Here is a 72,089-nt window from a genome sequence, read left to right as displayed (position 1 = left end):
TTTTTCGATCAAGTCTGCCCAAGTCCACTCTGCTGATGGCGACAGAGCATTGTTTTTCTAGTCTTTGGCAGTTTTTGATATCAGGACACCTAAATGAGATGTTTGACCAGTCCAGAAAAGTTCCATTCCGACGAAGCCCTTTTTTTGGGTCAAGCCTTCCCGAGTTTGCCCGCCGTCAGCAACAGAGCTTTATTTTGTTCATCTTTTTTTTTTTGGCAATTTTTAAGAACGTGGCAGTTTTCCCCTCAGGACACATACATGGAATGTTTTACCAGTCCAGAAAAATTCCCGTCTGATTCCCGAATTTAAATGATCCACCTCGTTTATGTTTATCTTGCTCGCCTCGCCATCACATTTACACAGTCTACGCCAAACCACGCCCATGTACACGGCACGTTATCATACGTCCACCCTCATTGGCTGAAGCCTGTGGTCTTGGACTGACCCTGGGCTGAACTAAATGAGCCCAAATAAGCAGCAAACCGAGGGGGGCAGGACAAGACGTCTGTCAATCATTCTGCACCAGGAAAGATATTAAAGGATCAGGGCTGTGAAAAGTTAGCCCTTTGGAAAGACTCTGGGGTTTACTCGAGACTGTTTGGCACCGGTTTTGTTATAAATTTCACAAAATGTGGTAAGATATTTTTAATTTGTGTTTATTAGGTATTTTAACATTTTTATTGTAAACAACAGAGAGGACTGAGCCTGACTAGCCCACTGATACCAGCCGTCCCTGCCTATTCGACAGGACGTCACTTCAAGAATCGCCAAACTACCCCTTTAAAACCACCATTAGGGCTGGCTCTGTACATCTTTGCGTTGTTGCAGCCCCAGCCACACGCAGGCTGCAGGCTGACAAATCATTTTCCCCCAGAGCAGACGGACGCACTGGCACAAGCACTCTCCACATCGAATGACCCCCACCCCCCACCCCCACCACCACTGCCGTCTTTTTTTTTTGACGAAACAACGCCAATCTCGATTGCACGCTCCGGACTGGCATCTGTAAATTAAGTAAATTACAAATGATTGCGTGCTCTTTCCTGGCATCCCACTGTCAAGTGTGCAATCAATTCAACAATTACCCAATCTTGTCTGTACAGCTAAAAATCTGACAGGATCCTCATGGCAACACTCGGGCTTGTTAGCTGTTGTTCGGCTTCACAAAAGTCTGGGGGGGATTATCCTACTTGCCAGGGAGTAATGCACAAAGACAGGAGTTATGGATGCAACGATGAGTCTTTCAGTGTTTATTTACTGCTGTTTACAGTATGTATTCCTCCCTGAGGTTTGGGATTTATGGCTTTAGTAAAGCCAACAGTGTCAATCAAAGTCTAGGCAGTCAGTAGGCATTACTGCTGTAGATGGATGTTACCAAAATATCCCATGAACGACTGGACAATTTTTAACAGAAGATGCAGCAACTAATTATTGACTGTACATCACCAACTGATTAACCTAATCAACTAGATTCAAGTTGGCTGCCACACTCCAACTGACCCTAAAACAAACAAAAAAAATTGTTATAACCCAGTCAGTTTTAAAAATATTCTCCTCAGATTTGATGAGGTAGTAGCTGCCACTGATCCCCAACACATATTCCGAGCACTAAATGGTGGCACAAGAGTTTTGCTTTGAACAAATTTCTCATTAACTCAACAGTCAACTCTTCCAATCTGTTAGCAAAATATTTCTTGAACTGCCAAATTAATTTGAATGAAATGTTAAGGCGTTAATTGTCAGAGGTACATCTAGAACTGATTAACTTTTGGAGCCACCCCAATTCAAGAGGGCCGCCGCAACCAAGCGGCCTTAGAAGACACAAAAATGGCTACAATTCAGTCAGTTTTACAGCTGTTGTCCTAAGAGTTGGTGTACTTGTAGCTGAGAGTGTGTCACAACACATACTCCAAGTGTGACTCATTGAGCAGGACATTTGCTTAAAACTTCAGCAATGTTTGTTTGTGTTGAACCAGTTTGTCTGTTGGCAAAATATCTCATGAACTGCTGGAAGGATTTTAATGAAACTTTCAGAAAGTAATCAATGGATGTACATGTACAACTGATTAACCTTTGGAGTCAATCCAATTTAAGATGGCCACCACAAACAATCAACATTAGCCCCCACATATATGGCAATTGCTCAGTCAGTTTTGTAGATATTGAGCTCAAGTTTGGTGTGGTTGTAACTGAGTGTCATCCACAACTCTGAACGTGACATATCTCAATATTGCATGAGGTAGACAAAAATATTTTCAAGGTTTGACCAAAATGGCTACAACTCCTTCACTGTGCAACATAAAATGAGCTTAGTCTTAGATGCATTTCTTCAAGAAATGTTAGGCCTTTAATTAGCAAATGAGCCGAGTCACAACACAAACAGGATTACCCTTTGTTGTCATTAGCACCATCAATTCCCCGCCATCTCGCCGTGCCACTTCCTTCGCAACAGCGCTTGTGAGGAGGATCCAATATGACCACACATGCCAGAGGAAGAATTAAGGATAAAACCTTTTTACTTCTCCCCCCACCTCATCTTATCACTGCCTGTTTAAGTCATACGCTGTGCTGGTATTTCCAGGCATCCACATTTATCCCCCCGCACAGTGTGACACATTCACGAGTCCCTTTCCTTCCCACCCCCCTGCTGATTTCTGCTCCTGTGCCGTCTTATCTTGGCTCCTATCCAAAGGCATCAGTCGGGGGACGGGATTATATTGAGAGTTGTTATTAACTGCATCTCTTACTTCGTGCTCCTCCACCTCCGCTGCGCCTCTCGCGCTGTCTGCTGGGCGCCTTTCTTGTGAGATCCCGAAAGCTTATAAGAAGCAACAACTAGTGAGGGAGAGAGAGAGAGAGGGAGAGGCAGGAGCTCTAATGATCAGTATCAACACAAGACATCAGAAATCTGTTTGTGCGGAGCCTGTTTACAATGCTGGCATCAAACAGATCCAGCATCACGACTATAAGTCGTTAAAAATAATCTACTGCAGAAGGCATTGCTGCGTTATTGACTTGATATTAACTCGCTGAATGTATTCACTGTATCTCTTGGTTTTATAGTCGTGAAAGGCTTCAAGTGAGTTTAAAGGAAAAAAGTCTCCACTCGGCCCTCGACGTGGGCGGCTCCACTTCACTTCAAGCTCTGGTCCTCAACCACAGGCCTGGGAGCTTCAGGGGTTCTCCTCAGTATCTCAGCTGTTCCTAGGGCTGCGCTCTTCTGGACAGAGATCTCTGAGGTTGTTCCTGGGATCTGTTGGAGCCACTCTTCCAGTTTGGGGGTCACAGAACCGAGTTCTTCCGATGACCACTAGTACCACTGAAGCCTTGACTCTCCACAACTTCTCTATTTCCTCGTTCAGGCTTTCGTATTTCTCCCGCTTCTGTTCTTTCTTCCTAATATTACAGTCACATTGTCACCTACTTCTGTATCTTATTGATCACCACAATGTCCAGTTGGTTAGTCATCACCTGTTTGTCAGTCTGGATCTGGAAGTCCCACAGTATCTTAGCCCTGTCATTCTCCACCACCTTAGGTGGAGTCTCCCACTTTGACTGTGGGACTTCCAGTTCATACTCGGTACAGATGTTCCTGTACCGAGTATGATGTTCCTGATTCCAGCCACTTAATTATGGTGTTCCATGTACGCTTTGCCTGCCTCCATCTTACATCCTGCTGTTATGTGGTGGACTCGAGAGCATCTTTGCACAGCCTCCATCTTGGGTCCTTTCTGGTATGATAGACCCCAGCCTCTACTGCTCTTGTGCTGCCATGATCAGTGCCTCTGTGCTGTCCTTCAGGTCCAGCCCTCTTTAGCCACTGGAAGGATTTCTTGGCATCAGTGACTTCCTCAGTCTGCCTCAAGAGGAGTACCAGGAGGAACCATCTTGGAAAGATGAACCCCTGAACGGCATGAACCACCGGAAAATTGAAGAAGTCACTGATGCCAAGAAATCCTAGTGGCTAGAGAGGACTGAACTGAAGGACAACACAGAGGTACTAATCATGGCAGCACAAGAGCAATAGAGTCCAGGGTCTACCACACCAGACAGAGATAGATAGATAGATAGATAGATAGATAGATAGATAGATAGATAGATAGATAGATAGATAGATAGATAGATAGATAGATAGATAGATAGATAGATAGATAGATAGATAGATAGATAGATAGATAGATAGATAGATAGATAGATAGATAGATAGATAGATAGTAGCTATGGGCATTTTAAGCATAAACTCCTCTAATTTGTTTGCTTATTTAATGTTTTTTGTTAAAACTGATCATTTTCACATGGTTGGAACTTGTAATAAAATAAAGTTTGCTCACCTCAAAGTCCTGCACCTTCGGGTACAGATGCATGTGCTGCTAGTAACTCTGCTAGCCGGGGACCCTTATATTCCTTCATTTTCACCGATCCTATGAATTAAAGTGGAGGTATTCTGTAAAGTTGAGCTCACCCGTGACCGTAGATTCCACTTTATAATCCTTTCAAAATAAACTACAACGGCAGAAAAAGACTCTCAGAGCTTGTTTTTTTTTTCTTTTGGGAGGTGACTACTGTGTCAAAAAAGCTCCCTGACTGGGAAAAGCACTGTTGACAAAAAATTGGCATCCCTAAAAATGACCTTTGCTTAATTAAAAAAAAATTAAACCATCCTTTCGTCATTTCTGGATACTTTTGATTCTTATAATTTATTCCCATTCCTATAGTTTTCAAGATGTTAAAGACCCGTAGCGTCACACAGTTGTTTACAGAAAACTCTATGGGTATTTGCAAGCTCAAACATAATATTTCTGCTCGATTTCACCACATTGTTTAAATTAATAAAAACACTGATGCCTGGAGGGCGGTGTAGAGTTTTATAAAATGGTGTTTACCAGAACTGCGATGAAATGTTGTTTTATGACTCTGTAGATGTGCATCTGATCGAACTTGATCTTTCTCCAAACTGAGATTGTTCAAAGACCTGTCTACAACAGGTAAGATGTTAAATGCTCCTATCCTTTTGACAAAACCCCATTTTGAACAATCAAAACTATCCCTTTAGGTCTCCTCTGCATTGGTTTCACATTTAGCAGTGATGGTCACATCCTTCTTTTCCATATTGTAAGACTAACTGCGCCAAAGTACTGATATGAAGAACTACATAAACCACAGTAATTTCCATACCAGTAAGTAATGTACAGTATGAGGAGAGGAAGGTGATTTTTTTTTTTCCCCACCCCACCCCTCTGTACTGTACAGACATAGCATTTCATCATACCACCTCAATAACCCAACAGTTATATATTTATTTTAAAACTAATCAGTCAAATTTTGACAACAGCAAAAAGGGAAGTGTGTTTCCTGGTAATATTTCTCTGTGAAGATAGCGGAAATGAAAGGCAGAAGGGAATAAATACAATCAAAAAGCAATAACCTGACCCTCTAATGGAGCCTGAGAGGGCACCAAAATAAATACAGACATATGTGTGTTCCCACTGACAGCTTGACAAATTAAAACCACATGATACAGGCACCTGTGGTTAACCCCCTCGCTGCGGTTATAACCGCCTCAGCCGAGCCAAGTTTCGGGGTTTTTATTGTCGCCCCGCAGCCAAAAGGCGAAGGCAAACGGTAATGTTTTTACTGCTGTCTGTGTATGTCTATTAGCAAAATGTCTCTTTAACCACTGGACAGAAGTCAATGAAACTCCTAGAAGGTAATACCTGGATGTACATCTGCAACTGATTAACATTTGGAGTCAGCCCTATTCAAGATGGCTGCCCCAGCTAACTGACCGTAAAAATCATAAAAACGGCTCTAACTCGGTCATTTTTACAGATATTAATCTAAAGTTTTGTGTGGTAGTAGATGAGACCGATTCCAAACACATGGTTTGGGAATATAGAGATCACACTAGATCTTTGGTAAAGACTTTGCCACTAATATCTTAGATTCAACTGTCTGTCTGTTAGCAAAATATCTCATGAAACACTGGATTGATCTTAACGAAACCTTTAGGAAGTAATGATCGGACGTACGTCTACAAGTGATTAACCTATGGAGCCAACCCAATTCAAAAAGGCTACCACAGCCAACTGACATTATAAAAGGAACGAAAAAGAAACTATATTTCCATCAGTTTTACAGATATTGTGCTATGATTTGGTATGGTAGTAACAGAGAGTCATTCACAAAACATACTGCAAGTGCTACTCATTGTGCAAGATCTTTGCCTCAAACTTGAGCATTAGCTGTTGGGAGTCAAGCCTGTTTGTCTATTTCATGAACCACTGGGAGGATTTTATTGAAACCTTCAGAAAGTAATCAGTGGATGGACAATTACAACTGATTAACTTTTTGTGTCAATACAATTCAAGATGGCTGCCATCGCTCATCAAAATTAATCAACAAAAAATGACTAACTCAGTCAGTTTTAAAGCTATTTAGCTCAAATTTGATGTGGTAAGAGCTGAGATTGATTCATTATGCATCAACCAACTGGTAACAGATCATGCTAAATATTGGAGGATTGCAGGACATTGTTCATAATAGTTTTTTTAATGTTTGACCAAAAGGATTTTAGTCTAAAACTCCGGCATAAAAGATGGTAGGACATATGCTTTCCTTCAAGTAATGCAAAGCGTTTAGACATACTCATTGGCTAGATTAAACATCAACATTGTATCCCAATTTAAAGACACGTTTTTCAGTAAACGTTGCAAAGATCTTAGTGGAATTCCGAAAAAAAAAAAAAAAGCAAGAGAAGACGGAACAAAAGTAAGAAAAGAGTTGAAAAACTTTTGCTCTTCTTCTGCACCTGAGCTGGAATACACTGTCAAGCAGAACCACCGTCAAACCCCCACTACCACCACCACCACCTCCTGTGTGTGTGTGTGAGTCACATTCTGGGAACGTCGTCCTAACAGATGGAGAAAGTGAAAAAGAGAGAGACGGACAGGGAAGAAGGGAGGGAATAAAAAGAGGCCTGCTAAGTTAATTCTCCTCAACCGATCCTGTTCCTGTTCTGTCAGGGAGCGCTTCGTCTAGCCAAAGCCCTCTCTCTGGACTTCGCACCTGCTCCGAGGCATGGCAATGAGCCTCCACACACACACACATGGTGGATGACAGTGAAGAGTTTATGAAAGATAGAAGGCGAGAGAGAGAGAGAGAGAGAGAGAGAGAGAGAGAGAGAGAGAGAGAGAGAGAGAGAGGGGTTGGATGTGGAACAAGAAATGAAAGAAGGCAGAGGAGACAGAAATGCAAAGAAGGAACAAGAGGAACGGAACTAAAAGGGGGGGGGGGGTTCAGGGGAGGTGGGAAGAGCTGAGCCAAGTGTCAGAAAGGAGGGAACATGGGAAGCAAGACAGAGGTGAGCCAGGGTGGGAAGAAAAAAAGAAAGGAAAAAAAAAAGAGAGCGATGGCAAGGTGGTAAAAAAAAAATAAGGCAAACAAACTCGAAACAGCAGAAAGGATGAAAAAAGCTCTCAAGCAGTCTGAGAGTGCTCATAGTATGTGCTGGGGATGACTCTCAACTACTGCCACACCAAATCTGAGCTCAGTGTCTGGAGAATTGAGAGAACTGTAGCCATTTTTGTGTTTGGTACGTTTTATGAACCACGGTAGCCATCTTGAATCGGATTCCATATGCGTATAATGTTTCACTCCAGCAAACAATCGCTGACTTCCAGTCAGTTACCGTAGGACATTTTGGAAAAATCCCAGTTTTAAGTTTTATAGTCACTTTGGACTGAGGAAAAAAAAAACACTGAAGTAAACAAACCCAAAGTGTTTTTCATACATTAACACCAGAAAACGGCTTGAGAAATGAGTGTAAAGTAGGTGTGTCCACGTTCTCCCATTTACGAAGGCAGCGGGAGGTACTGCGCATAAGAAGCGTTTTCACGTTTGGAAATAGTCCAAAGTGGTGCCTTGGAACATCACATATGAAGCAAGATATACACACACACGCACACACACATAAAAGTGAAAATGATAGCTGAAGCTTCCTCTTGTAGTTATCGATAAAGTTGATTATTTTTTGTGTTTACTTCAAATGTATGTTTTTTCTGTTCAAAAAAAGACAATGTAACCGTTAAACTGTACACAGCGTCAAAAAGAAGCTAAGCATGCTTGGCCTAGCCGTTAGCTTGTTAATAATCCAGCTTGTCATCCAAAGAGCTATCTACAACAGGTAAGATAATAATCACTCACAACCTTTTCACAGAATCCCACTTCATTAGATCCCAACAATACATTTTAAAGTCCCTAAATTTTATTTGGGTTAAAGCTTAAAAGCAGTCTTCATCGAATTGTTCTTTTCTGTGGCGTATAAAAAAGCCACTGTTCGTGTTTTTCTACAGTACTATGAAAGCCACTTTCACATGTATTATTAATGATTTCAAATCAAATTGAAAGACAAAAATTGTGGGGTTTTTTTGTTTCTTTTTTGAGATCCAGTAACAGCTCCCGTAAGCCTCCTGCGTCTGCAGGTGTGGGACGCTGGGCGCGTTTGACTGACAGGTGAGCCAGCAGGGGGTCAGCGGAAGGCGAGACTCATCCGTGATGATTTTTAACCTGGAGCTGCAGGCTATCCGTTTTAGTGTGAATTTGCAAGTTAAAATAAGGAGCGTTGATTGGCATTTTATCTGTGGTGATTTTGATTTCTGCTCAGAAATCCTTCCAATCCCGAACAGCATGACTGATCAATGCTTACTTGAAGAGAGAGGGAGAGGAAAAAGGCAGCGGTAATTGCTAAACAAATCAAAGTGTTTGCTTTGATTGAGCTTTTGCAAAAAGTATATCAAAGGTTGCTCACTAACAGATACGAAATACAATTTTTTTTTTTTTTATATATAAATGTGAAAGTTTGATAACTGTTTCTGTGCCTGTGTTGAGTTGTCTGCCTATTAACAAAATGTCTCATGAACCACTGGATGTATTTTAATAAAACCTTCAAAAAGTAATCATTAGATGTTTGTCTACAACTAATTAACTTTTGGAGTGAATTCTAATCAATATGTCTGCCACAGCCAACTGAGATTTGAAAACACAAAAATGGCTCTAACTCAACCAACTTTATAAATTTTGAGCTAGAATTTGGTGCCGTAATAGCTGAGAATCATCCCCAACACGAACCTTGAGCACTACAAGATCTTTGCCTAAAACTTTGGCATTGCCGAAATATAATATGGCCCACTAAATGGATTTTAAAGAGACTCTCAGAAAGCAATCATTGGATGAACACCTACAACTCATTAACCTTTAGAATTAACCCAGCCTCCAAAGCGAATTGGCCTTAGCACCACAAAAACGGGTATGGCTCTTACAGATTTTGAGCTGAAGTGAGGCGTGGTAGTAGCTGAGAGTAATCCTCAACACATACTCTGAGTGCTCACACATCTCACAAGAAACTGCAATATTATGTGATGTTGTTGTACAACTACAGATTTTCCAGATTTCCTTTTAAACAAAATTTAGCTTCTTTTCCCTTATTAACCTTGTGTGTACATAAAGACAAAATTTTTTTTTGGGGGGGGGACATCAGCTGGATATTAGTTTGTTAGATGGTGTTCTTGTGTAAAACTGTAAAGTTCTGTACGTCCTGTCCACAATGATCCACCAGAGAGGAAGACTTAAAAGAATCTTCAGTTTGAAATATGTTTTGAACATACGCACCTCTCACCAAAAAGCTCTCGTTTTGTGTGTCGCCGAAAAGCGCAAAAGCGGCAGAAAATCTCACTTTTTAATCAAAAAATCTTCAAAGCAAACTGTGTGGACAGGGTCTGAATCCTGCATGACAATAGGCAAAAACAACTGCTTGTTGTATATTGCCAAAGAACTAAGTTTGACCTTTTTTTTCTGTTTTTCTTTATGTCTCTATGGGATAGCCGTGTGCTAATTATACATCAGCTTTGATACAAAGCTACAGGATTGTGGGCAGCTGGGGATTACCATTTTTTGGTGCGCTTTAAATGTGTGTCTGCTCTCCAGATATTGATCTTTGGGCTGTGAGGTTCTATTCCTGTAGTCTGCTGCCAGAGTTCACGTGTTACCTGCCAACACTACATGTTGCAGGATCTGCTCAGTTGTTCGAACAAACACAACACCTTAACGTGTCTGTGGGGATTCCACTGAGCCCCCAAGGGAACATTTGTAATAAATAAATAAAACAATGTTTTGTGAACATATGAAACTTATGGATTATTTTTTTCTCGAGCACACGAGAAACCCGTTCAGTTTGTTTTTTCCTCCCTAACGCACCCTCAGGGTGTTTCCTGTAGAGTTTAACCTAGCTTTTCCGCTACACTTTGCACCAGTTAGTCCACTGATTTTTATTCTGTTGTATTAGTGGTTTTATTTTAGTAATTTCTCCCTCAATAAATTGCATCGTGCAAACTTCACGACGTGTTGTGCGACTCGTATAAATCTGCGATTACCGCCTTGAGATGTGAGCGAAGGGAGGAGGGCACTGCCAGGAGAAAGGAGATCAGGTAAAATGGACAGTGCCATTACTGTTTTATGAAGCATCATATTAGCGATCAATGAGGGGGATAATAGTCTGACAGGAACTTGTCGTGCCTCAAAACAGTGGTGACTTGTGTCACACAAGGAAAATAAAGCTGGACTGGTATCTTATTTGCTGCATGCTTGCCACTTGTGCTTCGGATTTCTCGTGAATTTGTGCCGTTTCTTTCTTATCTTAGGCTCTTAATTTAATTATTAGGTCTTTGTGCTGGTGTTGGGTTCATTCAGAAAACTTTTTCTTTCTTCTCGCTCATGATGGCAACCATGAACAATTAGGTTTGCTATCGCTACGCTTGCCAGTCACGTAACCGTGGAGGCGTGTATATATGTGCTCTCAGAACTGTGACAGATCAAATATGTGAATACGTTTAGACAGTTGGTGTGTACCGAGGTACGCACATGTGTATATTTGTGTGTGTGTGTGTGTGCATCAGGTGGTGGCGTACAGGAGGAGGGAGGAGGGTGCAGCTACACTGTATGTGACAGACAAAGCTGAAGAGTGGAAAAAGAGGCACATGTTTCCCTGGGGAACTGGTAAAGTTGCTTGGTTGTACGGGGCAAAGAAGAGACTAGTTGGCACTGGTTTTATCACAGAAGCTTTAACTTTTACAGACCAAGTATTGGTCCAAATAATGGTTATGTATTGATATTGTGTTTTGGTATATTTATTATAAGAAATAATTTACTGTGAATGCTTGGTTAGGATGTTATTGGTGTGTTGGAGGAGCAAATGCAGGCATGTCTGATGAGTTTTAATAATTTACCAAAGTAAACAGATATACAACACAGTAGAAGACATAAGCCCTTTGCACAGTGGAGTTCCTTGTGAAACTGTACGGCACAGAAACAAGTCCCTCTTTAGCATGCATGTGTCCATCATAATTCATCAATCAAACCATCCCCATCCCGCAAAGACGTAAGCTTTTGTTAATGAAGTTGGCATTGCAGAACCAACCAAAGAAGAGATGCAGGGTGGCTCAGGAAGAAGTGCTCAGAGTTCTACAAACACCTCTAATTGTAAATGTAAACCCAAATCTGCAAAAACAAGAAGTATACTGTAAATGCTGAGGGGACAGATGGTATAAATCTACTCCTGTGTTGACTACTAACAGAAAGCAGGTGGTCTGTGAGGCGATGGAAACGAGGACTATTGAGGACAACTAATGACAAGAGTGGAGGACAAACACAAACATGATTCAAATACTTAAATACCAGAACCAATAGTAACCCAATACACCAAACTGAGTGTTTTCAAAGTACTGAAGAAAAGTTAAAAAAAAAAACAAATTATGACACAGGACGTTATTACATGCAATTTTAGTGCTCATTTTGCATAATTTTTCAATTTGCATGCTTGTCCTATGGAGGTGTGCAAAATTCAGCTTTTGCCCCACTATGGTAACCATTTAGTGGCATTTTTAGTCAGTCCATCAATACACCCCTCCTTCTATCTAATCTTTCAGGGTCGGGGGGTGGTACCTACATATATTTCCATGAGTCAACAGGTGAAATGTAGGGTATAGCCTAATCAGGTTGCCCCAGTCCAACACAAAACCACAAAGGGTCGTACAGTAAGTGGTCTATTTAAAACCACCAATTGGCCTAACATGTATGTTTTTGGAGTAAATATCAACCATTGATGATACATTAAACAATGTATCAATATAAATCAATGCAACATTTATCTTGTATGTGGGCCTTTTTTACCAACTTTGTAGACCCTATCCCTGGTCAGCTTTTAGAAAAACTTTTATCTCTAAGGCTACCAACACAAAGAAGTACTCATAAACGTTCCACGCATGCATGGGAAGATCATGTTTGTGCTGCCATTATTGACTTGAGGTCTTCTGCTGAGCTAAAGAAAAGCTGCAGATGTAATTCTAGATGTTAAAATCGTATGTAAATCCGATTCAAACACAAATAAACAGCGATGAAAATAAATACCCAAAGCTAAACTTTAGCGTGTACATTCTGTCTTGCCTTTCCAGGTGACAGTTTGAGATGATTTGCACACCTCTACCTCTGAGAGCAGGCAATTTGCATTCAGAAATGACAGCTACAATGTCAACAAGTGCTTATTAGGAATGCGGTGAATATCGGACGATGACATTGCTGAGATCTCGTCGGAGTAATCTGACACCTCACGGATGAGAACAAAGAGGTTTTGCATTTGTTTTACTGAATGCAGAGCTGTCTTTGTAGCACTCCGTAACATCGGCTACACCAAAGGAAGAATAGATCCTCTCCATCATCAGTTTCCTACATTTCTCCAGCATTATTTAGCCCGCAGCCCGTCCACAAGGCTTTGTCTTGGCTGTTGTACGCACAGCAGTGCATCATCTGCCTGGACTCCTGTTTTGGTCGACGCCCACCGCCTCGCCAGCACCTTGTTCTCAATCACTAACAAGAGCCACTTCACCCACAGAGCAACTGCACAACGCTCACTCATCCTAATGAAGCAGGATACAAACTCTCGCTTAAAATGAGTACACAAAGAAAAAAAAGAAATATTGAGTGGTCCATTTTGAATCATACCATTTCAGCCCCCCCCTACTCTGCATTAGCCTTACCCTGGATCCACAAACAATGAAACACCGGGTAAACAGGCCGTTCTCATTATTACGAAACTGTTTTAAGTGTTTTTGTGTCCAGAAAGCTGTTAACCAGGGGCATTTATTAAGGCAAAACAATATTCGCTGTGGAAAAACAGCAGCATCTCATTTATTTAGTGTAATTTTTTTTAAGCTGGATGACTAAAGAAGAGAAAGAAAAGGAAAGGTAAAACCAAAAAAAGAAAGGGAAAGAAAGTGAAGAGGGATAGAAATTAAATAAAACAAGGAAAGTGAAGTGAGAAAAGGACAAAAAATATTAAAAAAGGGAATAACGTGAAATGGAAAGAGGAGAAATAAAAAGAAAAAGAGGGAAAGAAAATAAATTGACATGGGAAATGGGGAAAGGAAAGGAAAAAATGAACATGAAAGGAATGGAAAAAAAGAAGGGAAAAACATTAAAGGAGCGTAAGGGAAAATAGAAAAGACAAAAAGAAAAGGCAGGATTAGAATAAAATGGAGAAGGGAATGAAAAGGAAACAAGAATGGGGGGCAGGGGGAGGAAGTAAACAAACTAGAAAGAGAGAAAATGGAAAGGAAAGGGAAGTAAGGAAAGAATAAAAAAATTAGAAAGAAAGAAAGTAAGTGAAAATGGAAATGGAAAAGAAAAAGAAATGAAAAAAAAGGAAAGTGATTTTTAAGCCACAAAAAATTCTGGCTATGGTTTGGAGCCTCAGCCTTCAATCTTTTAGTCAGCAGGTGAAAGTCCAGAACATTTAAAACAATTTATCCCCTTATAGCAACCAGTGCCTGAGAACTTGCCTAAACTATGATTGCGCTTCGTGCAAACCTTTGTTTTGTGTCTCTAGTTTCCTCTCCAGCAGAACAACCATCACAGCTCCCGATGACACTCGTAGACTCTGATCACCGACCCTGTGTTCAACACGTCTCTTAAAAGCCTCTTCAAGACACCGAAGACCCAATCCAACATGACCCTTGGATTTAAAAAGTGAAACAGCCTTCAGATGAGTTATGCCTTTGTTCATTCCATGTGCTGACCTTGTGATCCTTGCAGACAAGGATCATGCGTGCATTCATCTGCATACGCTCACATTTCCTTCTCATCGCTGTCGGCGACATGTCAGAAGCATTTAGTGAGAGGAATGAGCAGGATGGCACAAACAGATTGACAAAATATGAAAATTGGAGGACAACTAATGGCTAGGTGCACTGAATGATGATTGCGTGCCGCGCGTGTCCAGGCCTCACTCCACCCCACTCCGTCATTAATATTCAGTGTTTGAATAGACACCTGCCACTGAATTCTCATCTGTCTGTAGGCTTTTTATGTCCTTCGTGCACAAAATAGTTAAATAGAGAAGCTGATGAGGTGTAATGTCAAAGCAGATTGCACACGACAGGCCCAGACTGGAGAAGAGAGAATTCATCTTTTTTTTTTTCAGTGCCTTTTTTTTTCACTTATTTCCCTCCTCTGAACGACAGAAACTGATGTGACAATCGGATCTGGAATTGCTGCACATATCTAGGGTAGGAGGAGGGAAGAGGAGGAAGACGAGGCAGAGGGCTGTGCAACAGCAGAAGATGGGCAAAGGAGAATCTATGTTCACGTCGGCGTGTCTGTCAGGTTTGTGTCTCGGTGTCATTTGAGCGCACGTGGGACGACAGTCACTGGGCTTCATCTCCCGCGTGGCACATGAAAAGGAATGAGGAGACACGGCGGCTCGCAGCCGAGCAATGAACAGAAGAGTGATTGGTGCGTGATGGGCCGCGGGAAGCCCAAAAATCAGCCGAAATCATCTTCGAAAAAAAGGTTGAACACGGATTTGTGTGTGTTGTGTCGAGTGAACGCTTCCTGACAAAACTGCTGTGAGTAGTCAACAAGATGTCCCATTTCAGCCACTTATTTCCTTGTGGTGAAGACTAAGAAAGGAGACACTGAGGTCCTCTTGTTTAGTGGGTTTGTTGTGTTACCAATGATTTTCCTCTCTGTTCCTCTGTATGTTATATTTGAGGGTAACAACTGCTTTTTAAACAGATGTTTTCCATCAGCTTTCTTATGTATTAGGCCTCCTTCATACTGGATGATGACCCCACTACAACAGATTGAGGCAGGTTGTTGTAGGGTCTTCAGAACATAGTAGGCTCCACATTAGGCACTGATAGGTTGTGTATGCTTTTGAGCATGCGCAAAGCTTTTGTAGCTTGGTTGTGGCAGTGTATCGACGTCCTGGGTGGGAGCATATGATGTGCACACCAGAGGGCTTGGTTGTTGAGAAGTTGAACTTGGACACAGCCCTGATTGTGACAAAGTCATAGAAACAGCCTAGAACAGACATTATGGCCACAATGGTGGCATTGTTCTAGCATGGCGTGATCTTCTACCTCACAGCTGCATTCTTATGCAGCCCGAGAGAGTTGTGCCAGGGAAGGCATATACAGCATGGCATTTTCAGTTTTCCAAATTTGCCGCAATCCAACCACATTCTAATACGTCACGAAGAGCAGAGTGTGGTCATCCAGTTTGAAGGAGGCCTTGGACAGAAACAGTCATTTCCTGTTTGGCCTTTCAGTTTTGTCTTGTCCCGCCTCCAACGTGTCCTCTGAGAGAGGAAGCAGCATTTTTGCAGTTTCCAAAGTAAAATGTAGCTTTAAATTTTTCAAAAGAAGATATATAATCTGTATGGGGGCAACAATAAAGAGTTCATACCTTATGAACTGCCATACAAGCCTTTGAAGCAAAAGGAGATGTGATAGACTTTCAGGATTTTAGAATTTCACTTGGAAAACCAAAATCTGACTTCAGCGGAAAACTGCTGAGTCCTTTTGAAGTCCTTTGGTAACCCATTGTTTCATGAAAAATGTTGGTTTTGTTTTACTCACTGTTAGATTTTGGTGATAAAAATAGGTTAAAAACTTTACTTTATTTGTCCCCATGGGAAAACTGATTTGTGGTATAAAATTATTACAGGCGTATCTCAGGTCAAGGCATTAAAAAAGTACATGAGGATTAGGAAAACAATCATGGGCTGGTTTAATCTTACGACTTTTTAATTCCTACATGTTTCTTGTAAATTATCCTTATTTCACAAAGCTCTTTACTTGAGAAATGTTGAGAATAGCTGTTCCTGTTTAGAGTGGTGCAAATATTATAAATATATAGCATTTTTGAAAAGAAAAAAAAAACTAATAAAAGCTCACTTTTTAGTGTATTTGTTTGTACTTGACAAACTAAGATTTTGAGGAAATTAAACCGCAGTCAACTTTGTACATGTCCATTTGTTGTGTGTGATGAGAGTTTGCTAAAAACCACAATGATCCTGATGTTTAGATAGATTTTTTTGTTTGTTTGTTTTTCCTAGATTTGGCAAACTTTGTCCTAATTGTGCTGAAATTTAAACTTCAGTCTCTTTTTTTATAAAAAAAAAACCTAAACAGTCTAATAAAAACAAGCTACAACTGTTTCAGAAGAATGTCTAGTCATGTCTTACCTTCTTCCATTTGATTTAAACGTATCAGTAAATGTGAAACTGTCTGATTAAGCGAATTGTAGTGTAGAGTCTCAGTGGCTGGAAAACCTTGTGATTAGTTTCTGTCCTTACTCCAGAAGTTAAAATGTTTTCTCGAGTTGAATCTCAGTGATAGATGACTATTCTCATCGAAAGCTTAGATAATCCCCATCCAATTTGCTCTGATTTCCTTCTCATCTTTCCGTCCTAAATGATTGGGCCCTGGGTCTCTATTGCCGGTCACAGACATAGTGAAGCCATAGCACATGACGGTAACCAAAATTAATGGGAGCCCCGGGCTGGACTTTCTCCTGGCTGACCGCTTAACGGTCTAGGGAGCACGGACACAGAGTAAAAGACTGCTAATGGGAATAAGACAAGGCAAAGCCCACATCCCATCATTTAATTATAAACAGTAAAAGACTGAAAGATAACCGCGGGTAGAAATCAGGAAGATGTTACCTTTTACTGATTTATATATTGCATGCAATGGCTTTAATCATGATAAACACGAGGTAGTGTCAGGTAACTTTCTTCATTGAACCTTCACATTTGCCCGATAGCTATAAACTACAAACCTTGTGCAACATGATTTCATTTCTTCAGCCGGTTTGCGTGCCTTTTTAACTTTCTCAACCTGAGGGGGAAAGAAAAAAAAAGTAGTAAAGTACTTTTCCTTCATCTTATCAGCAGCTGCAAGAAAGCCTTCAAGGGGGCACCCATATCAGATCCCTCACGCTTGTCATCATCAAGCCTCTCATCAAGCCTTGCACTCTAGTCTGCCGCCTTTTCCCGTCCCTCATGACAGCATTTTGTTTGCCTGATGAGAAACACAAAGAGGAACATATTGAAAGGAGGGGAGAGACACATCTCCTGGCGAATAATCCGACAGAGGAGACAATAGTCATTCATCTGTGTACCGGTACCGGCAGGTTGACTTTTCTGACTGAAGGAGGGGAATAATTGCGAGGCTCCCGTAACTGATGAATGCAGCTGAGACTGTACCGCCGAAAGCGTCCCGTCTACCCCCCACCCCCCACCCCACCCCCTTCTCTGAAACGCAGCGGAAGATGAAAGAAGGAAATGCACACAAAGGAGCATTTATGTAACAACACAAGCATGAGTATGTATCAAATAAGCCGTGTTCCACTAAGCGTGGCTCCAAAGCCAAACAGGAGGAGTCAATGGGAACCTGCAATTTTGGCCTCTTGAGAGAAGGGAGGCACGAGCAAACAAACGTGTTTTCAAGCGTCTCTGCAGATTCAGACATCTTTTTTTGTTTTCTGGAAAATACATAGCACTAATTGAAGGCAGTAAAGATGTATTCATTTATTAAGTTCATTATTACATCAAATGTACAAGTGAAGCACAAGGTTTAGTGGAACTAAGCTTGACATCACCATTCGCTATTCTCAAGTTTGATTGTGTCAGAAGTTTTTTCACCCGTCTTTTCTCTGTTTGCTTTTTCCTTTTCCCCCTCCCTGCTCTCACACCCATTTCACCACCATCCCCGCCAAACGTTTGGCGGCACGTCACCGGTTCAGTCTGCGGCACCGGTCCCGCGGTCAGCCGAAGGGGGTGTGGTGCCGAATGCGAAGTAATCTCACTCGCTTGATTTCATCAATCCTTATTTTTCACCCCGGGGTTTTTGAAAACCTCAATCAAACCTCCCCTCAAGGTCGCCTTTGTGGCAGGCTCGGCAGAATGAGTCCACCCCCTCCCCCCACACCACCCCTGTCCGTGTGCGGTGGGCGCTTTGAACTGGAGAGACAGATAAAGAAGCGAGGGAGAGGACAGAAAGGGAAGAGATGTATCCTTTGTGTTTGATATTGAGGTTTTAGTTTCGATGGACACTTTAGCAAGGTCAGTCATATTTTAGATTAAACTGATTTATTTGAATTGTTAAGGCCTCTAAAGCACAGTTTTTAAATCCACGAACCAACCGCAAATGTTCAAAATTACACTTTTATTTGGCTGTACATTCATGTGGACTGCCCATTCAAGCTTGTCATTTCTTTCAGTTCTCCCGCTGCGGTAAACTCCACATTCTGAGCACTATTGTCAACATTTTAAACCACTCAAAGTCAAGGCTGTTGGCGAAGGACGGCACAGTATGATGTTGGTGATAGCGGAAGGGAAGGGGACAGTGGTATGAATGGTTGGCCGGACACTGTGTTCAATTTACAGCAGCTCCAGATTTTCTTCTGTCATTGGCTCCATGGAAGAAAGGAAGGAATAGACAGCAGGAGGAGAGAGGAGTTATTCTGCTTCTCCCGCGCTACCTCATAAACTAATACAGTACAACATGTGGAGATTAAAACTCGTGTGTGGCTTTGCACATCTCTCCTGGTTTTTGTGACTTCTGAATCTTTTTTTTTTTTAATTTGATTTCCTTTTATCACAGTAAAGTGTTTTCTCCCCACTGCCTTTGCTTCTGCTCCTGTTTTTTTATCTCTTGCTTGCTGGCTTCTGCACTACTCAAACCCATCCTTGCAAACATACATCATTGGGCATCACAGTTAAGCTTAAGGTTCAACGGCATTCATCCTAATATATACATGCTCGGAGAAAAATGGAATATTATCACCGAGACAAAATAGCCATTCATCATATTGCTCAATAATGGTGGAATCACTACATGCCCTACTCCCCTTTATTGGGCCTTCTGCAGAAAAAATAAAACCTCCCACCAAAGTGTTACAAAAGTACAAACACGATTTGGTTTGTCTGTGGCCAGCTCACAGCTAGAGTGTCTATTATGATAACGAATGTTCTTTTTCTCATATAAGAAGAAAATATTGTATTTCAACCCCAAAGAACCAACTAATAGTGCATCTTCTTAAGATTTAAAGGAAAGGTTAGGTTTGGGCTGTAATGCTGAATGTATGTTGTTTATTTCGAAAACACAATATCTATAAAATTGCTATCATGACCTAGTGCTAATTTGCATACATTTTGTCGATTTTATCAGTTGTAAGTTTTGCACATAGCTACAGAACAACTGCTGGTTATATGCTAGATTTACAAAAGTCAGTAATATATTAAATAAAATATCATTGGACTTTAAACACATATAGCACTAAACAAATGTGTTTCTATTCATGATTTCATTAATTATGTATTTGGACATGCATGTCCTCAAGCACTTTGAACTGCCTTGTTCCTGAAAAGGGCTGTATAAATAAATTTGTCTTGACTTGACTCCATCAGGGGGTGCTGCAGCACCCTCTGTACCCCTACTTCCTGAGACCTTGACTCCTGCCTTAATATTTTAGATTGATCATGTTCGGACTTCTGTTTTTGTAATGGATGAAATACTGATATTCAATAAGTTCACCTACCCTCACAACATCCAAAGTTTCTCTCTTTAAAATCAATCAGCATTTATCCGACTATCTACACACTCTGAGAAAAACAGAATAATCTGACCAAGACAAAATAGCTATTCGTTATGTTGCTCAACATCAGAATCATACCATGCCTCAACTGGCGTGGCTTTTGTGGAAAAAACCACCGAAGTGTTACAAAAGTACAAACGTGATGTGATTTTCAGCTTGCTCACAGCTAGTGTCTATCATCATAACAGATGTTGTTTTGATCAAACAGGGAGAAATTAATATATTCCACAGTTCGGAGATCCCAAGGTGCCATCTTAGTCCATCTTTTAAGATTTAATGCATCTGCCCGACCAAATGAATCCTAATTTGTTTGGGTCCAGGTTCTGGCTGTTTTGTCAACCTTCCACTTCTCCTACACATACATCATCGACAAAAGGATTTATCAGCAATCCATTAAATGAAAAAGTCCCGCCAAGACCCCCACCTCGCCCTGTCTAATTACATGCACTGAAGATCTGTTGCAAGGAAAAAAAAGAAGGTTGCCTTAAGCCACGATCCCCATGTGGTTGTTGCCCACTTCATCTCCTGCAGAGCTTCATTTTCTGTCTCTCATCTACAAAGCCGACTTCCCTCCGAATGTAGCCTCTGGCTCTTCCCATCTATTGCTATGATTCAATTAATTAGCATGTGGCTCGTCCAGAGGTTTAACGCATAATGATATGTTAGCCCCGTCACTGTGAATGCCTTAAATTGGTCTAATCCCGACGGGCCACGAGGGTAACCTCGCAAAACAAGGGGGAGACGGAGCTTGGATGGGGGGGTCACATTATTAGAGAGCAGTGAGCTGTGTGAAGGGAAAGAAGGTGATGCGCGCTGGACTTGTGGGTACAAGAAGAATGTTTGAATCAATGAAAGCAATTATCTACATTTCAATCTGTTATAAACTGCACAAAGGAGAAAAAAAAGCAGGTGGATTATACTGAGATTCTGTAATCGTGAAGTCTTTTTGAGCGATGAAAAAGAAAGATGTTTCGCATGAAGCTGCATTACAAGCTGGACATGGAGTCAACTGCTGTAGATTTTCGAAAGAGTTACTCTCAAACATGAAAGTTTTAAAGTCTGGACAGGTATCACTGAATAAAAATGCACCTGGTATAACTGCCAGCGCTCTCCTTTTTAAAGGCATTGAGGTGACGGCGGTGGTTTAACATTCATGTAAACTGTGAGTAGTCGCCGGGGAGGTTCAGGGAGAAAAGGAAAGGACATTGACATTGGTATCACAACTCACCTCAGGAGACTCACTGACTTTAAACACTCACTCTTGCTAGCCTAGATGACAACATGTGTGTCTGGCAGACTGAGCTAACACATGACATTTACTCAAAGCTACTGCCGGTAGTCGTTAGCCTATGGAGGATTTGGTCAGTGATGCTCAAAGGTTTGTCAGAAGCAGTGTTTGTTGAGGAAATATGGATATAATAATTTTAAAATTGTGGTTTAATTGTTCACCTAAAGCGATAGTTGAGAATATCTTGAAGTGGGGCTCTGTAGAAAGGTTATGCACGATTAATATTTGTCATAGAAGGCTCTTTAAATGGCCTCAGTTTGAGGAAATACAGTTTATTTCTGACTGGATTGACAAGCTAACAGCTAGACTGAAAGAGGCCACGAAGGAAGTGGATTCCTGCTATATCAAAAGAACTCAAATAATAAAAAATATCATTGTAGTTCAAGGAAACAGAATCACGAACCTTTACATTGCCAACAATTTAATTACACAATCATTTACTTGGAATTCTGTGGTTATTTCAAGTGCAATAAACAACAGCAGCAGCCTTGTGCACTTTGGAGTACTTCTTGCACAAAATATCATAATATTTCTGCTAGAATAACCTAGTATGATGAAACTTATGGCAGTGTAAACATTTAAGAAATAATATTTTGTATATATGTTTTGTCTTTTTCTTTAGATCAGAGTTGGTTCAAGACATCAGCAGTTCACTTTGGTCTTGGCCCCGCTTGGCCTAGCCTGGTCATAAGTAAATTTGATTTCTCCAAAATGATACCATTTAAAGATATATCTATGACAAATAGTGTAAAGTCACAGACAGTTGCCACACTTTTCTCGGAAAGTGTCCTTACACCAACAGGTCAGAAACAACAAAAAAGAAAAGTAAAGAATGGTTTATTGTCATTCGTACAAGTTAAAAGTCAACTAAACACTGATTTTGTGTGTGTGTTTACAGCTTCAGTAATTCTTAAGCACAAATTTTAGCTTATTATTAAGTTCTGGACCCTTGACTCTAACAAATAAAGATGTAAAAAAATTGGAACAACAATACAAATTTGATTAAAAGTCACCTTCACAGTTTAATTTTCACTAAATTGCCAGTTCAACGGTAAATCCATTTAAAAAATAGTTCTGTTCGAATATGATTTTTTTTATTATTCAAACAATTTTGTTCCTTTATATTGACTGACAAACAATTCACTTCACACGGGATCGAGAAAATTTAAGCATACCAAACCTGATTGGTTGCTTGATTTGTGAGGATGTTTAATGCACAATCACAGCTTTGTCACTCATGGAAACAAAATTAATTAATTAATTAAAAAAAGACTATTATTTGTATTAAAATATTAATCTTTCTTTTCATAAAAAATACGTCTCGAGACATACAAGTAATTTGTCAAATTGTAAATCGAGTATGAATACTTAAACAGAGCAGAATGGTCTGAAAACATAGCCCCAGTATGAAAATGTCCAAACGTGCATTATTTCAAAAACAAATTTCTTAGGTGGAACACGAACCAGGGGGAAAGAAAATAAGTGATACATTAATGTAATAAAAAAGAGATCTAAAGCGAAGAACCTTGACTTGACATGGAATGACCCTTGAGTAATTCATCTCATCAGACTGTAGAGGTCATTGATCTGATAGTCCCGTTCCAGAGTCCCTCCATGTCAACACGAGCCTTGGTCTCTTGACATTCAAGTACCAGCTAAGTGCCCGACCTGTCATGTTCTTCTGTCGCACACACCTCTGTCACACCCCTCAAGCCATCCATCATTTTGTGAAACTAAAAATAAAAATAAATAAATACAAAGTTTGTCTAATGAACGTCATGGCTGATAAATTGGTCACTCAGTGGGACTTCGAGAATATTTAGCATGTCTATTAGCAGTCTGAGGAAATGATTGAGCGTATGTATTTAGGTGACCACCAGGACGACATTGAAAGCTGACTAACCTCATGAGAATATTTGAGAAATTGCAAATCTTCTGAATTTTTTTTACAGTCGCAGTTAGTCTGTGTTCAGATATCGCATTTCACATGCTAACTCCGACAGAAGATGGTGCTTCTGAACAACAGCAGATTGTGCAGATAATTATTTGCAGCACCAGCTGCTAAATCCAAGCTTAACAAAAGGCATCCCTGTAATGAATGCCATCATTTGTGCACTCAAATGAACTGGACACAAATACTGGTAAATTGCACCCCAAGCAACAATTTATTGCCTCTCTTCCCCACCTCTCAGGAGCATGCTGTAAGCAGCCCCATCTCTGAGCTGGTTGATTGCTTCTGCCAACAGAAGGTAGGGATTGCTTTTCCTACGATTAGTTTCATTTACGCACTTCTTCTTCTCGTGGTAAATTGTTGCCGGTGAATGGGGGGGGCGTAAAGACGCCCAGTTGGCGGAAGCTAATTTTCCACTTGAGGAAACTGTCGGCAAAATAATAATCTACGGTTTGTTGTGTGGAAATGATGATCTCCCATAGCCCTGCCAGGGAGTCGAGTAATGGCACAGCACTGGGGAGGCCCCCGTGCCACAACTGAGCTGTTCCACAACTGGCTTGTTAGCCAAAGAGTCCGCTCCTGTCACCACTCACGTAGGCAAGCTGAGACTGCAGCAGCTGCCACTTAAAAATATAAATACATTACGCATATGGTGTTATGTGAGGAAATTGTTTTATCACTGGAAAAAAAAAGGCTTCGATGCATCTGTATGGAAAATGATGTTCTGGACCAGCTTATACCAACCATTAGTTGCCTTTGTGTGCTGCAGCTGTTGAATCACTGAAACACTCTAATCAAACTGCAGGCACCTTTGTTGTCCAAGTGTTTTATGTCTTCCTCTTTTATAAGTCTTTGTTTATCGAGATTTTTTGAGTCATCAGGATCTTCAGTAATCAGGATTTTTAAAAATTGTACTGATTGTACTGATACAACACAATACAACTCAACTACATATGATATATGATAAAACACAATGCGATTCAGCTAAATACAATATGATGCAACGTCATTACAAGCCTACACTGATGTTTATTCTGCATGATTATCCCAGCCCTATTTAAGCGTTAAAAGCATGCAACACATAAAGCACAGATTTCAACACCCATATAATATAAAACAAAAAGATTAAAGTTACAAATTCATATTTTTGCTAAAACATTTCCAGCCTGCACCAAAAGTGCTTCAAGTAGCTGTAGCTGCTGCTATTTGTTCTTGCAAACAAACACACACACAAATTGTAATGCAACTGAAAAATTTGAAATGTTTGAGGTAGGATTTTATATTAAAACAGCTGAAATTTGCTTTCAAACTGGCCCAGCTTCGACTACCATTAGGCTCATCAAGCTTTTTAAAATTAAACTCTGTGGCTCCAAACTGTGGTCGGTCAAAGAGTTATCTGCAACAGGTAAGACATAAACTGTTCATAACCTTTCTGAAGAACTCCACTTTTAAAGCATCGAGGTATCTGTGCAGAGGTAAGTACCAGAGCATGAGATTATAAGTTTAGAAAACATGTCTCAGGGTATTGCTCTATTTATATTTGAAATTTATTGAATATTTTAGCTTTTTTTATATACCTTTGTACAAAAAACCCACTAACTATATCTGCTAATTCAGAATAAATTTTCCGTTTTATCAAAGTTAAACCCATAAGACCTTGTAACATCCGGCATTTAATTCTGTCTAATTTGGGAGCGAGTCTTTCAGCATCTCCCTTTTAGCTGAAATGAACCACTTGAGTCGACTTAATGTGGAGCTGTTGAGTAAGACAAAGAGCAGAGGGTTTTTTTTTTCCACTCACTCTGCTTTTGACTTGAGTCTATAAGTGAATTTACAACAAGAAAAGCATGCAACAAAAAAAGCAACCTAATTTACTGTCATTATCCAATTGAGGGTTCTATAATTGCATCATCTCAACCTAATCCTCATTTCTCAGACTATTGTTAACCCAGTAAAAAAAAAAAAAAACAAACTCCCATTGATTTTGCACTGTGTTTGACCTTTACCAGCAGCACTCTTTGCCTGTCTGTTAAGATATTTAAAAGCAGGTTAAGGGGTCATGGCTTTCAAACATCAGGCTGTTAGGTTCTGCCCTTTTAANCACACACACACACACACACACACACATACACACTGTCCTCCACTGATTGACTGAAAGTGCCCAGTATGTTTTTTTATTTTTATTTTTATATGTAGCCAACTTTATCATTTCCACTGTTCAATAATCCATCAACATTTACATTCCATTAATCATCCCCCCCCCCCTGTCTGAGTCGGAGGAAAGCTCCAGGAAAGGGCCCCCTGGGCGGTGCACCGGCCCTCCCTCATTATCCAAAACACACACGTGACTTACAGCGCAGAGGAATATTGATCTCGACAACGCGATCAATGAGCTGAAATGCACCCAATGATGTGCATTCAGTATTCATCAGAAAGTAGGTTATCCAAGGGTGCGCGCGGATGGCGACACGTTCATCATGGAATGTTTTAGCACGAAGCTAAATCTGGAGAAAAGTAGGGCCCGAGCAGCTGGAAGCTGTGAAAAGGAGGGAAAAGCCAAAGAAAAGGGCTTTAACTGAAACCAGTTTACCTGAGACGGTCAGTTCAGTGCCCATGTTTGCACCACCACAGGGTGTCAGGCCCTCTCGCCATCATTCTGCCAGTCTTATGTCCACACACACACAAAGCTGTGAAATCGCCATGTTACTAAGCTGCTGTGGGATTGCAGTAGGGGGTGCTCGTGAGGTTGTGAGGCATAAACACCCCTCTGTGTGAGGCCCCGGGGGGAGGCATGAACCAAACACACTCACACATGAACCTGAAACATTTCAACACCCCCCCCCCATCCCACTCATGCATCAAGTCTGACAAATACACACAACTGACTTGCTTTTTGCTGATCTCCTGCGTGTCGGCGCGTACAATAAGATGTGTAAGAGATTCATTCCCTGCTGTCCAATTCATGGAACATAACTCACAGATATGTGACTGTAATATATGTTCTGTGTAAGACGAATAATAAAAAAAAGGACTGCTGACTCTACAGTGCTGGCTAGTTTAAATTACTGCAAGCAAAATTTCCTGTTGCATAACCCTGTGATGTTCTTCTGGGATCTCCTGCTCTTGAAAAGCCCTCCGACAATAAAGTGCTCCGCTAATTCATACCAGCTGGTAAAAACTGAGAGTTCAAAGTTGAGATCCAGGCCTTGTCTGCGCTATTCCAATTATTCATAGGTTGATTTTTAGGTTGACTGTATTTTTTTCAATTTATATTTTTTCCCCCCCAGCCACATGTTCAAATGAAGACACTGTAATACCGATGCCACACCACTAGGTGTGCGCTACTTTGGAAACATTTTTGAGAGAATTTTAATTTTAGTTGTCACTAAATTCCCACTACCGCTCTGTGTCTAAGAAACCAAAACAACAATGGTGTAGATTTTACCTTTTTTTTCTATCTTGTTTATCTTGCTTTATCCTATTGCCATTAAACTTAAATCATCTGCTGAACTGGTTAATAACAGAGGAAATTGTTAATGCTACCAAAAAAAATAAATAAAAAAATAAAAAAAGGTGGGAAAATTTTTTTCCAAGAATATTCTTCTATGTATTTTAATATGGTGTTAATGCAAACTTTTTAGTGCATTGGCATTTCTATTGACAGATTTTTGTTTTTAAATGGTAAAAATAATATGTAATCAAAAAATTAAGTCTTACTGTGTATAATCTATCTAATTTTTTTCTTACCAATAATCTAATAGTAGTTTTTGTAAAACCCTTTCCCCAAGGGAATTTTTTCTGAGAAAATGACAATAAAGCACACTTACAAAAGGAATACATATGTTTTAAGTATAAAAAGGGCCATAGCATTGAGCTTTTTGCCAGCATTGCTTACATTTTTATTTTTAATTACTTGAGCAATAATTTTATACTATGTTCTTGTAAAAAATAAATGTTTTGTACAATAATTTTTTTGTAATATGGTTCACATCTGAGCGTTATTCATGCACTTTATCATGTGCATAATCCTAAATTACTATCTGTCTGTCTGTCTGTCTATCTGTCCGTCCGTCCGTCCATCCATCCAAAGTGGGGCATGAGCAACAATATTAAAAGTATTTTTTATATCAATCAGAAAAATACCATAATTCACTGTAATGTATTAGGTGGAGAAAATAAAGTCAGAGATAGTAGGTGACAGTAGAGTTTACAGTTAAAAAGGTGCTTTTTTGCTGTTTTCATTAACAGCCCTATAACACTCAAAACACACTATAGCCATAATGAATGCATGACTTGGTGCTATGTAATTCTGAATAGATTTTAGGATCTACATAATTTCGAAAGTGAAAATTACATTATCACTTTCCAGCAAATGCACACATCTGCATACCTCAAATTGGCTGATGACGGCACTGTTGCACAAATGAGCTCTGAGGTTGAACTATAAATTCACTTGTTAAGATAGCTGCCCCTTACTTTTATCACCGACAGTCGCCATTATTTGCCAAGTAAAAATGCAAACACATTTCCTGCCCCCGTGCCCTTATGTATGGTCAGAGCTCTGTTTAAAATAGCTGCTGAAAATGGTCTAGTTGCCTGGTTGAAGACATGAGGACAACAAGTCAAGACGGGACTGGAAAGAGCTAAAATAAGATGTCTAGAGGTAAAGTTACAAGAGCTGAACAGATCTGTGCCCCACAGCTATGAAAATGCTAACAATCTTAAGATAAAAGTGACAATTTAATTTTTTTCTGTAAATGAGTAATTTGACATGCACAATCAATTTAATTTATTGATTAAATACTAAGAGTTTTTAAAAATGTGACTGGACTGATTTTGTTCTTTAAAGATGTTTTGCTTCTCATCCAAGAAGCTTTCTCAATTCCAATTTAAAAGTGCTGAGGTTTCAAGACCCGGTTTACATGAGAACAATCTCCGGAAATGTTAGTGTTTTTTCAATGTTAATTGTGGCAAATCAATAAGAAAAATAAATAAATAACACGTTTACATGTATACGGCTGTGCTCATTGAATCTGTTGTAGTTTCCATGCCATGCAGGGTTGCCAGATGAGAAATGACGAACTATCATCCTGTCGCTTTTAAATTATTGTATTTTGACCCAAGCTGTCATCTGTGCTGAGTGAGATGTGCTTTCTTGGAGGGGGGTTGTAGGATTACTTGTGATTGATGAACATGTGCACAAAAAAGGAGGTGGACTTCACCCTAAAACTATCTTATAAAAACTGTAATTATCGTATATCTGGCAACACTGAAGCTAGGCTTTCAACGAGGCATGCATGCAGTCTGGAGGATGGAAACAGTTCCATCTAGAATGGTTTGTTTTTTACCAACAGTGAGGTTGGGTCGCTGCTACATGTTGAAAAAGTGTGAGCAGCACAAACAGCTCTCTGCTGTCTGCTGTTATTGCTGCTGTTGATCTGCTTGTGCAGAACAGCTACTGACTGCAGCCGTCTTTGTTGGGCATGTGTCATTCCACATCACTGCTAGGAGTCCCCTGAAAATCTCCACTCTGAGACCTGGGTTCAGAAAGCTTCAGTTTCAGAGGAAACGAGCAATGCTGTCGTGTAAACGAACGGCTGAACAGCAGCAGAAAATCTACTACTTCGCTCAAAAACAGCCCCTAAAGTGCACCGAGTCGCTTTGTTTATCCTCGATGGAATCATATACAAATCCCTCCTTCCAGAGGGTCATAAGGGTCCTTTTTGGCCATCTCCAAACTAGAAGTGTTTTGGTTATATTTATTATTGCATGAATTGGTGAGTGGGGTTTAGATTCAATGCCACATTTCATTTAGCAGAAAGTTGTTTGTTCAAAGTTTTCTCCTTTGACGTTTATGGCTTCCTTTACCCTTCTCTCTTTCTCCAAAATATAAACATTTCTGTCCTAAAGAGTGTCCATTATCCTTAAGATGTAGGTAGACAGCTGAGTCTTTGCCTGAAAAGTAGAATCTCCTGTGTTGTGCCAGAGACAACTAAACAACCTCTTTGAGACATGTCATAGTGAAACATCTTTTAAACAAGTAAAGAAAAAGAAAAATCACCTTTTTTTTTTTTTTTTTAGAAACTCTGCTATGCACTTGATGTCTGAGCATCTACACCAACTTATTGGTTACATATTGCATTACACAGAAATCTGAGTTCCGAGACCTAATTAAATTATTTCCGTAAGTTGCACATTACAATACGAAAGAGTAATTAAGTTTTTTTGCTAAAGCGCAATTTATTACCAAAGGCAAGTTCATTAAACGTGACACAAATCAGCTTGATTAATTATATTTGCAGGAAGTTTAGAAATTGAAACTTTAAACGCTTACAATTAACCTGAATTAGGATATGTTTATGTCATAAATAAAGGAGAGGAAGATAAGCATCACCTCTCACAGCCCGTCCTCTGTCACCTTAACCGGGTCATCCCCAAAGCACGAGGCTCTGCCCTGAATGGGCTGGTTGGACTCAAAGACCGAAAAGAGGTTTAGAGAGACTCTCAGAACAGGACTTGCCTGATCCACAGAGTCAGGAAACAGAATTTACATTTGTGAAGAATTAACTTGGCAATTAGCAAGAACCTAAAAAAAAGAGATTCCAATATCCATACCTCGATGTTTATCAAAAAAGGCTTTAATAAAAGCATGTTATTTCATTTAGAAAACTATTACTGCAGTTACCTTTTGATTGTGTTTCTCAAGATTCTCAAAATGATGACTTAAACAACAGTTCATGTGTAACAAAAAGGAAAAAGAAATCCCACAACAATGTGCCAACAACAATTTACGGTTTTACAAAGTCTGATAGGTAGGACACAAATAAGGGTTAAATGGTTTATTGCAGCATAATCAATAGTTATTACAAATAAACAGATGAAAAATCAGCCAATAAATGAATAAAATACAAGAAAAGTACTGAAATAAACAGGACACTTCAGTTAGGTTCTATAAAATTACATGTACATGTCTGTGGAAACCACAATCAATATAAATAGTCATCAATGCAGCTACATCAAATTCTTCTAAAGTTCTCCATTTCATTAGTAAACGCAGAATCAAAGAAGAGAAGATGAAGGGACAAAACAGAGCCATGTATCCATCTTTGCTATCCTCCATCTCTCAGAAGCTTTTTTACTCTCTCCGGTAATCATGCACACCTCTCATTTCAATACAGGGCTGAGTGCACTGAGTGAACACTGCAATCTGGTCCTTGTAATGAAAACGTATATTCCAGCTCCCCTTCCTGAAAGAAGGCCCCATTAGAAGACTCAGTCTTATTGATTGAAATGCTTTTAAAGTTGCGTGCGTGCATTAATGCAGGAGGGGAGGCTTTTGAGAGGCATAAGACAATGGTACCATACATACAGCTTCTGGTTAAAATGTGATTTTATTATTTTTTTTAAACCAGAGCTCCCATGAATATATTCCAATTCAGCTTTAAGCAAATTTATTCCACATTCTGATGCTTAGAGGATGATGATACCGGTCATTAATGCAAACACTTTATTTCATTGCTTGCAGATCTGGAAGCAAACTCCATTTTATAAATATTGGATTACTGTCTGATGCATCATGAATAGGGGAAAAGCGAGGTTAAAAACTGAACTGAACTGGCAAAGGACACTGAATTTAAACCGCTACAACTCGGCTTAATCACTTTATGTGGGTTAGGCCACAGCCTGAGACTAAAATCATCCCAGATAATTTATATCCTGGTGCACTTATGAGCGTGTTCATTCAATAAGTAAACAGTGATATTTTGAGCTGTAAAGGCATTATGTAAGTCAAAGAAAATAATATCGTCTTTGAAGTAGGTTTCTGCAGAAGCTTTATGAAATGTGATGAAGATAAATCTTTGTTCAACTTCAATTTGGAGAAATAGAATTTAATTTTGACTGGAGCTAATAGCTGGTTAGCTCCAAGCAGTTAATTTTGCATTTCACTATTAAGTTGAACTCTATGGGTATCTGTAGCAGCAAATGGCAGCAGCAGCCAGCTGTAGCATTTCCAGTGCACTTTCACCTGAAATATGATATTTCTGCCAGAACAATCATACGATGTGAAACTGATGGCGGTGTAAAGATTAATAAAATAGCTTTTGTGTTAAGACATTTTCAGGTTGGTGTTGTTTTAAGATGGCAGACTAGCCGTTAGCCCGTCAATCCAGTTAGACTTAAACTCTTTTAAATGTCCATTCGTTCACCCATTTTCTCGGTCACTACACTGTGGTCACTATAAAGTAGACTAACAGGGGGATGGGGTGTTTTTGCATTTCGAACACTGCTTGAATGCAACGATACTTACTAAATGTGCAACATGTTGGGGTACATTCCTGAATGTGAGGTGATGAAGAACATAATTTTGGTGATTTTGACCAAGAACATGTAATTAGCATCATCTGTCCCCATAACGCTGACATTTTCACTCATATCTGAGATTACACGTCAGCTTTTTATTGTACTATTGTTGTGTTGTACCTTTTTTTATAAAAGCATGGACTGAACCACATGGTGAGTTCCTAGGACACTATCTAGTGGATAAAGTAAAACATTTGTACGCTATAACAAAATGGCTGACTCACGATACAATAAATGAGTGGACATTTTGATCACAGCCTAATAGTCTTTCAAAGAGCTCTCAACAACAAAGTAGATGATAGTCAAGTCATATCAAATTATAATATTGCCCACTGCCAAAGTGGGCTGTGTGTCCTGTTGTCTGTCTGTTAGCAAAATATGTCATGAACACATGGTATTATATATTCAATTGTTACGCAACTGTACATATCTAAAGTGTTAATATGTATTTTTATTGTTTATAATAGCCAATATCACACATTTTTTCCTCCGGTAAACTTACTATCTGTTGATTTTACTGTAATATTCTGAAGGAGAAAGTACGATTCAAAACACTTACAGTGAATTAACACCACCCCCAACCCCCACCGACACACACACATACACACACCCCAAACCTGATAGATTTAATCTTTCCAGCTCACCTCCTTATTCCTCGCCCCCCTTCCTCCAGAGGTTACCGAAGCTTTCGAGGGGAAGAGCTGCGCGTTTGATCTGACCCCTCAAATTCAATTATGGCCCAATCAGATCCCCCACCCCCCCGAGATTGACCCCTCGAGCCAGCCGAAGTGGTCTCAACTCATTTGGAAAGTCGAGGCACAGATCCACTTCTTGCGTTCGCGTAAGGCAGTCAGGTGGTCTGAAAAAGGGGGCGTTTCTGATGATCATCTAATCTAGGAGACGTTCTAGAGGCAGCGAGACGACAGGGAGAGCAAAAGAATTGCAAATGACAACAATGACAAACCTCTTTATTACTCAAACTAACACACAGTCTCATGTGGTTCTGGCGTTTTCAGTGAGGTCTCAATCCAAATTCACAAGCTGCTCCTGGAGCCAGTAAGTGTCTTCTGATCAGATTTCTTCCTCTTTTTTCTTTTTCTTTTTTTTTTAAAGAGATGCTCTGAGATGTGTGGGAGCACAGCTTTCTTGGCTTAATTTCCCTTAGTGGAAGGAGAATAAAGTGTGCATTTACTTTAGAAGTGCTGCAGGATGCAGACAGATCAATTCTGTTATGGGTGTGCAGAATGCTGTCAGGAAAAAAAAAAAGATAAGAACAAAAAAAAAGAAGGCAGTCCTACCCCTACTGTGTCCTGACATGAAAAGAAAGCAAAACAAAATGTCTTCAAAATGGATTGAAAGTAGTCACATCGCTGCTGAATCTTCAGTTATATTTAACTCAACAGCCCTCTATACGACGCAACTTTAAATTTTTCAGCATCTGCTTGAGGAATGCAACATTTTGACAGTAAGCTGTTGTGCAGACCATCCACTTGACTGGCACCGGTCCTCCATGAATTATTCAAAGCACATTCCAAATACCACATAATATCATTCTAGCAAACAGAGGGGAGAGATAGAGAGAGATTCATATTTTATCATTGACTATTGACCTTTTCCGAGACCTGGTTTCTCATTCATTCCCTTTGCATCAGTATAAACCAATAAAATGTGACGGACAAAGCCTTGATCAAATAGCACAGATGGGGGGGAGGCGTTGGGGGAGAGGGAAGCTGCAGATGAGACTGTGTTACAGTGGCAAGCACTTGGCAAGTAAAAATAGCTGTAATAGCCTCAGGTAAGTTAGCTGCCTGAACGCCCCAAACTGATTTTAGGCACAGCAGCAAGTGTAGGTGTGAAAATGACCCCGAGAGTCGTTAAGACACTTAAAGGGAAGCAAGCGAAAGGATGCAGTGATGAAATAGGAAAAGGCTTTTTACTCTAAACAAATATAGCTGTCTAGACTGTAAAATCTAACAAAATGTTTTAACTTATAAAAATGTGTAAAAAAAAGTAAATTTTAAGATTTTAGGTTAAATGAAAAAAACAATTTGTTCTAATATTACTTCATGTAATTAAAAGTCACTTGTTGTGTAAACCTCTGTGTTTGATTGGCTGGTTTGGGCTTAATCATTGTTTGAACTTGCAAATTTGTTTCGGTTTGATTAAAACGGTAATTTGTGTAAACCTTGCGTTTCAGATAAGTTGATTTGGATTAGTTAATTGGTTAAACTGCTCAACGTGATTGAATCTTCAAATCTGTGTTTGCTTATTAAAAGCAGCTGGTCGTTTGAATGAAACGTGGAAACTGATTGAACTAAAATATTAATTTTGACATAACCAATGTGGTTTGTTGACCGTTCAGTTCAATTTGATTTATTTATATAGAACCAATATACAACAAACGTACTCAGAAACAAAGCATAATCAATTAATTTCTTATTATAATATAATACATTCACATACGGTACAATATAAATGAGTGGCGTATGTTATATGAGTGGCTTAAATTTTGGGGTGAATATTTTAAACTTTATGAAGCTGGTTTTGTCTCAGGAACTTATACTAAATGCGGCTCAAAACGGCAACACAAAATTATTCAGAATTAGGACAAGCCTCATCTTCTTCATGCAGAATTGAGTTACAGTATGTAACTTTTCTTTCACCCATGAATTTGTTCTTTAACAGTACCCAAAGCAACCACACTGACATGTTTAATTTATTGAAGAGAGCTTTTGTCAATTGTACTTTCATGAAATTGGAATTTTATTAAAGTACAGCATTGACCTTGTGGTGCTTTGAAAGTGAATCTGATTAAAAATGTAGTTTTATTGAGCCACAGTTTCATACTTGTTTTGCTTTTTAACAAGAAAAAGAACATCTTCATTGTAAGTTTGGCCGTATTAAAATGCAGCATGAGCGCAGAAAATAGGCGAAAACCAAACAGATGTACATACACTATATTGCCAAAAGTATTCACTCACCAATCCTTCTTCTTCTTGAATTTAAGTGTTCCAGTTGCTTCCGTGGCCACAGGTGTATAAAATCAAACACCAAGGGATGCAGACTGCTTCTACAAACATTTGTGAAAGAATGGGTCGCTCTCAGCTCAGTGAATTCCAGCGTGGTACAGTGATAGGATGCCACCTGAGCCATAAGTCCAGTTCTGAAATTTCCTTGCTACTAAATATTCCACAGCCAACTGTCCGTGGTGTTATAACAAAGTGGAAGTGATTGGGAATGATAGCAACTTACCAGAGGTGGAAGGCCACATAAAATCACAGAGTGGGCTCAGTGGATGCTGAGACATGTAGTGCACAAAGGTCACCAACGTTCTGCAGAATCAACAGTTATAGACCTCCAAACTTCATGTGGCCCTCAGATTAGCTAAAGAACAGTGTGTAGAGAACTTCATGGAATGGGTTTCCATGGCCGAGCAGCTGCATTCAAGCCTTCCATCACCAAGTGCAATGCAAAGCATTGGATGCAGTGACTGGCCTGCACAGTGTCCTGACCTCAACTCGACAGAACATCTTTGGGATGAATTAGAGCATAGACTGAGAGCCAAGACTTCTCGTCAAACATCAGTGTCTGACCTCACAAATGAGCTTCTAGTAGAATGATCAAAAATTCCCATAAACACTCTTAAATCTTGAGGAAAGCCTTCCTTGAAGAATTAAGTCTGGTCTAGCAATTTGAAGTAGCTTATTTTTAGCTGCAGAGGGGGGGGCAACGTCATATTAAACCCTATTGATTAAGAATGGGATGTCACTCAAGTTCATGTGTGTGAAGGGAGACGAGCGAACACTAGCATTGTGTAGATTTCAAATTTTACTTGATGACAAAATTAATATGCTAAATGATGTGTGATGTCATTTATCATCGCATAATAATACTAAAAAAGTATTAAAAAGTAAAAAGTAAAATTTGATTTATGAACATGAAGTGGGGACATGTTAGGAATGTAAATTTAGTTCCAAAATTTTAAGTGGTAAACTGAATTTGAATAATTTCAGTTTAATTTGCACGAGAGGAAGTTTAAACTAGTTCTTTTAAAAGGAAACTCATACAGCACTGTCTGTTGAAGTAGCTTTGACTTTGCACAATGAAAAACGTTGTCATGGCACAGTAAAAAAAAGTTGTAAAATAATTCATTTTTCTTTCAGTTCCTTCTAAAGGCCTAAGTTTGGCTGAAATAAAGGTTTTACTCACAGTAAATAATGTACGTCAGTAACTAATTAACTTTAGAGGTCAACCTGGTCCTTAGAGAATGCAAAAATGGCAACAATTTACTATTTTTTTCAAATATTGAGCTACAATCAAATACCAAAGTAGCTGAGAGTCACCCCCAACACATTCTCTGAGCTCTAACAAGTCTTGCAACATCTTCATTTAAAACTTTGGCATGTGAGCCAGCAGGTATTTCATTAAGAGAATACATTTTAATTTAACATTTCTTTTGCAGTTAGAATGGTATTACTTAATAATTTAATTTGATCAAAACTTCACAAATAGTTTTTCCAAACTGACAGATTCATATGTTGAAATAACAAACAGAAAAAGAAAAACATTTTACAGTGTATTGACACACTTTGCATGGTTTTTAAGCTCACATTGTGACATTAAAGTCGATTATGCACATTTTTGGGGGCCTCCTAAGATGAATATCAAAACAGAGCGTGCTTATTCAATCAACAGTAAATAGTACTTCAAGCAATTACCACTATTAAATGAATTACAGATGCATTTTGTAAACAAGACAAGAGTCTACCCAGTTTAATTTGCTCTTTTTTTACCCACCAAATATTTGCGCCTGGTATACTTTTCCGTTAATAAGCGAATACAGCTCAATAGCCCTTGAGTGCAAAATTTAATAGATACGTTTCCTGCTAATTAATTTGTTCTGGTCCTTGACCCCCCCCAACAGCAGCATTTTTCAAGTATTTGTTTTCCAGACCACTCCATCAGAAATGATATTCAATTACAGAAATGAGCGGGCTGGATGTTGGATTAATGGATTATTCCGATGTCAGAAAACAGAACTTTCAGTGTCCGTCAAAGGCTGTGTGGTTGAGAAACAAACACCGCACACTGCGCTGAACACAAGTTTTTATCTCCCCCATACATATAATTTAGTATTTTTCATTTTTCTTTTTTCGCTTTCCTGTTCGAGCTGTCACCCAGTTGCGTGTGTTTACCAGCGTGTGAGAACCCGCGGCGCCTCTGCCTCAGACAGTGATGGTCAGCCTCGCTCGCTATTGTCTGATAGGAGTGCGGGGAAACTGCCGGGCCTGAGCTCTTCACGGGAGGTCAAGATGTGCGAGGGCTCGCATGATGGGAGCAGCGGGAACCCACAATTTTCCTCAGCCCTCCATAATCTGTTTGCACTGTGCAGCCGCATGTACAGTGTTTGTGTGCGTGGGTGGGAGTCGGTGACTAACTTAACGGTGGGAGTGAATGAATGAGTGTGATCGAGTGAAAGAGAAAATCAACTGTGTTGGGTGTCGATTGTGAACCAGATTTGTCTTTAATCCCATATGCGATTTTTTGGGGGGTGGGGGGTGGGGGGGGAGAGTTGAAAATGTAAATTTCTATTAAGCGACAGCATTTAAGGTCTATCTCAGTTCCCTTGAGCAGGAACAAAATTAGCAGAATAACCAAAACAATGATTAAATAGTCCTTACAAAAATATACAAAGATAAAATCCACAGAAGGAAATGTGAAATGAACAAAGAGCAATTCTGAAAGCAATTTCTTTTTTTTTTTGTTTGTTTCAATCCCAGGTGTTTTTTTTTCTTATCTTGTGTTAAAAAAAAAAAAAATAGTTACATTTTTAAGGTTTTGTGGTGTTGTTATCAGCAATCAATGTCCTACCTGCACCAGACACTGATTGATGACCAAGGTTTCTACATGAAACACATGCTGGAAAACATATCACCATAAGCAGACAGAAAAACGGTTTGATCCAGACAAAATGCAGTGTGAATATAAAGCAAATGCTATTTTGACATTTTTTTATAGCGCAATAATTTTGCATCACATAGTTTCTCTGGCCAGGTAAGCTTAACATGTTTCATTTTGCAACTCATGTTTCACATAAAGCATGACTGTAATGGACCAGAGAAAAATATGGCCTTTTATGGAAGTAATCACAGATTAATATGTAAATGATGGTCTAATGCTTGACCAATAGGGGTGTAATGGTTCATGTGATTCAAGGTCTAGTACATATATCAGTTTTAGTCATGGTTCATTTCTGTACAGCAGGAAAAACAAAAATACAGGAAACTGTTTTGTCTCTTTTAAACAGACAGTAATCCCCCCACCCCAAGCAAAGACTGTAAAACAAATTAACCCTTGCTAATAGTGAGACTCTAAGCTAGGAGGTCATGTAAAGTAATATTTATTAACTGGTAATTTTACTATAATAAATTAGTAGAAAAAAATAAGGTGCGTTTGCTTCCAGTTGAAAATCTTGCAGGTGTCTGTTATGTGTTTCCATAGACTGTTCTACAATTCTGAAGTCCACCTTTTGTGTTCCTTAACAACACCATTAACAAAATCGTTTTTTGACATTTGGCAGTCAATTCGGAATCTTCCATGTCCATGATGTGATACATCTACAAATAGATAGATTTAAAGCCTGCAATTTATGACCCATTGGGTTTTCCATGCATCCACTTATTTGTCACCACTTATGTGTTCATCAGTAGGAGCACAGCTTTTCCACAAAGCTGATTTGAAACAAACTGTCAGGATAACTTGACAAAAAGCTCCTTTTGTCATTTGATTTTGCCACTATTGCTTTGCTTTGACATAGAACGCTTGAGATGGTATCTTTGATGTTTATCTGTCATAGCATTGAGCAAAAACTGACTCAAAAGTTTTTTTAAAAACATGCGCCCTTCTCAGGATAAGAGCAGGGATCACCTATGACTAATGTATTCTTCATCTGGTGTTTGTATCGTGATGATTTGGTAAAAAATGTAAGTTTACATCACCACTGACTAATGTTGGCTTGATTTTTCCATGAGAACGTCTTCGTCAGAGATTGTTTTGTTGTTTAAAAAAGATAAGATAGTAACCGCTGAACGGGGTTGCCAGATAGGAAATGATGAAAAATCGTTCTGTTGCTTTAAAATGATCGTAATTTGACCCAAACAACTGAAAGTGAGAGTGCACTCAGGGGTGGGGTGTGGGGCTGGCTGGTCGGATGAAACTTTCTCGTGATATGTGGTTGTTCCTGCGAATGAAAACAAGTTTTTTTTCTGATGCACAGAAATACAAAACTATCATATTTTTAGTTTTAAAAAAATATATTCATTGCATATTGTATCAACCCTAAAACAACCGTAGAAATATGACAACTCTCGTACATCTGGCAACACTGCTGCTGATAATTTCACTAAGCTACATTTCAAAAAGTTCTGAGCTAAACATTTAATGGCAGGTGTGGTAAATGGAAACTCTAACCCTGTCTTTGTCGCAGGCACATTATTTTAGCTGTGATAAACATTAGACTTCCAGATCAGACGCAGTCTTGTGGGAGGAACACACAAAAACATCATTTTCAGCTTTAGGATAGGATATTCTTCCGGTGGATACACCCAGTGTCTTGCTTTTAGGGAACCTAACTAATTTGCCACAGTTTTGGGGGACATTGCAGCCATGGTCGACAATTATTTCCATCGACATGAAAAGTTACACTAATGATTTTTAGAGCAAACTCAACAAGAGTTATGGGACAGATTTCACATTTTTAAGACCTAATGATGTTGTTTGCATACTTACAAACAGAAAAGTTGACTATTGCTCTTAGCAGAGGTCTGTACTCTCCACATGCCCCTCTAGTTTTCCTTAAATTCACACATTTAATGAGGCTACATAACACTGACCAGCGTCTAATAACTATCATCGCAATTTTGTTTTCTTCACAATTGGGAAGGCATAGTAATGCTGGCAGCATTTAGGCACACTGATAGAACTGAGCTATAATTATTGCCAGTTTTTTCTTCTGCCATTCAAATGTCTGCTAAGAGCCTTCTGCTCTTTTTTTTTGTCTATTTAGACATCAAAGTGAATACTAAAGCAAATCTAATAAGCTTCAACAGCTGACAAACTCTGTCACCTCAAATATTAGCTCTTTTGAAAAAGCCTATTATTGGTGGGCACTATGTTTTTTTAGTGTTAAACTCAGTGTTGATTATATTTGAAAATTAATTTCACCTGTTGCTTGTGCCGCCGAGCCTCATTAGAACTGCATAACAAGATCTGTTATGACTCATATTACTCTTATGTAAAATTCCAGCTGCTTTCCATGTCTCGTAACAGTGTTATAACCCGACTTGGGTCAGTCTAGAGTTAACGGGTCGGCAAGGAGCTGTTTCATACCCCCTCGGAGACGGGGGCTCTACCTCGTAAAAGCTTATTGCTGTAGCACCGCCAGACATTTGGCATTTCCATTTATTGCCAACTTGGGTTAATTAAACTCGACCTGTCCACGATCTTGATTAGACAATAGTAAATAAAGACAAAATATTTGTCCGCAGAAGTGAATAGGGTCAGAGTGAAGAGCACTGGTGGAAAACGCTAAGTTTGTGACACATACACAGAACGTGTATATTCTTACAACATGCATAAAAACAGATAACCTCCTGTTGGAGGTGTTAAGTCTGTAGCAGAAAAACTATGAGAAAACCCTTTTTTAAATTGTTTTTTTGTGTGTGTGTTTTTGGTGCACCTTTTTTAAAATGAAGATACAAGCACAGTCCCACAAAAAATTGGGCTTTTTCCAGCTCCTTACGTACCACCTGTACTTTGTTAGTAATCAGCACACCTGTCAGATCCACCTGTTTGTTCTTGTGCCTCATGTTTCAGTCTTGTTCCACTGATTTTAGTTGCTTTCTGGCTTATTAGAAATCAGAGTTGAGTTCCTCATCCACCTTCCCCTTACTGACCTGTGTTTGTGTCCTACTTCAACTCAAAGTTACCAAACGTAACATAAATCTTATTGTAGTCACATTTACGGTTGAACTGGTTTATGTTTTTATTTCCTAGCTTTTTATTTTTTTATATTTTCACTTTGTCATTGGCATGATGATAATTCTTTGTGAGTTGGCCTCTCAAATTAAAGTATATTGAAAATCTGATTGACGTGTACCTACAGGTGGCACAAATAAAAGCCTTTATGGTGGGCCTTGCTTTACAGAATCTAAAATTAAATATTTTAAGCCATAAAAGTATTTTTGTCTTAAGTTATCCAGAATTTGCAAGTGTTATTGAAATTTTCTAAATGCAAAAGAACTGAAACACAGCAAGTCCGACCACTATGTCACAATGTAGGAAACAACAGCATGCCAAGTTTTTGTTTACCAAAGCAGGAAATTCTATTCACTCTCGTTTGTGTTGCCCTACTACTTGTCGTTCTTTTATTCTCATTTACTCATGTCACTGTTTTTCCCCTGACGACAAGCAAGAAACAGTGTCGGTGGACCGTCACTGACTCGACTCAAATGACTTCTGAAATAGCCTTGTTCCCCTACCCGCCCCANCGTACACGTGTCACAGATGTTGTTTGGCTGAGTGTGGCAGCATGCCAGGATCGAATTTGACGTGCTATTAGTAATCGGGCTGACGGTGCATGGTTTAGCTTTTCTTCCATCATTCATTTCAGCTGGCGGGTGCAAAGTAATGCAGACTCGGGGAGAGGTGTTCTGTTGCAGCTGGCTGCGTCTGTCCGAGTCTGACCATTTAGGCGTTTAAAAATAAGTGGGAGGTGAGAGAATTTAATAAAATTTTTCAAAGTTCATCATTTTCAATTTCTGTGGAGGATGACAGTGATGTGATCTAAGGGGGTTTCTGTCCAAACTCTTAATTGCTTGGTTAAATATAATCCTTAGAGGCTTGATGGTTGTCGATGGTGCCCGAGACCAAGAGGTTACACAGTAAATTAAATGAGAGAAAACGATGGAGTCCAACAAACTATTTGCAGCATGAAATGGTAAGTGGTCTGTAATAAATCTGAATGCATGCAAGTTTGTGTCAGGATTGTGGATGACGGAGACGAACCCAAATTGCAGACTTTAAAGAAAAACTAATTTATTAAACAAAGAAACAAACGAAAACAAAAGCTGACGAGGCAGCAAACAAACAAAAACCAAATCCAAAAGCACAACCGGAACAGGAACTCAGAAAACAGGAAACCTGGAGCGAGGCAGCAACAAACAAACATCAAACAATAGACAAACCTTAGACAATGGACCAGCGGAGTGTGGAAGGCAATGACCGGGTTTTAAAGACTGAGGATAATTAGGTAAATGGAGACAGGTGACGTGATTACAAAGTGGGGACAGGTGTAGGTGTGGCCGGGAGATAAAGAGAGACTGAGGAGGAGCAAATGAAACATGAAACAAGAGACAAGACAGAAACCAAGCAAACCAACAAACTAAATATAAACAAAAACCATAACACAGAAAAAACCCAAATCACCACAGTTTGCCTTTGCGATTCTGCTTAGCATCTCACCATCCAATCATCCATTCATCTTCTGTCGCTGAGCTGTGGTCAGGTGGCAGTGGCAAAAAGTCCAGGAGGGAAACTCAGACATCCCTCTCCTCATAGATACTCACCTGCTTCTCTAGGGGGATCTAAAGTATTCCCAGGCCAGAGAAGATATGCAATTCCTCTAGCACGCCCTAGATCTGCCTCAGGATCTCCTCCTCGTGAGTCATGCTTGGAAAACCTCTGGAAGGAGTTGTCAACAGACCTTATCAGATAACCAAACCACCCGAGTCGACTCCTTTTGGCACAGAAGAGCAGCGGCTCTGCTCATTCTTTCAATAGATGGTGCTTTTTAAACAATGCCCCAACCTGTTGGTCCATCTCCCACTCCATCCTGCCATTGCTCATGAACAAGACTTCCCATATACATGAACTAAAATTTTACCCCCACAAAAACCCCTGCCTTTCATTATTTATGTGTATATGAGTGAATTAACAGGCTAATTTCTGGAAATTAAAAAAAAAAAGTTTGTAAATACGGCTTGGAAGAGAGGTTCTGGATTATGCTGCCTCCTTTTTTTCCAAGTTGCTCTGAGGTCGACCTCGGATTAACCAACGTGATGCATCCCTGCTGCCTCAATACATTACCTTTCCCATTGCTCTCCTGGCCGACACACAAGGCGGGCATTTCTTTCAATTAAACCCTTAACTTTTCTTTTTAATTAAATGTACAGACAGATTAATTACGGGACAGCTTTAAATGATGAAAAAATTAAAGGTGTCCTGAAACATTGTGCTTGGCGGGAATCCGCCCGCCTCCTCTCTGGCCTCTCGCAGCTCCTTAAGCTGTCACGCCTGCTGTTCAATAAGCAATCTGGTGGGAAGGAGGGTGGGGTGGGAGGGTAGAAGCGCACAAACGAGTGGAGTCGTGCGGGGCAGTTTGTTTCTGTTTGCCAGACAGGTTCGATTCTTTCAGAGACACAGCCCACAAAACCAGACACCCAGGGCTGCAGGCTGGGTAAAAACTAATTATGGTGGTGTTAAAAGGCAAGCTCAATGAGGCACGGAAAAGACAGCCAGATTCTCAGCACCTCTTGACACAGTCTCTGCAGGCCGACTAAGGGAGACGGTGGGAGCAAACAATGCTGTTTTGCTTTTGGATCTGGAAGATCCTCGCCCTCTAATGAACTGTATGTCATCCTGTCTCTGGAAGACAGACGTTTTAATTTCAGAAGCACGTCAGACAGGCGTTTCACCTCACAATGGAAACGGGTAGGGGTTTGGAATGAGAAGCGTCCGAGTGGGGAAACGATCACGCATGTACTTTCTAATCAATGCCGATTGATTTTCATTTGGCGAGGAAGAGAAATGACAAGCTCAGAAGCATCCTGCTTCATTCCATTCCAGCCTCTCAGATCTCCGTGTGAGACCCGAGAAGACAAATATCCATCACTCCGTCGGAATGATTGCTGCGATAGAGCCGGTCTATATCTGGAAGACACCGGAGGGGCTTGGAAAAGGCAGAACAACGGATACATGGGTATCAGATGAAGGCATTAGGGAGACAGTCAGAGTGACACAAACATGTTATGAAAGATGAGCAACATCTGGTGCAATGTATCTTATCCTCTGATCTTTTAGTTCACCATACAGACGCACTATTTGCTCTATAATCTTGGCCTTAATTCCCATGTATCCCCTGGCTTAATGGCCTCTTTAGAGTATTAACATTTTTACTTTTTCCAACTTGCTACAAATATACTTTAATGGCTCTCTTATACACAGTGGAAGAGCCTGCACCGTTTGTTAGTGCCATGTGGTTCAGATTTAACAGTGTCCAATAGTTTACCTCATAGAAACAGCATCACAAGAGATATTTAGGAGCACCTTAGTAGAATTTAGGTATTGGGTTTAAGTTGTTATTCAAAGAAATCAACGTATTTATCCCCTGGCACCATGAAAGATGGGCTATCGTGTAGCCTAACTGTGTGAGACTGTGAGTGTGCATGTTTTGGTTTGTCTGTTTGTTAGCAAGATATGTCATAAACCAGTGGACGGATTTTATTGAAATTCTTAAAAATGTATCACTAGATGTGCATCTACGTCCGAATACCTTTTGATGCCAACTTAATTCAAGATGGCTGCTACAGATGGCTGGTTTGCTATGGTCAACTGACCTTAGCAAACACAAAAATGGCAATACTTTAGCCACTTTTACTGATCTTGATTGAAAATTTGATGTGGTAGTAGCTGAGAGTCATCCCTACCACATACTCTGAGTGCTACACATTGCATGATATTTTTCCCTAAAACTTTGGCAATAACTGTCTGTTAGCAAATTATCTCCTGAGCCACTAGGTGGATATAGATAGATTATTAATGAAACTTGTAGAAGTACATCTTTGGATCTTTGGATGTAATTCTACAACCCATTAACTTTTGGAGTCACCTTGATTTAAGATGGCTGCCGCAGCTCAGTGTTCTTAGCAAACAGGAAAATGGCTATATAAGCTAAAAATGTTTGTGTTAGTTGCTGAGAGTCATTCCCAACACATACTTTGAGCACTAACAGATCATGCAAGAGCTTTATTTCAGATTTTGACATGCGAGGCTACAAGTGAAATCCATCCCTTCACACAATGCCAGGTTTGCGTTTTAAAGGAATTAGACGAGATACCAACAGTCGTCCTTTTTATGCATTGTTTGGTAGTTTCCACAGGTTTATAAAGTACATTATATTGCACCCTTTCAAAACTGGTGAAAAGTGAGGCGAGAAGGCAGAGAGCAATCCACGGGGTTAGAGAGGTGGTCGAAACTGCCTCCAACAAAATGAGCGCAGCCCCTGAACTAAACCCAGGGGATTGAAAGTGGATTGAATTCATCTCACCATATATAGACGGCTGCAGGCACAGCAGGGACAATGATAGGGGGACGGTGGGGGGTGTGGGGTGGGGGCTATGAGGGGACTCGGAATCAGTCAACGAGTGCAACGAGAATGAAGAAAAGGAGCACCAGGAAGAGAGAAAAAGGTGCAGTGGTGTGTTACCAGCTGACACCCCCTCCTCCCATTGTACCATTACGGAGACCGAGGGTCCTTTTCCCAGCCAGCCATGACGCCTTCTGGCACAGTGCCAAGCCTCTGCTGGGCATCCGACCAAGTCGCCGGGCTGTCACCACCTCGAAATGGACACAATTGGATGAGTCGGACTAATTCCTGGCTGACGGGAGTCAAAGGGCAGCGGGTTCCCAGGGGTTAAAATGCCTTAATCTTTTTATCCTCTGCTAGAGAGGGACTATTCACGGGTTTGATACACTCACCCTAAATCCTTAAGTGGCATGGGAGGGCAAAGCTGAGGGAAAGTCCCACCAAACACATGAATCCTGTCGACCGACCAACTTAGGATGGTACAAAATATTCAATATATAGTGTTAAGACAAAAGCGAGGATCGCAGCGTTTCTCTACCACGAAGCTGTTATTGCCACATTTCAGCAGCTGGTTTTTGCAAGTGTCTCTGGCTGATGATGGCTATAATCCGGCAGTTCTACTGATATTGAGCTAAGATTTGGTGTGGTAGTTGCTGAGAATCATCCCCAACACATATACTGAGCCTGAACTGATTGTGCAAGATCTTTGTTTAAAATTGTGCCATTAGCAATCTGAAGTCAACTCTGGCTGTCTGTTAGTAAAATTTTGCACGCACCACTGGATGGATGTTAATGAAATGCTCACAAATAAGTCACTGAGTGTACAGCCAACTGATTACCTTTACGAGCAGACCAGATTCAAAATGGCTGCCACAGCCAACTGACTTTAGAAAACGCACAAATAGGTATAACTTATTTAATTTTATACGGACTGTGCTGAGATTTGGTGTGGTTGTACCTGAGAGCCATTGGCAACACTCTAAGTGCTACTCATTGTGCAAGATCTTTTTTTAAAATTTTACTACGAACTGTTTGGGTCAACGGAGATTGACTGTTAGCAAATTATCTCATGAACCACTGGACAGAGTTTAATGATTTTTTTTCAATTTAAATCATTGGATATAAGTCAATCCAATATAAGATGGGCACCTCAACTAATCAACATTATCCAACATAAAAATGGCTGTAACTCAATTTAATTCATATTACGTTAAAATATGTGGCAGTGGCTGAGAGTCATCCCAAACAAAGGTGGTGGGCTGCGCGAGGAGCGTGGAGAAAATCCAGGTGAGCTCTGGGGAGAAACCTGAGCATGACATCTTGCGATATCATGTAAGCAAACCGTTCTTTTAAAGGTGAGAGCACAATCGTCGCACCTCTTTCACTTCTCATCATATAACAGACTCTCAGCTTGAGTCTGTTATATAAGGAAAGTATGTTTTTAATTATGTTTTGTTTTAAATGTTTAAGGGGCAGCATCGAGATTAAAATCTCTATCAGTGAAAGCAAACACTCTGACATAATTCACACAGACCCCCATCACTATAATGGTCTTGGAATTTCTTCTCCACAAGTCCCTTTCTTGGTTTTCCAGCTTACTCACGCACATTCTCAGCATCCCCAGTTCCCTAATGAGGCGTGATCACTGTGTTAAACTGCTAATTAAAATCAGATATTAAAGCCTACTACCCATAATCCCTCTTGGCCTGCGCTACAAACCCCAGGCTGGCTGGAGCCCGGCGTTGCTCTCCGACAGTTCCGAGGCTGAGGAGCTCCTCCCACCTTCACGGAGCAGCCGGTGCATCAATCAGGAGCTAATCTTTAAACTCTTAATATGAGGCCGGCGCATGGCCCCGTGACCCATGATATTTCCGCCTCTGTTTGGTGTTGCAAGTTGTGAAGACGAATGAGATTCCGTCTCAGTAAACAAGTGACAGAAAGCATGCTCTAATGAAGGCGCTTGCACTCCTAAAAAGAATGATGCCAGAGTTTCAAATTATTATAATCCGATGTTGCGAAATGATGCAGTTGTAGTCGTACCTTGAAAACAACGTTATGGTCGATCTCACGAGGCAGTTTGTTAGCGCTCAGAGTATGTGTTGTGGATGACTCTCAGCTACTACCAAAGCACGTTTTAGCTCCATATCTGTAAAGTTGGCTAATTAAAAGACAGTCTTGTGTTTGCTACGTTTGATTAGCTGTGGTGGCCATTTTGAATTGGAATGAGTCCATTGACTAATCAGGTGTAGAGGTGCATCCAATAACTGTTTTCTCAGAGTTTCATTAAGATCCATCCAGTGTTTCATGAGATATTTTGCTAACAGACAAACAGGGTCAATGCAACAGTAATTGCCAATAATTTATCAAATGTCTTGTACAGTGTCTTGTGCTCAGAGTATGCATTGGGGATGACTCTAAACTACTACCACAACAAATTTTTTAGCTCAACATCTGTAAAATTGCCAAACTTATATTAAACTTGTGTTTTCTAATATATGTTGGCTGTGGTGGCCATTTTGAATTGGGTTGACTTCAGAAGTTGATTGGATGTAGTTGTACATGCAGCAATTTCTTACTAGGAATTTCAATGAAATCTGTCCAGTGGTTCAGAGGAAATTTTGCGAACACACACGAACACACACACAGAGACGAAAACATTGTCAAGTACTTGGAAAGCGGCGAGGCCATAAGGTCATTAAAACACAATCCGATACGGATCGTGATCCAGATCACCACCAAAATTGAACTGTTTCTTGTGATGTCCCCAACATTTCTAACAAAATCTGCTCATTAGTTTTTAGGTAATTTCGTGAACAGACAAACAAACGAACAAACATGCAAACCTATCAAAAACATAACTCCATAGGCGGAGGTTATAAGCATGTGTCAGGACGCGAGACGTTTAAACAAAGAGACGTTTATTTGGACAAACTAAGCGTGGAGTGTCAGCAGATACCAAGTCTCCACCCGCCAGGAAGGAGCTGCCTTTCACAGAAAGCTGCTGGGTTATTCCAGAACCCACACTAATGATCGGCCGTGCAAAACCGACGACTCATCGGGCTTTGATCTTCGTTGCGTTTTAGGGTCTGAAATTTGGTTTCTATTCACAGTCCGCCGCAGAAGGGCTGATGAAATGATTCCCTGCTTTTTCTTTTGCCAGAAAAGCAAAAAAAAAAAAAAAAAAGTTGGCGTGGGGCGTTTGGCTGAATCTGCTGAACAATTTTTTTTTTTTTCGTACGAAATCCTCCCAATGTAACTTTTAAATAAGGTTTTTTTTTATGTGAGGCAACACGCAACCCATTTTACCTCTTTTTTTTAATTAGAAAGAAATATTTATTATAAAAAAAAAAAATGTTTCTCAGCCAATCTTCCACTGAAATTCCCTGCTGCAGAATGGTTGGGACCTGTAGTGGCCCTCCGCCTCTCTCGCTCGGGGCGAAGCAGCCCTGATGGCCGGGCTCCAAACAAACTCGGGTCTCCACGGCGGAGAGGAGGGGAGAAGTCGCAGCCTTACTCTGCCACCTCATTAGCCCGCGCACACGCAGGCATCTGTTCTATCATGAAAGTCGAAAAAAAAAATACCCGCTCCCGTTGGCCCTCGAGGGATCCGACCGTTGACGGCCAAAGATCTCCGACCGCATGGCACCTTGTGGTTTTCACTTGTTAGGAGACATCTTTCCATCTAACTACAGAACAACAGGCACATGAATCAGGACCTTTTAACCGCCTCACCGCATGTGCGTGTTGGTATGTCTGCTGCTGTTAGCAAAATATCACATGAACTGCAGAACAGATTTGAAAAGAAAGATCTTTCAGGAAATAATTAAAGATGATAGCCACAGGAAACCATGGAAAACACTCACACAAAAAATGGCTATGATTCATTCAATTTTACAGATGTTTGAGCTAAAATGTTACAGTAGCTGCAAGCGGTGCAAGACGCTGCAAACACATGAATGATGCAAACTACAAACAAAACAAACACACACAAAAGAAAAAAAAAACGCTGCAAAATAAAAATGCTGCAGTCACAGAAGATAGAAGATAACACAGTGAAACTCGCGGATAGTAATCACTGAATGTGCATGTGTAGCTGATTACCTTTTGGAGTCGTTTCCAATTCAAGACGGCCACCGCAGCTATCGGACATTAGCCAATACAAGAAAGAAGGCTGTAACTCAATGAAGTTTAGAGATATTGAGCTGAAATTTTCTGTGGTAGGAGCTGAAAGGCATTCCCAACACATAATTTGAGCATCAACAAATTGCAAAAGATGCAACACAAACTGTCATTTCTCAACATGAGATGATCTTAGTCCAAGTCTCTGGCATAAAAGGAGGTGGGCGACATGCATTCCCATAACGAGGGCCTTTTTCGCTCTGTATTTTTTCGAACGCTCTTCAGTTTGAAGAAGGAGCTAATAAAATCAGGCTTTGAGGAGAGCGCTCTGCCAGGAAGGAGGCGGCGGAAATCGACAGACAGAATGAGTGGGGTCACTGAGCACAGCGGGAACACGAGGCCCCGCTCAGCTGGAGGGGCTCTGGCGAGGACGCAGCCACCTATCTTATGGTGACAAGCAGCAAATGGGGGCCTGTTACGGACCGGAATGCTAATGCCAAACCTCGGGCCCCCGGAGACCGGACCTGCTCAGCAAACACAAGGAGAGGGAAAAAAACCTGCCAGGAGCGCCCACGTGACAGTCCCTGTTCACACCCATGAGCGCAAGAGATAATAATCGTATAAATCACAAGACGCTCTGTCTTTCCCACTCCTTCACCGCTCCCGATCTGTGTCTTGACCGCCTCGCTGTTCCTAATTGTCCCCCCTCATCAGCTTGTCCTCCTCGTTCCCGCTCCCGCTCTTTTTTTTTACCGCCTCCTAACAAACCCTTCCGCTGGCACGCTCCGGGTTCCCTTCAGCGCTCCGCCGTTCTTTCTTAGATGCCCTGAAAATAAACGGTGTTACTGATTGAAAGCGCTTCCCTGTCAAAGCCAAAAGAAACGCTGCCAACGATACGTTCATTGCCGTATGAACACCAACAGATGGCTGTAATAATTAAACAAGCAAACAAGTGCTAACAATAGTTGAACGTGCACCATTGGCTGTGAGTCCCTTAGAAAATCAAAGCACACTATGAAACATTGTAAATGTCCATCATGTTCAGTATCGCCTGTTGACCAAGGTTTTGCCCAGATCTGTATATGTGTGCATGTGGTTGTTGGTCTGTTAGCAAAATATCTCGTGAACCACTGGATGGATTTTTATGAAACGTTCAGAAAGCAATTATTGGACACAAAAATGGCTATAACTCAACAAGTTAGACAGGTATTGAGCTCACATTTGGTGTGGTAGTAGCTGAACATAATCCTCAACACATACTCTGAGCATCACAGAGTCTTTCCTTAAAACCTTGGCATAAACTGTTGGTGTCAGCCCTGTTTACCTGTTAGCAAATTATCTCATGAACCACTGGACGAATTATAATGAAACTCTTAGAAAGTCATCATTGGGCAGATATATCTTATACTCGTTAACTTCTGGAGACAGCTGATCGATATTAGGAAACACAAACATGGCTCTAACTCAGTCCGTTTTAAAGATATTGAGCTAAAATTTGTGGTGGTAGAAGCTGACAGTGATACACATTACACACTTGGAGCATTCACACCAGATCTTGCAATGACCCGTGGGATCACACATAGCGTCATTTACAAGGTTTGCCCTGCATTTTTGAACCGTTTCGAGATATCCATTCTTATGTCAGTTTCTCAAGAAATTAAATTTTAAAAAATAACTATCTAAAACTGGGACTCCTTTTATATTTTTTCTCTCCCCTACCCTTATCATTCGGAAAAAAAAGGCAAGGGAAAAGATGAAGAGAGGAGTCTCACGCTGGAAAGGCAGACTTGTCTCTGTGTTCCCTCAGGCCCGTGGTGTGGGCACTGACTCTATTTGACATCAAGATTCAGCGCTGAGAGAGACAGAGTGAGGCAGAGACAGAAACACAGGGAAGGAGACATCACAGCTCTCATGCCTGCAGGGGTTGTGTAAATGTGAGTCATGCCATGATGGGGCGACTTGTTCAGGGTAGCATCACCCTTATAACTTTCATTTCGTTTAGGGAGTTCACACAGCTTCCTCGCTCCTACTCTTCTCTGAGTGGCAAAAAAAAAAAAAAAAAAAGAAAAAAGAAAGAAAAGAAAAAATAAAAGAACTGAGATAAAAATACAGAATTGGCAAACTGAGATTAGATGTTAGGGGGAACAAGGTGATGTCTAGCTGTTTCTGGCTGTAAATTGCATCTGCCTCAGAAAAGCTGAACTTATATAAGGAAAAAGAGTTCAACTCAGTCTATTGTCAAAACGTGTTATTGCTTTGTTGGTCTACAGTGCAGAATGTGCTGTTTTTTACAATCACAAGGTTGTAAAATGTCCGTTTAGCAGTTTTTATTTTGTTTGCTTACAAGAAAAGCCCAAAAGTCACCCAGGAGAAGGGTTTAATTCCCTCCGTTGGCCTAATCTTATTTCCTGGATTGTTGATGGCTAAAGCAGAAAGCTATTTAAATTCAAAAGGCTTGCATTTGTTGAAGGAATGCATATTACCTGCCACCTTTCATGCCAGACTGTTAAACTAAGATATCTTTAAAATTGTGAAATTAATATGTGTAGTTGCACGCATTAGCACAAGCTGTTACGAGATTTGTTAGCATTTAAAGTCTGTTTGTGATCGAGCCTCAGCTACTACCACAACAAATTTTAGTCAAACTGACCAAGTTAAAGACATTTTTTTGTGATTTGCTAAGGTTATTTAGCTGTGGCCACCATTGTTAACCAATGTTATTCAGTTTAGATGTAATCCGATGATTACTTTCTGAGAGTTTCAATAGAATCCATCCATTGGTTCATAGGAGATTGTGAACACAAATACTCACGCCTTTGGCGACTGGCAACAATTAAAGTGTCTTAACATTCATAATAGGCAACCGACCAAGGCTAAAGAAGAAAAGGTGCTAATTAGCATGTTGCTAAATGTAACAAAACCATTCAGAAGCCAAAATCTTGACTTTTTTTCTAAAAGTTAACTAAACCAGCACTGAAAGGTCACGCCAAAGAAAAGCAAGCACAAAATGATTGGTATTGTTACTGCATTACTGCTAAACTAGCTAATGATTTCTTTACCACATCCAATTAAAAAGTTGTGTGCTTTGAATATATTAGTTAGAAGGACATGCAATAAAACACATTTGCTTCAAAGACAAGCAGCGCTTCCTAATGAGCCACACAAAACATTTGTTCACCAGAAATCTGAGGTGGTGATGCTGAAGGTATTTTTGAATACTTCATTGTTTATATGACATGTACGTAGTTGTCTTGTTTCTCTCTGCTTTTCTTTTTTTTTTTCCATTGCTAAATTATTGTCTAAATGATACCTGTTACCTGTTATCTCTTTTAGCAAGGAAATCACCAAAAAAATCTGAAAGGTAAACTTGTTTTTTTGTATTTTATAAAACCTTAGTGGTAAAATGTGATAAGATTGGATAGAACAAACAATAACAGTAATAACTCTTTTTGTTCAATTTTTTTATACAATTGCAGTTTTATGGCTTTAAAACCATAACACGTCTTAGTATGAGGGTGTTCTGACTCTTGTTTTAGTGCTGTATTACTAATTTCTTCTTCTACTTTTCCTTATGACATACAACCAAGTTCAAGGAAAAGAACTTACGACTTTTTTTTTTTTTTTTTACTTTTTGACGAGACCCTTCACCATTGTGTGCCAGCAGCTTCAAAAGGCATTTTTAAAATTTAATTTTTGGCTGTCAAAAGTCAATTTGAAATGCGTCAAGACAAATAAATTCATAAATGATTGTGACGATGACAAAAACAAAACAAACAAAAAAACAAAACAAACCTTAGACTATTGCCCCATGCACAAATGCATTATTGATGGTAGTAGGCTACAATTTAGCATCTCAAGAAAATATCTGCAGGGTGATTTTCACACTGCGGTGAAGGTAATGGAAACGAACAGTTGCCTGGAGGGTGTAAAATCAGTCTAAAAGAGAGGTGGGTTTTGAAAAATGCTTGGTAAACGCCTGTTAATGGGCTCAAACGTGCACCAGCTTGAGCACTGTCTTTTAATTAGTTTTTTAGCCATTTAACTTAGTTCACGTTCGTATTAATAATCGTTTTGCAGGAAGTTAACAATGAAAACGAGAGAAGTGAAACACAACGCTGATCCTGTTGTGTTCCATAAAAGTTTCCAGGCTTTTGTTCGGCCCCCGACCCCATATTGCTTTTGACTTCAGCAGAGAAAAGTGAGGCCAATAGGAGACTAGAGCCACAGAGCACTCAAAATGGGAGTAAAACCTTTGGGTAATGCACTCCTCACAATGGCCCTATTTATTGAGGCACCTGAAAGAGGGCTTCATGGTGCAAGACAGCACATTACTGTGTAGGAGGACTGTGTGGGATTTCAAACCAATCACTCGGTCTCCTTCATGCCGCTGACAATAAACGAGCGCGGAGTGGATAGTGGCGAGTCTACGGTGTATGTGTGTGTAGGCGTGTGTTGATGAAAGGAAGCTCTCCCCCCTCTTATAGATTCAATATTGTTTGTGTGTTTAAGCTTATGTCTGGGTGTACAGGTGTGTATACATCTGTGCTACTATGTGCTTGTACGTTTGCTGCATTGATCACGATGTTAGTCACCTGACACAACTCAGTGTCAATAAAGGTAATTATTGTAGTAAAATCATTGCCTAAAAGTCTGGCTTTTTGAGAAGTAATTATTGAAAAAGAAGAAACGTAATCAAAAGTCTATTTATTTTCTCTTTTTAATGAAACATGACTGGAGGTAATATGAGTTCAAACCTGAAATACTGTTCCTCGACTTTTTAATTGTTCCTGTTTTCTTATCTGCACTTTCTGAAATTTGGCAATCTAAATTGAAGAGAAATTAGGGAAAATGACGGAATGTATTTTAAGTAAGCTACCTGGTTTTGTGAGCATACAGTCATGGGAAAAGGAAGTCCACTCTCCTTCAGATCAAGGGTTTTCTGTATTAGGACGTAATAAAACTAATTTGGTCTTTACCATAATTTGAAATATTCAGACTAAACCTCAAGTGGACCAAAACACCAAGCAAATTCCAGCATGTCATTATTTATTAAACACAAGTAAGCTAAAATGTAAAAGATTGTAGAATTGCCTTTAGCAACAAGAATTTGAATTTTTTTTTGTATGACTTTGAGTGGTGGCACTATTTTGTTGTGGTAGCCTCCAGACCCTGGAAAAACCTGCCCTTGATATTCACACTGCAGAGTCTATATAGTCTTTTTTATCCTGCCTGAAAACTCACATTTTTACATTGGCTTTTAATTCAAGTTCAATTTGAGTCCCATCAGTTCTTTATGTTTTGGTGTTTTATTCTTATTTTAGTTTGTTCGTATTTGTTGTTTTTTATGTGGGATTTTATTGTATTTATTCAATTGATCGCTTTTCTTGTTTGTTTTCAACCAACTTGTAAAACACTTTGATTAACTTTGTTGGTTTTAAATGTACTATGGAAATAAACTTGACATCAGTCTCTTGCAAGGTAGTGTAGGAATTTTGGCCCACTCTTCGTTACATGTTGCTTCAGTTCATTGAAGTTTGCAGACATTTGTTTCTTTTAAGCTCTCTCACGACAGTGCGGTGGGACCTTATTGTGGGTCTGGACTTTGACTGGACCATTGCAACACCTTGACTCATTTTTTTCTGTTTGTTTGTTTTAAGCCACTTTGTTGCAGATTTGGTGCCGTTCCATTGCCCAGTTAGAGCCACGTTTCAGCTGTCACACAGATGGCCTTACGTTTGACTCTAAAACATTTTGGTATACAGCAGAGTTCATGATAGACTCAATAAGGTGCCCAAGTCCTGTGGCCGCAAACAAGACAAATTATGACCCCTCTGCCACCATGCTTGACAGTTGTATGAGGTGTTTGTGCTGATGTCCTGCGTTTGCTTTTTTGCCAAACATGGTCCTGTCTTTTGGGCAAACATCTACTTTGGTCTTATCTGTCCAAAGGACATTGTTCTAAAACTGCCAAACTCCTCCTTTAGTAGAGATGCTCATACTTGCTGACGATCACTTAATTATGGGGTATTTGATCACCACACCTGGCTGCTACTTTCACTCTTAAATCATATGGAAGCAGCTAGGGTGTACTTAATTATTTGGATTCAGCCGACTTCAGAACCTGTTAAGTACTTGATTGTTTTTATTGTGTCCAGATACCTAAATCCCTAGAATTTAAAGAGGGAGTACTTCCTTTCCTCCTTAACTGCATGTGTATGACATTTATTTGTCTGCCTATCTGTGAACCTGCCTGGACTTTTAGTTGCTTCTGTCATTGCTCTATTTGGCCCCATGCAGTAAAAAAACAAAACAAAAAAAAAAAAAACCCAGAGTGGTTGATGTTACAAATCCCAGCTAAATTCCTCAGTGAAAGGGATTGAGTGCCCACCTTCTGACCACGCATTCCAAATAGCAGCAGGATGCCCTCTTTGATATCTGAATGAAGAACAAAACACAGCTCCATTGCCTATAAGGTGGCATTTTCTATCAAAGCAAAAGGCCATAATCCAGACTTATACACTAAACCCTATGTACACTGACATAATGCCCCCTAAGCTGTCTAATTCCTTCTCGAGCTCTCAATATTTTCCCCTCTGTCTCTTATTTCTGTCTCTTTTTCTCTTTCTTACTCCGACTCGCACTGAGAACCTCTCCTTAATGTTTTTTTTTCTGTTTTTGTCTCCTTCCTGTTAGTTCACCCACTTCACAGTATTGTTCTTGGTTTCTAGCCCTCACTCTGTTTGCCTTCCTTTTGTCTCCTCAGCACATATTTCTACGCCTCCTCCATTCTCTGTTTATTTTTCTTTTTTTCCCTCCCCTCCTGTTCATACTTCCGTCACAATAAAAAAACAATAATATTCTGTACAATGCCCCACCCCACTCTACCCTGTACTTTAAAAAAAAATCATCTGAGAGCTGCAGGTTGCTAACTGGGATTTGCCCATTTAATCGAGACTGCGTAATTGGCCTGCTCTCCGATGTTTAGACAAACATACATTTACCAATACGATAGTTCTGTTGCATGTCAACAAATAAAGAAAAAACAGATAGAAATACACTCAGCTCTATGGCGATGACTGCACAGTCTATGGTCATGGTGTCATGGTGATGAAACAACTTGTGCTTTTTGTTTGCTGTCCAGCTCAGCAGCTGCTGCGGTTAGTCGACTCCAAGACAGTCAAGTTACTTGTGATATGTGGTTGACGTATGTGTCACTTTGTGTGTGTGCAGCACGAGTGGTAAGTCATGCCGTAGACTTGTGGGGTTTCGAGGCGGGGTTGTTACATCTCGACGGCCCCTGGTGGAGGATTTGTCACACTTACATGAATAGTCCCACTAATAAACAGAGGTGTCACATGTAAGGTGGCGTTTTCTGGGACAAACTGGTGATGAGACATTAAAATTCTGCAACAATATGGGAGTGTGACACACAAAGGGAGAGCCTGTGGAGATTTACACACATGGCTATTCAAAAAAAAAAAAATCATTCTGTTGTATTTTTGGGTGTCTTTTGGTTTTTGAGTTAAAAGAATAGTTTATATTTATTACATTACACAACTATGTAGAATTTTATGTTTTTGCGAAAGTGCAAAGAGTGGCAGCAGCTAGCTGTAGCAGTTCTGGTGCAGACTGGGGCACATTTTTCAAGCATATTATAATAGTTCTGCTGAAATAACCATGTAATGCAAAACTGATAGTTGTGATAAGGCTTGTAAATTAGCCTTCGCATAAATTGCTACAAAGGTTTTGAGATGCGAGTTGTTTTAAAATGGCAACAATCCTATTTGGTTTATGGGCACACTTGGAATAGTTGTTAGCCCATCAATCCATTGAAAACTAAACAAGTGAAGCATTAATTATTTGTTGTTTATTATGGCTCTTTTCAGGTGTCCCGATCATTTGGCTCTCAAATGTCTCTTCACTTAAGTTAGCATCTCATTGCGCTGCCACCATCAGAGACTAGTTGGCAACTCCACTGCAAGAAAATTGTAAGAAAATAGACAAGTTTTCAATTATGCATTTGCGACCAATGAGCTATACATCTGCGTTTTAAACGGCCAATTTTTGAAAATAACTTAAAAAAAACTTGTCTATTATTTTGCTGCTTACCTTCAGTTACACTGTACCCTTCTTGCCCACTTTGTACCCACCTTGGCAGCTGCCTCCACATTTATGATTTGATGTACTAGAGTACACTTTAGAAATAACGATATGCAGATGAAACAGTTTTTAAATAAGCATTTATCATTAGCATGGCTAGACCTGTAGTTAGGCTGTAGTCTCGGCTGTTTTCTGTCAAAAGGAAAACTCCTGTACAGGTATTACAATATCATTTGAATTTACAAAAACTGCATTGAGAAGGGTTCGAGATAGGTTTGAAACCATTTGGGTCACTTGTGTTCATAACCTTTCCATGGAATCCCACTTCAATAAGTTAGAAGTATGTCTTTATTGCCTGCTTGACTTTTTAAAGTTTTTATTATGCTTGGAGTAGTTCTTGTAGTATGTTAGCCTATGGATGTCTTCACTTCCAGTCTCATGCTCTCCTGTCTTTCATTCGTAATCAGCACACCTTTTTTAATTTTTTTATAAAACTCCTCTATTGGTCCTAGTCGCTCCTGTTCTGGTCTTGTCACCTGCCAGTTTGATTGCTAAAGTTCAGACTTTCCTCCCGAATCTGGCTCCCACCTGCCTGCCTGCCAGCATTTGTGTCCATTCATCCACCCTTACACGACAGTGATCCCTATCTGATAGACAGCATGCGTTGCACATCTAGCATCCTCCCTGTCTGTATATCTCATGGAGTATTGATCTGAACCCAAATCAATTATTCAGATGCTAGACGAGAGCTTGATGCATTCACACAGTCATGTGTGCAATAGCTGGTAACTTTCCACAAATTTGTGGAAGACAGTTTTATCTTCTCACTGTTCTAAAAGCTCAGCTGACACAATACAGAAAAACGATTTTATTTAGCTCCCTAAAGCGTTGAAAATTGAATTTAAGAACCTTGCAGTCACTCATTCGCAGTTCCCAACAAGTTTCGTGGATTATCCCAAGCACCCTAAACCTTTTTGTTTGCTATTTTTTTGATGCATTAGAGTGCCACAAAGGAAATTCCATTTGTCTCCACTCTGCTGGGTGTAAGGTTGAAATATGGCAGGATGACATTTCCAAACCTCAGCAGAGCAAAGCATAAATCTGTTTGGTTCGATAGCATTAAGCAGAAAAATGTGTTGCGTTTTAATTTGGCTGAAATGGCCCGTTAAAATGATTTGTTTTGCTAAAAATGTTCACTAATTTGGGCACAGATCAACTTTTAGTTTAAATCAGCCCATTACTACCATTGTTAATGCTCTGCTAGTTTATTTCACACTCTCTGTTTGTGTGTGTGTGGGTGTGTGTGGGGGGCTGTATCCCACCCAAGTAAGCCTAGCAGATTGTTAAAATGCTAATGGAGTTATGGTTCCCATATGGTAGCCATCAGGGTGTTGCTCATACGTGCACACACAAATGCACAAATGCTCAAACACAGTGGCAGCTGCTGGTTATGATAGGCTCAAGTGCAAGAATTTTTTATGGGTCCCCCTTGCCTGTGATTCACATGCATATACATCCAAATACATATTACTATAACCAAAAGGTAGATATTCAGCAAATAATGAACATACCATGCACTAAAGGTATGAAGAAAACAAGTTGATTTTTAAGTACTGTGCACCCCATTTTATAGATGTGGCATTGCTCACAATTTAAATCTATTTTTCTAAAACTTAGGAAAAAATGGTTATCCATAATTAAGTTCTAAAGTTTAAAGCTGAATGAACTAAACAAACAAAAAAGTCATAACCCTATGAAATGGAAATGAGAAACTCTGCTAGTAAACTACAAGCAAACCCAGTTTATTTCAGCAATAACACAGAACCAAAATAATACAAGCAAAACAACAGCATGCTGATACAAATAAGGAGATCTGATGAAGGCTTTAGGTAATGAGTTAACAGTACAAATGGAAAGTTAAAAGATGGCCATGCTTATCACTTGAGTTATGTTGTTGTACAAAACTGGACACAGGTGGGTGTTCTGTGACTTTATGGACTTTAAGGACGGCATAATTCCCAACGCCTTTCATGCCAGAGCTTTAAACTAAGCTCATCATATGTTGAGAAATAATGGTTATAGCTAATCAGTTTTAGATGCAAATCCAATGATTACTTCCTGTGTATTTCATTAAACTCCACCCAATGGTTCATGAGATATTCTGCCAACAGACAGAGTTAACACTAACAGTTAATGCCAAAGTTTTGAGCAAAGATCTTGCGCAATGAGTAGCACTAAAAGTATGTGTTGGGAATGATGCTTGGCTACTACTGCACCAAACTTTTGCTCAGTATCTATAAAATTGACTGAGTTACACCCATTTTTGTGTTGGGATTCTGTTTGGATATACACGTCTAATGATTATTTTCTAAAGATTTCATCAAAATCTGTCTACTGGTTTATGAAAGATTTTGATCAGAGACAGAAAAACGAACATGCACAAAGTCTCAGGCATTTACAACTTTGCCTACCTTTCATGGTGCCGATAAATACTCATTTTTTGGCTATGACAAGGAGAACAAATATTTTTTCCAGACTTTACCCGCTGTATGGCGATAAAAGACAAGGCATTGTCTTTTCAAACCATCCTCCTGTTTCTGTTTGTGTCCACGTGGGATCTTTCTCTTGGCCAGTCGGTGCCTCTCTTTATACCCGATCAAATCCCTCAACTCTTCTGAGGTTAATGCATCACCCCCACCCCTCACCCCCCATCTGTCCCCCCTCCTCCGGCCTTTGATACACCCCTTAACCTCCACTGCTTCCCCAGGAGTGCAATCTGCTGTCCACTGGTATTGATCAGACACAAGGTTTTGATTAGCACACTTGGCTGGATAACGGGAGCTTCACTGCATGATTGTACCCCCAACTCTTCCAATGACTTGTTCCTCTATTGGCCAGGGAGTACTTCACTTCATTGGAGTCAGTGATTGGATGTACCATGAACCTCCTACCTGCACTCTCTCTCTCTCTCTAAGGGAAAATATCCAAGATTCTGGTATTTTCTTTGCTTGACTGAGTGTTTTTTCTCTTGGTTTTGTCAGATGAAAGCAAGCTGAATGCAGGCAGGTATGTGCCACCAAAGAATTGTGTGCTGAGGAATCTATCTAATCTCTAACAGTGGATATATACACACACAGATGAAAGAAGTGATAGCAGCCACAATTGTCAAAAAATGAATCAGAGCCTTTCAAGTTTAATAATGAATTTCGATGGCACTTCACTAAAGAAAAGACTAAACAAAAGGCATGAGGCGAGATTTGAAGTTGAAGGGGATGTTCAATCATGAGCAACATCCAGCTCCTTTTTTTCCTCATTTGCAGAAGAATGAAGAGAGACAAGGGCAAGATGTTAGCAGGTCAGAAGTTCTGACATCGCTGACTGAGAGTAAGGGCACCCATCGGCCTATTCAAAAGGCAACCAATTAGGTCTCGGCTGTCAAGGTTTAATACCTACAGTTAAGGCTACCATTGTGTGCCAGTTAATGCTATTTCAGGCTTTCATTCGGTTTGGGAGCTTTCATTAAATCCAAAGAATGCCGAGGCTATTCTCAAAGAAGTTAAAAGCACCATATTTTTATATTTCCTTAACTGACTGCCCCGACATCCCACATATCCCCTGTCTGCGTACTCATGCAAAGATACAATGCTTTGAATAAAGTAATTTGTAGGAGCAAAGAAAGTTGATTTTCACACATGACTTCCGCTGTTTTTATTTTGACCTTTCCGAATTCCGCCTGTCAGGTCAGGACGCTCTCACCGTTTTTTTTTTTTTTTTTTTAAGTTTTACCAATTTCCGCATCTTTGAGAAGTCTTTCACTCGAGTTTTTCATGTGACTTGCAGACTTTATTCCACAGAAGTTAGAGGAGAGTTTCTTATTGTGCTCCATGTTTCATTTGAAAGGTTTCCACACAGACATTTTACGGTCATCTGACTCCATATTTCCTCGTTGTGTTCCAGTCTGAGTCATTGTAAACAGTGCCCCTATTGTGAGTGAAACTTATCAAACAAAAAAAAGGCAGGGGGACGGACACGGGCGCATTCCTTTAGTCGTGTTCATTAGTTGCACCCTCGCTGCGATGCATGCTGGGATGGATGTTAGCTTGGCCGACCACTCAAGCACCGAGCGCGTCAACAGATGTAGCGTAGCCTCTTCAAAACAGAGGGGATCTGACACGCTCAGACTCGGCCAGGAGTCTGGGGAAATGTAGATGGAGTCGAAGAAAAATATAAGAACGAAGACAGAGAGAAGGACTTGCAACCAGGAGAGAAAGAAAAGAGTTAAAAGCCAGAAAGGAAGAAAGAGCAAGGCTGGCGCATAAAGAGAGCCAAACAAAAGGGGGTTGGGAGGTGGGAGAAGAGTCATTCCCCAGAGGGATCACTCTTGGTGTCTCACTCCACTGGTCCTTCTAATGTGTGACGCTCAGGAGATTGACAGGCTGTGTAAAACTCAGCCCACAGGAGAAAACAACAACAACACAAGTCAGACACACGAAAACGGCAACTTGACTGGGCGATGCTGGAAAGAGACTGCTGTGGGGGAGTTGGACAGACAGCAGGGCTGGTTAATGTAACCTTCACACGTCCTGGGAAGCTTTGCTGAGCATCTGAGCTCTTTCTTTTTGCCACTCTGCTTTATTCTCACATTGCTGCATCTATTTGAGTCTGGGAGTTGCCCTGTGCCACCCCACCACTAGTATTTCACAAAGGGCCACAAAATCTTCTTTAAAGTCCCAAAATCTGCTTAAAAATATGTAGCAGGATTGTAACAAATTACAAATACGAAATAGTTTTTATTCCATCTTTCTCTCAACATCAAACCCTAATAGTTAAGGGACGTGCTATGTGTGTTTAGTCACAATTGAGTGAACACACCCTAGCAAGCACCTTTAATGTCTTATTATCATGTCATACATTGACCGTACATATAATACTAGACCTATATCTTACCAACTTCTGTTTTTAGACAATGAAGCCATGGGTTTCTGTTGTATGGGTGTTGCCATGTTGTATTTTTGATACTGGAGTCTGTGGATGGGGAGCTTTAAGCATAAAGAATCAAACTATTCTTTTAAATTGGTATGATAGTGAGAAGAAGAGGCATCAGTGACAGGACATGTGTAGTAGGTCAGTACAAAATGGAAAGGACAATAATAAAACAATTTGCAACTGAATCATCAAGCACAGATAACCTATTGATCAGTCCAGGCAGTCCTATTCCTGACATTGATACAAATGCATTAGTTTTAATGCAGAAAATATTGGTGATTGAACTATACAGTATATATGTTTTTAAAGTCTCAAGCCTCACCCCTGGGTATTTTTTTTATTTAGCTTTAGAGGAGCCAAAACTTTCTTGTAATTTTCTAAAGTGGTCTTGAGCTGTAGTAAATGAGTAAAAAAAAAAAAAAAGCGGCCAAGAAAATCTTTGGAAGACCTTCAAAAGCATGAAGAACTATAGCTCTAGGCAACTTAAAAAGAAAAAAAAAAGTCAAGAAAGTCTGGCTAATTAGAAGCAAAAAATATAAAGAAATAAAGGGGGTGGCTCGAGGCTGTTGGACAGTACACAGCACTGCCTCAGTTTAGACAGCGGCCTAACAAAACCTGTCAAGTATAAAAATAAGATAAGTGGCGATAACAGGAAATAAATCACCACTCATACTGAGCTGACAAGCATGCTTTTTACCTATTCATCATTTTTAAACCTGTAGGAGAAAAACCCTTGGTTATAGATTGTTACAAAAAAGATGTTGATCATACAAACTGCCCAAAAAAACCCAAAAAACAAACAAAAAAATACCCTCTCTAGAGTTTAATTTTGAACCAGATCCTGCCACTTTGTTGTTGACAGCTGCGTCTGCAGTGAAACACGCCTCCATACAAACAGTAATAACCGGCAATATGAACACTGCAGCAAATATCATCTGTCAATTTTAGACTCTTGAACGCAGCAAGAACTTACCTCCTAATTAGTTGTGATAACAATAGCTGCTCCGGCTGTTAGCTCGCATGTGTCTGTTTTCTCATGCCTGGAGCAGATGCATGAAATACTTTGGGGAGAACCCACACTCTTTTTTTTTTTTTTTTCAACCGTACGGGCAATGTTAATGCAGGGATGTGTGATGGTTTGGGGTGTTATTCAGAGAAATCAATATTTTCCATTTCTGAGGATGCAAGAATGAAATATTACTGAGATGAGCGTAGGGAAGAGATGGAAGTCTTAGTCTAAAGGCCCCATTCATCTGAAGACTTTCACAAGGACATTTACCCCTTTTTTGTTTGGAGTTAACTCAGTGAGCTCAGATCTACTGTTTTCTTCCCCTCTGTTTTTAATAGATGAGTGCGTGTGTGTGTGTGTATGTGTGTGTGTGAAGGTTAATAACAATGCCTTACCTGTTGAAGGTAACTTTGGGGATAAAGAGTTTCATTCTGACCAGACTGACAAGTTAGTGTTTTGGGTTTTATCTTCAAATTTGAATTAAAGGCCTAGCATTCCTTCCAGGAATGCACATTACCCTTTGCCTTTCATGCCATAGTTTTAAACTCAGAGTTAAACATTCTTTAATTAACCTCTTTTATTCCCAAGCTGAGGTTGTTCAAACAGTTATCTGAGAGAGACTTGGGCAAAAACATTATTGCCTTTGAGATCTGTGTTTAAAACTTTGGGATGCAGGGCAACGGATATTATACATTCCTTCAAGGAATGCTAGTTTCAGCTATGAATATGAATTTAAGGGAAAAGAGAATGAGCTTCAGTGACTTGCGTAGAAGTCTCTGCTGTTCTTAGTCTGTCATATCAGCTGTAACATAAAACAAATTAAGTAAGCCTATTCCCAGACACCCATTATGCAGTATTTTACAATTAGCCTCTATATGATAACAATGGTTTAAAACTCCTGAAATGCTGTTATGGCTTTTAATTTTTGTGTGCCATACCAAAATTGATAGTGGACCCCATCCAGCCACCCCTTTAAAAACTTTCTACTTTCCATTTTGATCTGTCTCTTCAGAGTGGCACCACCAATGACAATAATTATATTTTCTTAGTTATCTCTATGGCGGTAATAAGACACAACATTACACTCACAATTAGACACTGTCTTCAAAAATAGGCATGTTTTCAACACGCTGGTAGACATTCTGACTCCAGGCAAGGTCTCTCTGGAACACTGTGGTATTGGACTAACCAAAACATGATCATCATGGCACTTCAGTTTTATTTGCAACTTTTGGCCTCTACACGAACATCCAGTCTGAGCAGGAGGACCAAAGTGGATTGCTGCCATCATAAACCGATGCCAATATCAAAAATTTAGTGGTCTCGGTGAACACTTTTATAAACATTTACACTGCTGTTAAATTTGCATTTTGTGGTTATATAATGCCTAGCTGAAGTTGTTCAAAAATCATGTTACGTGTTTATAACCTTTCCGCAGAATCCCATTTTAAATGATCTGAACTACCTCTTTAAGTCCATATTTAATGGCATTGTTAGTGGATTTGGATGCATATTTCACTAAATGTAATAAATAATACCTGAATTGCTTGGTCTTCGGATGTCAAATTTGCTTTTTGGAGCTAGCCGTCAAAATTAAGGTGGTACGATGCTCTAAAGTTCTTACCTTAGACTAGTTAGGTAAAAAAATGCCATTTTTTTAGTGAACATGTTCAAAAAATGCCAACTGTGTAATTTGCCAATGACCTCCAGTTCCCACATCAATCTGGACCACAGGCTCAATCTAATTAAAGAGCCACTCACAATAGAGATGAACAAATTATGGAGCCAGTTTTAAATGTCAAGATAACCAATTAGCTAATAAAAATTGCCATTAGGTAGTTCTTTTTGGCCGCAGGTGATGAAGCCACCTGAAATGATGGGAAAAGCACAAGAAGAATTCACTGTCAAAGAAGAATTATTAAATCAGTCTCAAATGTGAGATACCCTGGGGACTGTATTTAGCCGGAAAAACTAATGTCCATCTGATGAAATGAATCATCATTATTCTCCACTGAAAGACGTACTCCATTTGAAGTTAAATAGCATGCTACTCATTTATGTCATGACATTAGAGCCACTATATCCCAACTCCTCCTACCCGTACTTAAAAAAATATAGGCAAGATGGTTGATTTACTTTAAAATTATATTCAATATTAAATATTATATTGAAGTTAGATTTGTTACATTGACCATTAAAAAAAAAAAAAACAACTAGATGTAATGTCCCACGATCTTCCCAATTTGGCTTCAGCTTCAACCTCCAGGTTCCCATCAGATATCTAGTTTTTTTAGATATATAGATATTTTGTTGACTGATTTATTATTGTTGCTTTGTTGCAAGTTTAACACATGTAATTTATGGAACTAAAAGAAATAAAAATGATTTGATTTTCCACATAACTGTATTGATTTATTTAAGAATTAAACATTAAGTTGTTTCAAAGGAACTTATGTTTGTTGGGTAACTCAATAAGACAGACTCAACTCTTTTACTGGTTAGTTTTCAACTGAACTCATTTTAATTTGCTTGTTGAATTTCTTTTTTTATTAAATCCTAATCAGTCTTGTTGTGTCAGTTTAATACATTAAATGCATTTTCATTTATTCAAATAAACAGACACGATTACCACAAAAGTTCTTCAAAGAACTGAAATGTCCAGCTTGCGCAGTGTGAGTTGAAAACTAATATGACCAAACTGAACCATCATTTGTGGAAAAATAATGTTATTCACCCAATTAAACAAACCAGATTTAGTCTAAGTAAAAATATTAAACCAACACTGAAAGGTTAGGTTGACCGAGTTCAAATATATGAACCAACAACAACAATTTGAAAGAAAGCCACAAAACTGTTTGTTCATTCATTCATTCATTCATTCATTCATTCATTCAACAAGTTGGTTTTTGAGTGTAATTTAACACTGAAAGTAGGAAAATGGTTGTGAAGTGTCATGATGTGGAGTGACGAAGGCGAACCCAGAGCGCAGACTCATTTTAAAGAAAGAAAAACTAATTTATTAAACTAAGAAAACGAACAAAAACAAAAAGCTGATGTGGCAGCAAACAGATAAGAACTAAATGAAAATACATAAATGGAACAGAACTCAGAAAACCAGGAACACGGAGCGAAGCAAACAAGAGAGACAAACATAAAACAAATCTTAGACAAACCTTAGACAATGGACCAGCGAAGTATGGAGAGAAATGACCGGGTTTTAAAGACTGGGGATAACGAGGTGAGTGGGAACAGATGGAATGATTACTTATTCGGGACAGGTGAAGATAGGCGTGGCTAACAGACAAATGAATGACTGGGGAAGAGTGGAAATGAGAACACAAACACAAGGAGGACAGAACCAAGAAGAAAACAAAAACCAGATAACTACAAATAGAAAACAAAACACAAACCAGAGAACTAAAACAAAACTCAGAAAAGCCAAATCACCACATGAAGTTGTAATAATAAAACTAAGGATGAAGAATATGGATATTTGACAGTAGTTTTTTTAATGTAAACAAATCAAATTGTAAAAAGTTGTAAAACAAGGGCGAAAAATATCAGAATTGAATGCTACAATAACCCAAAGAGCATGGAATATGTAATGTATCCCCACCCCACGGCATTGCATTTATAATTAAATTCAAGCCTATATTATTTCATCCTGAAGGAAAGCAACCTCAATATTTAACCCATAGAAATGACTTAAAGTTGATGCAACTCAACTAAAGTATTCTAAAATAAAATAAAAGTATAATTTAAACATATCAAATACAAATTAAAGAATCAAAATTTTCCGGTTGCAGAAAAATATACCAGAAATGACATGCTATGATGTTCTAACGAGCAGGGATATTGGGCCTCGTGAGTAACAAAACATCCTGTCAGTATATGGCATTGCAGTTTTTTTGTAAAGTACAAACAATGTATCGTAGTTTGTCAAAAAAAATTAAATGTGAGAAACTAGGAAGAAACCAAAAACGTCTGGGTATTTAGCTCAGAGCTTCTTTCTCTTTTAGTGTTGTGCTCAGCTGACCTGCACCTCATTCAGTCTTCACCTCATCTCAAGCTACAAGACCAGGTTTTGTAGGAACACCACCTAAGGACTGTGTTCAGATCTTTGATATGCCACTCCAGCGATTCTTTGAAACGGGAACAAACCCCTGTAGCCGAGGTCTGACGTTTTGTCGAAAGCCTTCCGAGCCGAGTGGACGCTGGTAATAAAAAAAACAAGCCCGGTGACCATTACTTGTGGCTTTAAATCACCAGGCTGTCCCCTTTTTTTAATTACCCCCGTTGATTAGTTTTAGTCTCTTTCTGTGTATGTAGTTGGTACACAGATCATAATCGCCTCTGTCAAAGGTACCAAGACCCGCATTGTTCTTCTGACAGGAGGACCCAGGAGATAGACATCATGTTTTAGGGAAGAATGGACTTGCGAGTGACTGGCAGATACCTCACCGAGACAGAGAGCTCTGGCAGGGCTCCAGCTATACAGACATAAAGACAGAGAGAGAGAGAAAGTAAGAGAGGGTTTTTTTTCCCTCTCTTTCTCAGAGTAAAGGCAGCATTCATTGAGAGCCTCACTGGTGAAGATGAGATGCCCTTTCAGAAAGCGATGAAGGATGGACAGAAAGGGAGGAGGGGGAAACCGAGCGAGAGGGAACGAGAGAGAAAGAAAAACAACGGGGGGAAGAGAAGAGAAGAGAGGAGAGGAGAAGAGAAGGGAGGAAACTTTTCCGTCTGTGTTTTCCATTCAAAGACATTTTGACAGGGCAGAGCCCACTCTGTGGCAGGGAGTGGAGCCATTTTGAAGTCTCCTACCAGCAGCTTGAGGGAAGCAGGGAGCCAGAATAGATATATCTCAAGGTTTTTTAAATATATATATATATATAAATATATATAATATATTTTTTTTTCTACTTCCACCACAGTTTCATTCCTGTATTTGACAGCCAACTTCGAATCGGCAAGCAGGTGTCTTATCATTTTTCAGCCGAAACAGTGGGACAGTGCACACACAAGCACTCAGATGCTGTTCAGAAACAGATAAACACACGGGCGGACCAGGCAGACAGGCAAACACGCGCGCACAATATATAAACAGAGCTGTGGCGCTCAAGGAGTAACTACGCATTGGAAATGACTAACCCCTCACACATAATTTATTTTTTCCATGCAGAAGTTGAGGGACAGAGCGGGGGGGGGGGGGGGGACGACAATCTGTGACTATCCAGCCTGACACCACAATAAGTGTCACTAAACAGAGCTGCTATTTTCGCTTTAATGCATGCAAATAACAGGCAGCCGCTGACATGGGGGGCAAGATTTAGTATGCCGCGCAATTTTTAGGTCACAGGAGAAAGAGCGGTAATTCATCCTCCTTATTGCCTCGCCACATCCTAATAGTGCGGCTACTGTTTCCTCCGTCTATTTCGAGGGGAGGTTTTGGGCGCGTTCGGAATTAGAAGGGGTTATTGTGCTAAACGTTCCTTTTTAAGTGTCAGATTTACGAGGCTCCCCTCTCTGCGGCGAGCGCAGAGCGCGTCGGAGGGATGAACCCGACACTGGAATTATGACAATGTGAGTGGCCTGGAAACAAATTTGCCCTAAATCAATTTGTTTGGAGCGGCTGCGGCGACCCCTCGTCCCCCATTGATGGAAGGCCTCTGAATGGCCGCTTTGAGAAATCCCCTTTTGAAGTTGGAGAGGCTTTGGGAAAGCAGCGTGGCCCTCGTTGTCAGTGGTGTCAGTGATTAAGTTGTGACTGAGTGTCTGGGTGGGTGTGCGTAATGTCCACACAAAGTGTCCGCCCTTTGTACTGGTCGGAGTGATATGGTGCCAGTGCTTGTCCGAGCTCAGCCCTTTGAGGAAGTTGCGAGAATGATTAAAAGCAGGCTAAAATCAAAGGCCGGGGCATTCCTTGAAATAATGCATATCGCCTGCCGCCTTTTATGCCAGAGTTTTAGAGTTGGATCATCTTATATTGAGAAATGACAAAGGTTTGGTCAAACCTTAAAAATAACGTTATGAGCAATTCCATGCAATATCGTGAGATGTCGCTTTCAGAGTCTGTGTTGTGAATGACCGTCAGCTACAACTTTGTACAATTTTAGATCAATGTCTGTAAACCTGACTGAGTTGTAGCCAATTTTGTGTTAGTTAATGTCAGTTAGCTGTGATGGCCATCTTGAATTGAGTTGACTTCTAAGGTTAATCAGTTGAAGATGTACACCAAGTGACTATTTCCTGAGTTTTGTTCAAATTTGTCCAGTGGTTCTTGAGATTGTTTTGGTAACAGACACAAACATGCATACACACAGACACATGTACACAAACATTATCAACCCCCTTTTGCTTTTTGCTTGTGGCGGTGAATGTTAAAAAAAGGGTAGAATACTTAAATCAAACAAAAAAGGCAATGACAAGAAAATAGATGCTGTTTATAGGATTATTTACCTGAAGATATTATGAATCAGACCACAACTCTGGATAAATATTTGACCTATAATCATTTCAGGGTTCAAATGCCCCTTCTTGTCCCAAAACCAAGCACCAAGACACCCATGAGGTTTAATAAGAAAAAGGTCTTTGGTGTAGCTGTTCTTTCAGCTAGTCTAATCAAGCATTAAGTTCAGGTGTCCATGAAAAAGAGGATCAATGAGGCATATTGGGGGGTAGGATAGAGGGGAGGGGTTATAAATTAGGAATTGGTTAGCTAGTTGACAGGAAAGGAAATTCAAGAGAGAAAAAAAAAAAAAAGAATGGTCAAGATGTTCCGTTCGTTGGCTGATGAGTTGCAGCAGGACCCACAATGCTGGCACAACAGAGCCGGTTCTTTGTAACGGGATTTTCATCCATTTTCTTTACCTGCTTCTTCTTTCCAGGCCAGCTGGTTGCCGATCTCCAACACCCTGGACAGGTCGCAAGTCCATCACAGGGACACGTAGAGACAAACAACCATCCATGCTCTCACTCACACCTAGGGATAACTTAGTTACCAATGCACCAGTGTGAACATGTATGTTTCTGATCTGTGGGAGGACACCAGAGTACCTGGAGTAAACCCACGCACAGGGAGAATATGCTAGCGTTTGGGAAGCGATCCTGTGACCTTCTTGCTGGGAGGCAACAGCTCTAACCACTGTCCACTGTGCCACCCCTCAGCAGGACTTTAATGAATAAAAACTTAAGCAAAAGGCAGAACAGTCAGACAGAAAGACTACAGGAAGTTGACACAATCTCAAAAATAACTGAGGAAAACCAGGTAATATATGTACTGGGAAAAGTGGTTATTGCCTGATAAAAGGTGTGCTGATTACTGACAAAAAAAAAACAGGTGGCACAACAGGAGCTAAAGACAAATAAGCAGCAAATGCATTATTAAGAAGTGACACTGAATTAATTACCAGCCTCTGGCTTCTTAAATGTATCTTTTAGTGATATTTCTTCCTCCCAGTTAGGTGTGAGACTGTGCTACGTTTATGTTTTCCTTTTTGGGTAAAATGCCAAACCTCCTCAGAGATAACAAACTCAGGTGTGGAGAACGTGTAGCTGAGCGCATCCTTAGTGCTTTAGAAAGTAAGAGCAAGACAGAGGAAGATGACTTATTCTGACTGTTGGTCCTTTACTGCTGAAATAAAGGCTTCCTAAGAAGTGTCTACCAAAACAAAACTTTGATTGTGGCTAATGATGCTAAGATACTACATTAACTGAAGTAAGGATGTAGCTTCCAAGCTAATTCAATTAAAAAAAAATGTTTTTATGGAAATCTTTGTGGAAAAAACTATTTCGGTTGTAAAACTCACGAAACATGGATACTAATGACTAATTCTCAGCCTGTGGGAGGAAGCTCCGTCAGTGCGGTACCACTGGAGGTTAGCTAGCAAACAGATGTTTGGCGCCATTTCTGCTAAAGCGTTGGATAAAGCTACAAACAAGTTAGTCCTCACTAGAATTTTAGTTTCATTCCTATTCTTATTCTGTGTTAAAGTTTGGACTAAACTTTCAAAAAAAGAGATAGCTTTATCTGTAAATACATTGACACCAGACCTTAAACTGTAAAAACAGGTGCACCTAAAAAACAATGCAAAAGAATTTCCAATTACGTCTCAGCGAACATGTGCTAAATCAAAGCTCTACAACATCACAAATCTAGTTCTTGGTTGACTCTCAGCTACTGCCACACCAAATCTTAGCTCTGTATCTGTAAGAATTGCTGACTTATAGGCATTTCTGTGCTTGCTACAAGTAGTTAGCTGTGGTAGCCATCTTGAATTGTGTTGACTCCAAAGGTTAATCAGTTGTAGACGTATATCCAATGATTACATATTTTGCTGACAGACAGATCAACTTGACGTCAACAGTTAACACCCAAGAGTTAAACAAATTTCTCATGCAGCACGATAGCACTCATGGTACTTGTTGCTGATGAGTCTCAGCTATTACCATTCCAAATTTTAGCTCAAAATCTGAAAAAACTAATTGAGTTCTAGCCATTTTTGCATGTGCTTATGTCCAGTAGCTGCGGCGACCATCTTGAATTGAGTTGAATCCAAAAGTTAATCAGTTGTAGATGTCTATCTAATTATTACTTTCTGAGATTACTTTATCAAATTATATCCAGCAGTTTGAGATATTTTGCTGACAGACAGACAAACACACCTGAAACATGTAAAAGTCTGAATATATGACAGCATTATGTAACTGGATGTACTTTGTTGGGATTCCAGAAAAACACCAGCAGATCTTATCGTTATGTCCTCTTTGCTGCTCAGCATGTGATGCTTCTCATATTTATTTGCATGTAAAGCTCATAAACACATGAGCAATTTTTTTTTCTTCCCATGAGTTCATTTTACTC

Source organism: Kryptolebias marmoratus, linkage group LG7, assembly GCF_001649575.2.
Source record: "Kryptolebias marmoratus isolate JLee-2015 linkage group LG7, ASM164957v2, whole genome shotgun sequence".
Classification (NCBI taxonomy): domain Eukaryota; kingdom Metazoa; phylum Chordata; class Actinopteri; order Cyprinodontiformes; family Rivulidae; genus Kryptolebias; species Kryptolebias marmoratus.
The sequence above is the reverse complement of the archived record's forward strand: the minus strand, read 5'-3'. Positions refer to the sequence as shown.